The sequence below is a fragment of the Blennius ocellaris genome, assembly GCF_963422515.1.
Source record: "Blennius ocellaris genome assembly, chromosome: 16".
Lineage (NCBI taxonomy): Eukaryota > Metazoa > Chordata > Actinopteri > Blenniiformes > Blenniidae > Blennius > Blennius ocellaris.
Window position 1 is genome coordinate 23,122,119 of NC_137665.1, and position 72,089 is coordinate 23,194,207.

A 72,089-nucleotide genomic window follows, 5' to 3' on the forward strand; every position below is an offset into this window, starting at 1 on the left:
CACAGACACAGCAGATTCTGAGTGTATCTCCTATGATCCAATATTCAAATGAAGGAAAATCAGTGACGTGCCATGAGCATACCAAGGTCATAAATGTCGATACCAAAGACAATTCTATATTGCGGCAAACGATGTGGAGCATCCACAATTGAGTACTTGCTTTTCCCTTCATACCAACTGTAACAAGCAAAAGCTTTTATCTTGACACAAGAAACAGGAACACCATGGCAGGACGACATGACACACAAAACTCTCTTCACTCCTGGTTGCCAACTTCCAAATAGTAAAGTAAATTAAACTACATGAACTAACTAACTACACGAACTAATCAACAAAAACACAACACAATCATTACCAACACTAACAAGCCTAATATAACGCCAAATATAAACATTTGAGACACAGCCAACCCAACTCCCAAAATGCATTGTTGCAATCAGCTCCATGGTGCTACAAGATGTTTCAGCTGTGTTAATCTAACAAAATCGAGATGGTAAAACACCATTTAACAAACTTAAACAATAATTCAATAGCAGTCACCAGACTCTGCCAACAACATATATTTCATGACATGACAACGCATCCACTGTTTATATTGAAAACACAGAGAAAATTAAAACAACTCTGACAGCAGAGCTGTCTGTGGTGCTGAAACCTCTCCTGCAGAGCTGTCTGTGGTGCTGAAACCTCCCCTGCAGAGCTGTCTGTGGTGCTGAAACCTCTCCTGCAGAGCTGTCTGTGGTGCTGAAACCTCTCCTGCAGAGCTGTCTGTGGTGTTGAAACCTCCCCTGCAGAGCTGTCTGTGGTGCTGAAACCTCTCCTGCAGAGCTGTCTGTGGTGCTGAAACCTCTCCTGCAGAGCTGTCTGTGGTGCTGAAACCTCTCCTGCAGAGCTGTCTGTGGTGCTGAAACCTCCCCTGCAGAGCTGTCTGTGGTGCTGAAACCTCTCCTGCAGAGTGTCTGTGGTGCTGAAACCTCTCCTGCAGAGCTGTCTGTGGTGTTGAAACCTCTCCTGCAGAGCTGTCTGTGGTGCTGAAACCTCTCCTGCAGAGCTGTCTGTGGTGTTGAAACCACTCCTGTAGAGTGTCTGTGGTGTTGAAACCTCTCCTGCAGAGCTGTCTGTGGTGTTGAAACCACTCCTGCAGAGCTGTCTGTGGTGCTGAAACCTCTCCTGCAGAGCTGTCTGTGGTGCTGAAACCGCTCCTGCAGAGCTGTCTGTGGTGCTGAAACCTCCCCTGCAGAGCTGTCTGTGGTGTTGAAACCTCCCCTGCAGAGCTGTCTGTGGTGTTGAAACCTCTCCTGCAGAGCTGTCTGTGGTGTTGAAACCTCCCCTGCAGAGCTGTCTGTGGTGTTGAAACCTCTCCTGCAGAGCTGTCTGTGGTGTTGAAACCTCCCCTGCAGAGCTGTCTGTGGTGCTGAAACCTCTCCAGCAGAGCTGTCTGTGGTTCTGAAACCTCTCCTGCAGAGCTGTCTGTGGTGTTGAAACCTCTCCTGCAGAGCTGTCTGTGGTGCTGAAACCACTCCTGTAGAGTGTCTGTGGTGTTGAAACCTCTCCTGCAGAGCTGTCTGTGGTGTTGAAACCACTCCTGCAGAGCTGTCTGTGGTGCTGAAACCTCTCCTGCAGAGCTGTCTGTGGTGCTGAAACCGCTCCTGCAGAGCTGTCTGTGGTGCTGAAACCTCCCCTGCAGAGCTGTCTGTGGTGTTGAAACCTCCCCTGCAGAGCTGTCTGTGGTGCTGAAACCTCTCCAGCAGAGCTGTCTGTGGTTCTGAAACCTCTCCTGCAGAGCTGTCTGTGGTGTTGAAACCTCCCCTGCAGAGCTGTCTGTGGTGCTGAAACCTCTCCAGCAGAGCTGTCTGTGGTTCTGAAACCTCTCCTGCAGAGCTGTCTGTGGTGTTGAAACCTCCCCTGCAGAGCTGTCTGTGGTGCTGAAACCACTCCTCCATAGCTGTGTGTGGAGCTAAACCACTCTTGCAGAGCATCCGAATCCCAGATTCACATGAGTGTCGGAACAATGTTCTGAGCTTTCCTTTGCTGAAGGTCTGGTAGCTCAGGTGTTGGTCTCACATCTTTTAAAAGCTGTTGTTTTTCCTCAAAAGAAAGTTGTGAAAACGTCTTTAACGTCTTGAGTGCTGTCATCCTGCCCGTTAACCCGTGAACTCACAAGAGAGCATTGCAGGGCTGTATCAATTCACGAATGCACTGTGAATGTACGTATGGCATTTAGCATAGCACCATTACATCCAAAGGCAGTGTAGCTATCTGCTTTTTTATGTAAATGATTTTCATATTGGGGAACTGACTGCATATGAGCAAACATACCCAGACACTGGATAAGACCGGCAAAGACAGAGCAGCAGTTTGCCTTCAGGAGGGGGTATGGCTTTCAGGAGGTGGTATGGCCTTCAGGAGAAGGTGTGGCCTTCAGGAGGGGGTGTGGCCTTCAGGAGAGCATGTGGCCTTCACAGTAAGAGCACAGGAGTGACTAGCCTCTCTGCCGTACCATGAAATAGCGGTGTTGAGTCATTTGGGCAATGAAAAGCACAACATGCTGACACTTTCAAACCTATAGGTACTGCATGTTCCCGGAAATTGAAAAATGAAGTATAATTATAATTAAAACAAATAATGAAAATTAATGTTTCAATAATTTCAGATCAGCCTTGGGTAGGCACTGCCTGCCCTGCCTGACCCTGGCTGCATGTCACTGCTGAAAATCAAGGAAAATTTGGATTTGCAAGAATCTGGTATACAAAGTTTTTGGACCTCGACCATGTGAAAAGTGTTGAAAAACAGAATAATTGGACCCCTTTAAGAATAGGGATGTTGAACATGTTTTGGTTCAGGGCCACAAACAGCTCATTTTTATCCCCCGCCGTGGCTGATAGGCCCCGAAGGGGGATCTTGAAACAGTCTCCGTACGTACGTCCGTACGTCCGTCCGTTCGAATGTTTCTACCTATATCTCGGCAACCCCTGGGCCCACAGTGACCAAACTTCACATGTGTATACATCTCAGAGGGGGAAGAGATACTATGGTGACCTTGACCTAATTTGCATATGAAGTAGGTCACAGGGTCACGAAGTGCTTAAAAACACATTTTGGGCTCTGGAGGCCTAGGTTTTTGAGCTAGAGCTCTGAAATTGTATACACACATAATACACACTCCAGGGATAACCTCCAGTACACCAAGTGACCTGACCTTGACCTTGAAGATTGGTAGGGCCTGAAGTTTGCTCATCATGGTTGCACAATACATGTATTTTCATATAGACATTTCTCCTCATTTCTCAGCAGTTCCTGGGCCCACAGTCACCAAACTTCACACATGGACACTCCACCTGGGGAGAAGGGGCACCATGGGGACCATGACCTAATTTGCATATCAGGTCACAGGGTCACTAAGTGCATAAAAACACCTTTTGGGCTCTGGAGACGTATTTTGACATAGCTTATGAAGAAGCCCTTTCAGATTCTACATAATTATCTACTAGGACCCATGGAACACCCTCTAGTGTACCAAGTGTGCTGCCTTAGAGCTGGCTTTGTGAGAAAATATAAAGCCCTCCGGCGGGGGATTAGCCGAGCAACGGCCTTCTTGTTCTCTTCTTCTTCTTCCTGTTACTGGTCACACCAGTAACCGTCAACATTAAAGCTTTATTTGAACCACACCAGTGCACATTGTGGGTCCTGATTTGATGAAGCAACCATATCATCTGCAAAAAGCAGAGATGAGATCCTGTGATCCCCAAACTGGACCCCCTCCGGCCCCCGGCTGTGCCTAGAGATTCTGTCCATGTGGGTGATGAACAAAACCGGTGACAAAGGACAGCCCTGCCGGAGGCCAACGTGCACTGGGAGCAGGTCCGAATTATTGCCGGTAATGCAAACCAAACTCCTGCTCCTGGCCTTACAGGGACCGAACAGCCCTTAACAAAGGGCCCCGGACTCCATACTCCTGGAACACCCCACACAGGACATCCCGAGGGACGCGGTTGAACGCCTTCTCCACATCCACAAAACACATGTGGACTGGTTGGGCAAACTCCCATGAACCTTCAAGCACCTGGTGGAGGGTATAGAGCTGGTCCAGTGTTCCATGACCAGGATGAAATCCGCATTGTTCTTCTTGGATCCGAGGTTCGACTAACGGCCGGATCCTCCTCCCCAGTACCCTGGAATAGACTTTCCCAGGGAGACTGAGGGGTGTGATCCCTCTGTCATTGGAACACACCCTCCGATCCCCCTTCTTGAAGAGAGGGACCACCACCCCGGTCTGCCAGTCCAGAGGTACTGTCCACGACTGCCACACGATGTTGCAGAGACAAGTCAGCCACAACAATCCCTGCACATCCAGAGACTTAAGGAACTCTGGGAAAATCTCATCCACTCCCGGTGCCTTGCCCCCGAGGAGCTTCGCAACTACCTTGGTGACTTAAGCTCCCCACCTCCACTGTGTTGTTGGAGAACTGTCTCCCCTTCCTGAGGCGCCGGATGGTTTGCCAGAATTGCCTCGGGGCCGACCAATCGTCCTCCTCTGTTGCCTCCCCAAACTCCTCCCAGACCTGAGCTTTTGCCTCCACCACGGCCCGGGCTGCTCTTCTCTTGGTACCTGTCAGCTGCCTCGGGAGTCCTATGAGCTAACAACGCCCAATAGGACTCCTTCTTTAGGAGTCCTATCGGGTCCTATATGTTTGACGGCATCCCTTACTTCCGGTTTCCACCACTGGTTTTGGATGTTGCCACCACGACAGGCGTCAGAGACCTTGCGGCCACAGCTCCGAGCAGCGGCTTCAACAATGGAAGTGGAGAACATGGTCCACTCGGACTCAATGTCTCCAACCTCCTCCAGGATCTGTGAGAAGCTCTCCCAGAGGTGGGAGTCGAAGAATGTGCAGACAGAGGGCTCGTCCAGGCCTTCCCAACAGACCCTTATAACACGTTTGGGCCTGCCGAGTCTGTCTGGCCTCCTCCCAGTCCAGCGCATCCAACTCACCACCAGGTGGTGATCAGTTGACAGCTCTGCCCCTCTCTTTACCCGAGTGTCCAAGATACACGGCCGGAGATCAGATGACACGGCCACAAAGTCTATCATTGACCTCCGGCTTAGGGTGTCCTGGTGCCACGTGCACTTATGGACACCCCTGTGCTCAAACATGGACAAACTTTGGCGAGCACAGTAGCCCGATAACAGAACACCGCTCGGGTTCAGAGGCCGTTCTTCCAAATCACACCCTTCCAGGTCTCGCTGTCATTGCCCACATGGGTGTTGAAGTCCCCCAGTAGAAACAATGTAGTCCCCAGTTGGAGCACTATCCAGCACCCCTCCCAGGGACTCCAAGAAGGTTGGGTACTCTGAACTGTTGTTCGATCCATAGGCCGAGACAACAGTCAGAGACCTGTCCCCTACCCAAAGGCGTTAGGGACCTGACCCTCTCATTCACCGGGGTGAACTCCAACACATGGCGGCTGAGCTGTGGGGCAATAAGCAAGCCCACTCCAGCCCGCCACCTCTCACCACGGGCAATCCAGAAAAGTGGAGTATCCAGCCCCTGTCGAGGAGCTGGGTTCCAGAGTCCAAACTGTGAATGGAGGTGAGCCTGACCATATCTAAATGGTCTCTCTCAACCTCCCGCACAAGCTCGGGCTCCTTCCCGAAAACCAGATTCTGTGTCGGGGTATCGGGTCGTCAAGGCCCCTGCCATCGACTGCCACCCAATCCACACTGCACCCGACCCTACGGTAGCCTCTGTTGGTGGTGGGCTTACAGAGGAGGAGGGGCCCACGTCGTCCCTTTGGGCTGAGCCTGGCCGGGTCCCTGTTTGTCCATAGGGGTGTGTTGAACTGCTGACCCATCACCTCGGCCCTGTTTGCCTTGGGAGACCCTACCGGGTGGCATAAACATGGCTCTGAGGATCATTCGGGTACTCAAACTCCCCTACCACGATAAGGTAGCAGTTTAAGGGGAAGAAAATAATTTTTTATGAATTTTATTTAAATAAGTATTGAAATAATCCAATGCAGTTAACTTGTGACTATCAGCTTGTATAAGCACACATATCATAATGAAAGCAAGTGCAACTTTTTAGATTTACTGTTCAATATTAAAATGTCCAGTGCAGTGCATATGCTATTTTGGAGTCAGTGTGTGTGTGTGTGTGTGTGTGTGTGTGTGTGTGTGTGTGTGTGTGTGTGTGTGTGTGTGTGTGTGTGTGTGTGTGTGTGTGTGTGTGCGCACGTGCACGTGTGTGTTTTGCAGACTGAAAGATTGTGGCCAATACAGATGTGGCCCCTCAGTGATGCTCTATCTAAGACGGCAAAGTCAGCAACCCATGAGGCAAAACAGTGCAGGGCAAGTTGCACTCCAGGAAGAATTGATGACTGATGCAAAAAACGTAGTTACAAGGGCACCAGAGTCAAGGTCAACAAAATTTAAGAAAAATTAAATAATATAGTTACCTTGGTTTGTTAATAGCATTTTCATGTTTTGAAAGTGTTTGTGTTCCATTGAAAGGCTGTCATGATAAAGACATAGCATTTTTGGTTTTCTGTTGATGAGTGCAAAATGTCGCCGCATCTTTTTTATGTATTTCTGTGACAGTCACAATGTCATCTATAGGCCTGGCATATTTACTACATTGTTTTGAGTGGACGCAGATATTTTCTGGACCGATGCTTTGTGGACGGGAGGCTACAGGGACAAACCTGATGGTTAGTCTCATGTGGACAAGCCTTGTATGAGGTAGACAACAGTGAGTCTGGACTCCTGGCCGGTGCTGTGTGATGTGATGTGTAAAGACACCCCTACCCCCCCACAGCTGGAGGCTCTCGGTCAAACACATCAAGCTGCTGCACTCTGCCTCCACGTGCTCTCCAGATGAAAAGAGGGCTTTATTTCCCTTCTTTTGCCTGTACCTGTGGCTCAGGTATTAGCTCCAGAGGCTACTGACAGAGATAAGGAAAGAAAGGAAGACAGAGAGAGTTTGCAGGCGACAGCTGCAGAACACACTCACATGGTCAGATGAATCAAATTCACCCGTCTGAATTCAGCGGCTCAGTTGTTTAAAGGGCATCTTTCAGTCTGAATCAGGTTTGATGAACCATAAAGAAAAGTCTCGTTCCACATATCCACAATCTGACAGTGCTGCCGAGGGTAACCTACAGTGAATTCAAAATATCTGTGACACTTAATACAAATGAACCACTTCTGTGTTATGAGAATATTTATTTACATCTTTAAAGTTGCTGGAAAACAACATGTTTTATTTCTCTGGCAGCATTATAAGTCTGTTGTGTCCATCACGGAGCTTCTCCATGCCTGCTGATTCTTCTAACTTTATTCCTTTGTGACGCTTCAAGATGTTTTATGTTTGCAGGATTTCTGAAGTCAGACAGCCTCAGAATTTTTTGTCATGGCAGATCAATGAATGCATGTGTGTGTATGTTTATCAGGAGGAGGTGGTGGAGCTGAACAGGAGGCTGAACACCATTGACTGTCAGCTCAGGAAGTCAGAGCTGAGCCGAAAACATCTGGAGGTCTCCAACAAAAAGCTGCTGGGCTTCGCTCAGGTACTCCACTGCAGAGTGAGGCGTCCATCAGTCTGTCCAACATCCTCTTCACCAGTCATATCAGTTTAACTCTCCAGTAGTCCATCCATCTACCAACCAGTCAGTTGCTCCACCTTTTCAACCTTCACATCTGTTCTGGCATCAATGAAGTTAATCTTAATCCACACATTTACCCTTTATCTCATGAACAAATAAATATCCTTTCATTATCTCCATCTATTCTTCAAACCATCATCCTTTCAGCAGTGTCATCATCATGTATTCTGCACCTGTGTATCAATGTTTCTGATGCCTTTGATATTTACTAGTGCTGTCAAAAATAACGTTTTAATTTTTAACACTGTTACCAGAGCAGCAGAATGTACAGCGTCTCTGGATGCAGCACCGTGACTACAGAGTGGTACAATACTGAGTGGAATAATACTAAGGTTGAAAGTTTCACTTTAAAGGACCCATATTATACTAAATGGACTTTTCTGTGCTTTAAACATGATAAAAGTGCTATTTGGGGTTCATATAATCCCGAAAGTGTTTTTTTCATTCATTCCCTCCAACTTGAGTTCACAGTGATCTTTCTCTGTTCTACCTGGTGGGGGAGCTCAACACATTGATTCTATTTGATGACGTGGCACCACCATGATGACGCGGCACAGAGCTGGAGAAGCCCCGCCTCAGGGAAGATTGACATGCGGAGAAACCAAAACAAGACACGTGTGCAGCCTCTTCTCTGCGCACTATCTCAGTCTCTGCTGCTTCACATTGAACTGCTGTTTTTGTTGCTGTCAATAACTGTTTTCTCCATCATGTCCACTGGAGAAAATGTGTTTTCACCTTCATGTCCACTTGGAGAAAATGTGTTTTCACCTTCATGTCCACTGGAGAAAATGTGTTTTCGGGGGCAAGTATGGTTCCACACTATTTGTCTTGCCGAAAGAAGAAGCACAGCGGCGAATGTGGCTGGACTTTGTTTTCTTTTCCGCAAAGAATCAAACAAAAGTTTGTTTGCGAGCGACTCTTCACCAAAGAAGCTTCCAGAACTATGGTACTTTGAAACTGGACTTACTCAGAAGCTCATCTTGAAACCTGCTGCTATTCCCACAATAAGAGATGCTGCATGAGCTGCTGGCTACGTCACCGAGGGGGTGGGAGGAGGTGGGCTGTGGGCTGGGCTGCAGTCTCCGTGAGGGCGGGGGAGGCAGAGGAGCTGACAACCACCCGTTTCATGAGAGGTGCCGTCAGCTCAATCCAAGAAATAACTATAATTTCACAAGTTTTGAGTGTTTATACTGGATCACCCAAATTATTATCCCACATGAGCAGAGGATGGACTGTGAAACATGAAGTATAGCAAAATATGGGTCCTTTAAATGATACCTGACGACTGATTGAGGAGGTGAAAGTCAGTAGCTTTACTTTGAAAAGCCATATTTTCCGACTACAGTAGTAATTCTGCAGCAGGTTGCCATGTTGGCTGACCAGGAGCCACCATACTGTGAAAGTTCTCCTCTTTCTCTCTTTCCTCGGCTCTCCGGTATTCTGTGTGTGTGTGTGTGTGTGTGTGTGTGTGTGTGTGTGTGTGTGTGTGTGTGTGTGTGTGTGTGTGTGTGTGTGTGTGTGTGTGTGTGTGTGTGTGTGTGTGTGTGTGTGTGTGTGTGTGTGTGTGTGTGTGTGTAAAATTACCGTATATTATTGCCACTTTGTTCATGTAATAATTTTCTCCAGTGTCTCAGTGTCAGGTGATCCTGAGAGGGAGAGCTCACTCACATAGTTCTAGTGTAGTCTGTCTGCCCCCTAGTGGCTGAGGGACACCCTGCAGCTGTATTTACATTACTCACTAAACCGGGAGAACATGTTCAGATTAGTTTATAGATGTGAACGTGGAGAAGGATCTTGAATCAAACTGTTTCTCACTGGTTCCCTTTCAGACGTGTTATCAATGACTTCCAACAGGTTTGTGGCACAACTAGCTGAATGGTTGTTGTTGTTGTTGTTGTTTCTGTCTGCAGAACGTTCACAAGGTGTTGACAACACCCAGCCTGCTCGGAGGAGAAGTCTGGTAAGAGACATCTGCAATTCATCCAGCACTCCAACAGAGTGGTGCTCTAATCACATTGCCTGCTGTGTGTGTGTGTGTGTGTGTGTGTGTGTGTGTGTGTGTGTGTGTGTGTGTGTGTGTGTGTGCGTGCCAGGAGCAACAAGTCGTCTCCAGCCACAGACAGCCCCGACACCCCCTCGCCACTCCCTGACTCGGCCTTCCAACTGGCTGTGGAGGCCAAAGAGCTGGTGGAGGGAGCCAACACTGTTGAAGACAGAGGTACAACTACTAGTAGAATAGTATCGTAAACACAGTGGTATGACCAGCTCAGACCACTAGATCTCACTGTCTGTCACTGTCACACTCACTTTAGTGCAGAAAGTCCAACATCCGTTCAGGCAGGTAAAATGACTTTAATAATCTATTAATAATATGTAATTAACCACGACTTTGACTCTTTGTTTAAGTTCAAAGAAATGTAACATGTCACATGTAAAGACACAAAAGACCAGACTGAAACTTAAAGACCAGTAAAATGTTGACTGTTTTTCAAGTACAGAGAAAAGTCAACATACCGTATTTTCACGACCAAAAGGGCCGTAATAAAAGGCGCAGTCTCAGTTATGTGTGCCATTACTGCATTTAACACACACATACGGCGCACCTGCTCATAGGGCATGGGTTTTATATACAATCCACGCCCACACTTCCCCCTTTAACGTTCTCATGGTGTTCCCTACTACGTCCGCCTTACAACAGCAACACACACATAGGGCGCACTGCACCATAGGGCGTGCTGCACATTTTGAAGAAAATTTAAGACTTTTATGTGCGCTTTATAGTCGTGAAAATACGGTATCTGCTAATTTTGTTACAAGTAAAAATGCAACAAAGGACTCAAATTGTTTAAAAATCAGGTTTCGTTGTAATTTTTTTAATTCGTGAGGCTGAATTGGAACCAGATGTTTGATACCCCTGCCACAGAGAGTAAAGCCACACCCACAGCAGGAAAAATTCTCTTTTTTCTCCTCGAGGTTGTCAGAAAAAGGTCACTGTGACTCACAAAACACACCAAAAAGGCAGAAGAACACACACCACATAGAAATTTAGAAGTAGCCTCCTGCTCATAATCCTCAATATACCTCTAGTTCTAGGTCTATGACCCATCTAGTCTGACCTGAACCTCGGATTCAGACCAAAGAGTTAGAAAACATTGAGTCTCCTCAGCACTCTATTGGTGTTTTTTCACGTCCGTCTTACTTTAGTCCGGAGTCCCAGAGTGGCCAGAGGAAAACAAAAAACAAAAAAAGTTGTGAATGAGCTTGGGGCTTATTTTTCAATATTTGGACATTACATAGTGAATTTCTGCTCCTTTCACTTTATTTCTGGACGTGTCTGAATCAAATGCTTCAACATCAGGAGGAATGGAGGTGTAGAATGATAGAACACAGCTCTACAGCCGTTTATAATGGAAACCTATGTAAACACACGCTGATTAAAGTTCTCTTTCACATGAAGCCACTCAAAGGCTCATTTTATGTTTAAAAAACCAGCTTTTATTTACATTAGTATGTAGTTTGGTTTTTAGTTGCTGATGAACCAAAAGTATCACTTCATTATAAAGGTCTGTGGTAAAAAACAATAGTGGAGCGTCTCGGAGCAGAGCACAGTGCAGCCTCACACTGTATTGAGCAGCGGCGCAGCCTGTGGTCATAACGCCAAATAAGACATGAAAGTGAAGTTAGTTACAATGATGTTACGATGAAAAGCGTGAAAACAATGGAAACCTGCTTCTAAAGTCGATATCTCAGGCAGCTGAGAGCAGTGGAGGAGCTCTGCCCCTCGAGAGCGATCAAGGATTAAATTATCTCGTTCCCTCCTATTATTAATTTCACGGAGCGACTGATTACATCGTTCCAATGTTTTATTTAATTTTTTTTCTTGATAACCACTCCGGGGCTCCGTGTTTGTTGTAGTTTTCAGAAAGCCGGTTCGCGTTTCTTCCGCCTTGTAAGTAGCGATAACTCCAGTGATAACTCTGCCACACCTGATGACACGTCTGGCTCCAGCATGGTTCTTCACTGGCCCATCAATGAAGTGGAGCCAGCGTAGCCCCAGTTTAGCCCCTGTTAAGAACCGGTTTGGGCGGTGGAAAGACAAAGAACTGGTGCCAACTCTGGCCCTGGCTCAGAACTAGCCGACTAGACTATTCCCATGTGTGACTGATGTACGGCATCACACTGTAATCCATAAAAGCACACGTAAAACACATAAGAAACTACATGTGCCAGTATTGTGAAAAGGAAATGCTGCCAGACACACTGTCACATATGGAACTGAAAAGCCTAGATAAGAACTAATTCACATCAGACAACAATAAAGATATATTGAGTACTTACCACAGGTGACTAGGACCCGAACATTGTCATATGTGGTCCATTCTTTGCTGGCTATCATGTTTTCTTTCAGGGCCTTTGAATAATTTACAGTTTTGGGGGCCATAACAATGTACTTTCCATTGGATTGAACCAGTTTGCACAAACTGTGACAGTTCTGCCATTTGGAAAAAGTACAACGGCCCAATGCATCACCTCCTTTTCCATTCTGTGAAAATTAATCAAATGAGAATATAAATTAAATAAAAAGGAAAAAAAATGTCTAATCATGAATCATAAGATGACTACTGCATATGAGCTATAGGAATAGCTATGAGGCCATCTCCCTCTGACTCTGGATACAGAACACAGTTACTTTTGATACAGCTAAGTTTACCAACCCTAATATCATCACACAACTCTCCAACCTTGTATGTTCCAATGCTTGAGGATTCACAGGGATACGTGTAATATGATTCTTGGTGCCTGAACCTTCTGTATATGACAGAGACATCATCTTTGTCCTGGACTATATTCTGCACTACTGCAATTCTGTCTCCAACTGCAACACAATTATCCCCCCTCTTTGTAGACAAGGTCAAACGACTGTTGGACACCTTTGAGTACTGTAGAGCAACACTGAAATGTTGAGGAAGTGGACCATCAGTATGAATGTGCTGCAAGACAGGTTCATTTGTTGCTCTTGGAACCTCAACATGTGGCATTTCTGACAGCCTTTTAACAACTTGTTTTAGAGGTTGGTGTGGCTTGCGTAAAAGATGCTTTATTTGGCCAAGATCATTCTTAAAAGAGAATCCTGAAACATTATCTAGCGGTCCAAATTGTTTGTGTTCATCAGCTAAATGTATAAGCTGGTGAACACTGAACACAATCTCATTCCTACCATACAACTGTCCAAAGTGTCCCACAAAGGAAATCATCAATCTATGTGCAAATTCAACCATTTGGCCAGAAAGTCCAGGAGACAACAACAAATACATGACCACTGAAAATAACATCAAGTTGTCATATAACTCACTGGGAAGGCAGTCCTTCAGCACAACAGGATATAACATGAATGAACAGAGTTCAGTAGTTTTCTAACGATCAAGCTCATTCAAACCTCTTGGCTTGCGGTTGAATTCACAAGGGGTGTGGGAGTGTAACAGCAGCAGTTTGCTCGATATACTGTTAACAGTTTGTGAAGGAAGCCTATAGGCTAGATTGCCCTTTAACCACAAATTCAACAGTTTTCTGGTCAACCCAAGACAACAGAGGTGCATATAATCTATTGGGAATGAAGAACGACCTTTATGATCCCTGTTAAAGGACTGAGTTTCTGAGTGGTGTTCCTCATCACAATAACTTGAGTCTGTCCTCAGCCTGACATTAGTTTCAGGATATGTCATTTTGTTGTTCATCCACACACCCGCTTGATCACACTTGTTGCACTCTGTTATGTGATGTAGGGATTTCTTACCTCATAAGGATCACTAGGAACCATTTATGTTTTGGTTGGCTATCGATAATGATTAATAATTATCAAAGATAGTTATTAATAATGTTATTGAATTTAATCTGATGTGTATCAGAACCTCGGAGCTCCACCTGTCTTAACAGGAAATGATAGCCAATTCAGCTCTATCAGTCTCATAAGATATACTAAACAGTTCATCAGGAATTTGAATTAATAGTTAAATTAATTACAATTACCAGAATTAACAGTAAAGGTTGAAGGATTTTGGAGTTCTTGACACAGAAGAGGTCGACATTTCATTCACCTTTATGCTCATTAATAAAACAGCAAGTATGATTCCAAACATTATATTTATTAACAATGAAAACAAATAAACACAGATTCTAACTACCTATATACAGCTGGGTATGTGTAGGTGCATGTGTGTGTGTGGAGAGAGAAAGAGAGAGAGAGAGGTGGAGGGAGTGTGTGAGAGACGTGTGATGGAACTACAAAACAAGATGGCGGATCACAAGAAACTACATTCAAATGGAGGTTATCAGAGAACAGGAAGTCTGTCCTGAGTCTCCACCATGTGCTGGAGAACAATGGAACATGGAAGCTAGTCTTTAGCGTCTGCTTCCTGTGTGTCTCTGCTAAAGGACCATTTCTAGAATGAGTTTATGTGAATGAGACTTGTTTTGTAAAACGTCAGGAGTCGTCAGATGGTGTTCAGTTACTGTGTGATGTTGTCTTTGATGTGATATGTGTAGGATTGTGAGTTAACTAGTTAGTAAAGCAAAGATTAGCATGCAGACCCTGTGTCTGTGGCAGAGCTAACAGTGGTTTACAGGTTGATAACTGCTCCTAATATCATTATCTATAGAACTCAATCACTGTAACAGAATCAACACATCTTCATAAAATCTTCATAAAAGTTAAACAGTTGTTGTTACCACTTCCTTGAAGGAGTTCGGTTGTTGTCCTTGCTGGTTCTGCAGGCTGAGGAGAAGAAGATGAAGTTGATGTTTCAGGAGTCCTTCTTTGCAGCTCCTGGTTGTTCCTTTTGTCCAGACTGAGGAGCTGGTCGCTCAGGTCTGTGATGGTTTTCCTGCTGGTTGAGGAAAACACAAAGAAGTTCTGTGAGGCGTCGTTTCCCTGGTCCGTCCTGGAGGAACTGGTTGGTTTTCCTGGTTGATGGGAGATCAGACTCTGGGTGCTGGTCTCTGGATCAGGGGAAGGTCTGAGCCTCGTGGTCGGGTCGAGGAAGCGTCTCGTGATCAGAAAGGGGGGGAGGAAGGTCCTGCAGAAGCCCCCCCCCCCCCCCCCCCCCCCCCACGCACACACACACTGGGTATGAAAGACAGTCACATTCCTGGGTCAGAATTCATATGTCATGACTGCGTATCAGGACAAATGAATATTGTCTTTCCCCAGAAATGAACAAACTTTCTGTGGTCCTGTGAGATCCCAACATCACTTAATATTCTTAACAAAGGCTCTGGCAGGAGCATCACATACAAATGAGGAAACCTGTACACTCAATAGCTTACCATTATATGCAATGCCATTAGCCAGTGCATTTTTAAGGTCGTTAACAAATATCTGAAAATACTCAACTCCACACTTTGGCTTGCTTAGACCACTAAATATACCTACAATAATTGGGGACTTAGTGTAATCACATTTCAGGATTGCAAGAATAGGCCAGAATTTAACTTTTGAACTCCTAAAGAGGGGGAGGCCATCTATGTTGAATTTCAAAGTAAGAGTTGTGAGGTTAACTGGTGAACTCAGACATTTCAATCGTGAAATTATTCCTTGCACCAACCCAAAGTGATAGTATTAAATACCACCTTGTATTTGAGTGGTTGCAACATGAGATTGTGTTTGAAGCAGAGTCCTTGCATCTTTAGAGAGCTTAGGGTGAAATATCTTTAAGATGGACAGCAGAGCAGACAAAGCAACCAGACTGATTGAGTAGGATGTTGCCCAATATCTTAGACTCCTTATAAGCAGATCCGGACTTGGCGGATGCTCACCATCACTGTCAGAGTGAGAATCTGATTCCTCTTCATCATTACTATCCTCTATAAGATGATCTTCTATTTGCACATGATCTGGTTCAACCTTTATTTCCAGCTACACTGCCGGAAATAGTGAACAGGAAACAGGAAATCTGAATGATCAATTTCCATGTGTACATAATCCAGTTCAAAATCATTGACAACTGCACTGCCGTCAATATAATTTTCCAAGGGTACATGGGATGTTGTTGGTGTATCATGTGAGATATTGATGGGAGGTGCCCTATTTACACCGGGGTACACATCGTCCTTTTGATCTTGCAGATTTTCGTCATATTCCTCAAGAATGTCTTTCTCTATGTCCCTTACAGTTCTGATGATTCTACGTCTTTTAGTCCAATAAGAAGACATCTTAACAAATTTAGATCTGAGGTCGTTTCTAAAAATGACTTTTAAAACCTAATGTTAAAAGCTGTAAGTTCTAATTCAAGAAATCTAAAAACAAATTGTTACTATATGTAAAGCAAATAATAAGATGGCTGTAGGTTTGAAAAACATATGGTATGACAGGAGGTGGTGGTACTGCTATTACTTGGCCCCGTTTAATGCAATTAATCCCCTGGAGTCCTCTTGTAACCCTGTAAAGAGAGGAAAACAAATAATAATCATTAACACACATATACATATTTTATATTTGCATGTCTGTGTATATATACAAATACACATGGACATGCGTTGGCAGAGCAGCTCAAAGGCCTTAACATACTCTCCGCAATGCTCGTCTGCAGACTTGGCGCTGATCGCGGGTGGTTCATGATTGTGGCCCTTGCTCCACTCTGGGCTCACTTCCTTAACGCTTCATAACGTAATGTAATGATCCCGACAATATCGCCACTTCTATTGCTCTGCGTTCTCCATCTTTCCTAAAGTAGTTTGGGTTTCATTTCAGGAGTTTTGAGCCGTCTGGGTGTAATTTGTGATTGTTCAGATGGGGAGATGGAGGATCGCAGGCGGAGTCGGCAGCGCTCAGGCCGTGCGGTCAAACATGCTCGAACAAAGCCCATTTGTCCGAGCATGCGATCCTCCGTCTCCCCATCTCAACAATCACAAATTAAAAGCAAATAAAGATACCCAGAAGACTCAAAACTCCTGAAATGAAACCCAAACTACTTTAGGAAAGATGGAGAACGCAGAGCAATAGAAGTGGAGAGATTTTCAGGATCGTTACATTACGGAATGTATGTAGTTTCTTGTGATACGCCTTGTTTTGTAGTTCCGTCACACACACACACACACGCACACGCGCACTCGCACACGCGCACACACACACACACACACACACACACACACACACCAAGCTATATATATAGGTAGTTAGAATCTGTTTTATTTGGTTTCATTGTAAATAAATATAATTGTTGGAATCATACTTGCTGTTTTGTTAATGTGCACAAAGGTGAATGAAATGTCAACCTCTGTGTCAAGAACCCCAAAAATCCTTAAGATATTACTGTTAATTCAGGTAAAGTTTCCACAGTTGCAAATAAACCTGCTTGCTCATGTGGATATATTGGGCTTTTCTATTTTCTCTGTTAAAACCACCGAGGAATGACTGTGTTGTATTTGGTGCTATATAATTAAAGTTGAATTGAATTAATTGTAATTGATTTAACTATTAATTGAAATTCCTGATTAACTGTTTAGTATATCTTATGAGACTGATAGAACTGAATTGGCGATCATTTCCTGTTTAGACAGGTGGAGCTCCGAGGTTCTGATACAGATCAGATTTAAATTTTTCAATAACATAACTAATAACTATCTTTGATAATTATTAATCATTATGATAGACAAACACAACATATATGGTACCTAGTGATCCTTATGAGGTAGGAAATCCCTGCAAGGTTAACCAGGAAGCTCATGTGGACAGCCCCTAATTCTAAAGAGACCTCAGGCTGCACTTCCTTTAGCAAACAGTACTTCAGTAAAACAGAAACTGTTAACAGCAGTTAGCTCTGTCAACCTGCTCTGAACTGTTTTCATGACAGGAATAAAGAACAAACAAGTGTGACACTTGTTTTACAGCTGATTTACACAATATTGGTCTGACTTTCAAAGTAGTATGAAAAAAATCTTTAAGTTTTATTCTCCACTTATTCTTTATTGTTGGTGTCAGTGGTTTCTGTTTCTCTGGACTGCTGCTCTACAGAAGCTGTTGTTCTCTGAGGTCTGGGTCAGGGTCTGTCTCTCCTGCAATGTGTTTGGATCTTGTTAGTTTCTGCTGATTCAGTGGTTTTTGTCTTTCTCCAGCGCTGGAGCCCCCAAACATTGGTTCACCTCATGTGTAGTCAGCAAAGAGCCAAAGAGGATGGGTGGAGAAGCCGACCCCACAGGCCACAGCAGACCTCTGAGATCCACCACGTTCCCAAACCACCAACTGGTCTGGTTCAAAGCCGAAGCTTCATCCTACAATGTGAAGAATGTTCTGCTGTCCCCCTCTGAGCCCCTGCAGGACTCAGCTGTGACCCCCACCATCCCCTCTTAACCCCCAACAGACTGAGTCCCTGTTAACACGAGCCTAAACCATCTTTTTTCTCCCCGTCGTTCTGAAAAAAAATGAGTCCACGTCACTGTGAACACGGCTCAAATCGATGCAATGCAAATGCCAGGCCTTTAGGTGGCGCTATAACTGCCACAGAAATACACCAAAAACAGAGAAGAAGATGAAAATATCCTTGAACATCGGGCCTTATTAAGGCAACTGGCATCAGCAACTTGTGCAGCACAAGCTGCAGGAGGTCGTCCACCGTCGTGGTCACATCGCCAAGAGGGTCAAGAGGTAGGGCGATGATATCATTTTCAGCTAATGTGCGCCTTGTCCGTCCACCTGTCACAGCTGAGGCGGGGTTTGAATTTTTTTTTTTTTTTTTTAAATCTGGCTCCTGATCATAATCATCATCCTGATGTGGATGATCAGACAAAGAGCATGTGATTACGTGAAATAGCGTTGTGGTGTAGACAGGGCCTAAGACCATCTCCTCTGAGCCCCCTGCAGGACCCGGCTGACACTCCCCCCACCACTCCCCCCCCCCCACACCATCTCTTCCGCAGAAACACTCCAGAAGAAGAGTTCTGCCAAATTTGACCCAGAAAAAAACCTCTGCTGGACTTGTTACTGTTTTACTCCTCCAGCAGGTGGCGCATGACCACCCCCACACACACATTCATGCATGGACTGCATGAAAAGGAACTCTTTTTCTTACTATTTGGAAAGGAAACTGAGAATCTTTCTGCCATCTTTGTCCATCATCATCATCATCATCATCATCATCACTGGCATGGCAAGAAGTAGAGAAAAAACACACTACGACCTGCCTCCTCCACCTCCTCCACCTCCTCCACCACATGGCTAGAATCCTGCTGCTGTGTTCAACCTGTGTTTGTCATCTCAGAGTTGCGGCAGGTCAGGAGTTTTTGGTAGGCGACATGTGGATCGTTGGTATTTTTCTCCAGACAAAGAAACCATCCAGTTCTTCTGTCAGATAACAAGCTTGGTGTGGCCTCATGTTCTTTCTTTTACTGTTTTGTATTAAAGGATTAACTCATGACCGGATGTTTCTTTTCTTCCTTTTAGTTTCTCTGTGTTTGATTGGTTTAAGAAACTGATGAGCTGAAGATTTACTCCTGCTGAGCAAAAGTACACACATTTAACTCCAAATGTTTCTACTTGTCCTCAGTCGACTTCTTACTCAAGTCCAAGTACAAAAGTCTGAACTCTAAGTGAAAACTATTCTTTACAGTTCCAGTTCCTTAAAGTTCCAGCACACTGTCATTCACTAAATCTGTTTCAAAAATAATAATGCTGTCAATAACCAGGTGGAGCTGGACTTTTGACATGAACAAAAAGAAAGCATAAAAGTATCCCGTGGGGGGAGCATCAAGGGGAGCATTTGGGCAGGAAGGAGGGAAAATGAGTTTCCAGTGAGTGCATCCAGAAGGACGGTCCTTATGCTCTCTGCTGTGAAGCTTTGTTTTTTTTTGTTTGTTTTTGTTTAATTGAAAGATACAAATTTACATCAAGTCAGAAGTGTACATTTTACAAATATGCAAAAGGGGATAAGCAGAAAACATACATACAAATTGAAATACAAAAAATAAATAAAGAATAAAACAAATAAGGGTAAGGGTAGTCATTAATCTATATCAAAAATACTGTTATGTATTGTGACTAAACAGTCTTTTGGATGCTTTTTGTTGTTTCAATGAGGGCAATAGTTTTCATATATTCTTTAAATTCAGACAGAAAGCTTATAAAAAGGGGAGTAGATTTGTTAAATTTACACTTATGAATATAGAATTTACCATACAAAATGAGAAGATTTACAATGAAGTCAACTTTGTTTATCTTATTTTCAAAATACACAATGACACATTTACAATCAATTTCAATAATATTAGTCCTGCGTTTCTCTGCTGTGAAGTGAAAGTGAAATTAAAGTACGCGTGACGTCAATCTCGTCATATAGATATACGGGATCGTGATATTATTGATACATTATGTGATGGAGCGCGCATGGAAGTGAACCTAAAGTGTAGCATGGAGGTAAACGTGTATCACCCGCGGCCTGAATATTCTAATAATCAGGTCCAGTCCAAGTATTTTAGCCATTTTAGTGTCGCTCAGCTTGACGTTTGCCAAAAGTTGTGTCCGTGCACTGCAAAGTGTCCACTCAGCACAGGGTGTCGGTCGTATCGGGTTGCTCCTCACAGCTTCGACCAGTGACGTGCGGTGAGGTTCATGGCTGGTGAGGCACTGACTCCTCTGGAGTCCGATTTCCAATTGTAAGAACTGAAAAAAGCATCTTATTTCCAACAGCATCAACTGGTAATGCTTCATATCATCAACATTCCTCTTTCAATCACACTGACACCAACACAAACATAAACACAAACATAAACACAGGAACATATTTGTCCTACAAAGAAAGTTTCTTTTATAGAGATGGATAGAGTTCCATTCTTGTGTCCAAGCAATTCATATTTACTGTAAACAAGTTAAAGTATAGAGATATGTGCAGCACAAGTGTAATATTGACCTTCGGTAAAAATGTCTGTTATTTTACTAACTTAATTCTGGTGCTTTAATCAATAAAGGTTGTCTATCAAAATAAGAAAAAAAATGATTTTAGGCCAAAAGTTTAGTTATCACATACTTGAATTGATTTCTACTTCATTTTTAAAAACAAACACTCTTGGCCTTACCTTTACTTACAGACGAAGTCCATGTGCCAATCATTCTCCACAAAAAACTCTGTGACTTGGTTGTAAAAGTCTTCATTATTTTCTCTTAGTTTTAAGAGTCTGTCCTTCTCAATGAAGATTATGGCCAAAGAAGAAAGACGTCCTTGATAAATTATTACGTATGTTTTCAGGCTTTTTAATGCAGAGAATGACCTCTCCACTGATATTGTTGTTGCTGGAAGAGTGAGAGCCAGCAGGATTAAAAGCCCCATTTCCACCGCACAAAAAGTACCAGCCTAGACGGGTTTAAACCGCTCTGGCTCGCGTGTCACGACATGTAATGCAGTCTGAACCGCTCCAGACCGCTCCAAAGGCGACCACTTTTACGCTCCCCTTCCGTTGGGGTACCAGGACCATGGAACGGGTCTGAGGTTGAGCTGCTGTCTGCTGATTGGTCAGTGATTTACTACACGCCCTCAATATGTTAATGTGCCGGCTGGATGAATCCTCTGCTGTCAGTGTGGTCAGCTGTGCTCTGGTTGGTTTTATTTTCCTTTTCTTTTCTTTGCTGCTCAACTTTAGTGTTTATTGTGAAAGAGCGGACTTGAGGCAGGGGGAGACCGGGGGGAGGGACTTTGCATCGCGTTGGAGCTTTCTGTTAGCAGCATAGCGCTCGCTGTGGCGTGGATGCGCGTCCGGGACACGGGAGTCTGGAGCTCTCGTCTCCGGCGCTGACCGCGCTCCGGCAGCTCCGCTTTCCAGAGGCGGTCAGCGTTCTGTTCAACCGCGGTCAGTGGCGCTTTATCGCGGTCAGTGGCGCTTTATTGCGGGGATGGACCGCGGAAGCGATGAAAAGGAGCTCGGCGCTCGGCGCTCGGCAGCTGTGCTGCCGGAACACGGAGGCGCCGCAGTGGAGAACCTCCTGCAGAAAGCTCAGACTCCCGTGTCTGTGCCTCAGCCAACCGGGGGGAACGCTCCGGCCACTTGCCCCGCACCCGAGCGCTCGAGTGCGGGGCAAGTCGCTGGCAAGTGGCCGAGCGACTCGCTCTCTCACAGCAAACACGGAAGTTGCGGTGCAGCTCTCCACTGCAAAAAATGACTGCTGCAAAAAGTAACTTTTTTTTTTTTCCGCTGCAAAAAATAACAGTGCAAAGTGGAGAATTTAAACAACAGAGGATTCATAAGATCTACATCTGACGACGTTCTTTTCTGTTATAATGTCACATTTCTGCGGAGCTCTTAAGCCCCGCCCACTTTTCACGCTCCTCTCTGCAGTGGAGACACCACCCAAAATTTCGGTCGGGGTTAGTGCTTCCGAACTGCTCCGTACCGCTCCGCTCCGCCCCGGTACTTGTGTGCGGTGGAGACGGGGCTATAGTCGCCTCTGGAACAGTCTGGATTAGATTCTTCTGGGCCAGAAATCTAAGCAGTCCAGATGATTGGCATGCATTCCTTACTGCTTGTGAGCTGTACAGTCCGACAAGTTCAGCCTTCAGTCTTACAAAGTCAAAGAATCTTGCATACTTTGACAGGCTCTGCAGTTTAGTATCATCAAAATGTTGTGACATTTTATTAAAATTGATAGTCGACCAAGCCAAGGAAAGCTTGCTCACCAAAGTGGTCAAACCAAGCTTTAATTTGAACACTGACATTGTCCAGGATGTTATAATACATTCTTTTCATCTCATCTCTGACTGGCTGTTTGCTGCCAATATCCATCAGGCCAAGCGCAGTGCATTTCTGCTCATACTTCTCATGGAAAATGCCAAACTCCTGTCTCATGCGCTCAATAACTGAAACTGTGTCGTGGATCCGTACACAACAATATCCGATGTCCATGACTTTGTTTTCCAGCGCTTTAAAAAGGGCATCAGTTTCGTGAAAATGCCCTCATATGTCACCCTAACCTACGTTGATGTTTTTGACAGCCACCAATCATATCCTGCAGCCATTATTAGAGTTTCATTGTCCCAGCTGTCAGGATTTTCACTTATAATGTGGAATACAGCAAGGAAATCTAGAAGATACATGCTTATTGTCTGCAGCAGCCGGGAGTTTGAGCTCCGATTGTGTGGGTGCTGCTCTTGGTAAACGTTGCTTCACAACATCATCTAGTAAGTGGGTTAGTATGTTTCGTGGACTTTCTGAAAAATGTACCTACACTGCAAAACCAAGATACTCAGATTAACTTCAGATGACTTAATATCGACACTTTTAAAGTGTCTATATGGGTCCACACCACAAAGTGTTAATTTTACTCTTTTTGCAGAGTTTGTGCATGAACACTGTTCTACTGTCATTATTGACTCTTTTTGGAGTTAAATGTTCACACTGGGTAACACTAACCAGTGTCACTTTTGCTCACCACTGCAATGTAACAGAGTGAGGGGTCGTAGGAGTGGAGGTGGGCGTCACGGAGACGGGATCCTCCCAGCAGGACAGAGCGGTGCACACCGGGACTGCACGGGAGAATGAACAGAGGTCTGGACACTCAGTTGCTTCTCAACATGAAGTGAAAAAAGGTTAACAAGAGGCTTGAGAGGCCGATTCGAGGTACCGCAGGGACGTGACGATCTGGTGATGAGAGCCTGGGTTCCTGGTCCTTAAATACTGGCTTCAATCATTCGCTTCAGGTGTGCGTCCTGCTCCGTCTGCTCTACCTACGCTCACACATGCCCACACACACACAAAAACAAAAACCCAGCAGGAGACATCTGCGGACTGTGACAATTGTTTAGCAAAGGGTCTAAAATGAATAAGCATGTCAATGCACACAACACTGTATTCATCTGTATGCTCCTCTATACTGTATGCATTAATATGCTCATCAAAGCAAAGTGTGTCAACAGTACATCCTAAAATAAAAGCACACTGTTCATGAATTATGATATTGCAGATTTTATTGAACACAGGTAGTTCATTAGATACTCCAGTACATAGAAATAAATGTACCTGATACTCAGTGCCTTGGCCTAATTTGTAGTTTAAACATCTGTAGATGCATCTAGTTGTAACATCTGACTCAGTGATTCTCCACCATCCAAGTCATGTATGGTTTTAATTTTTACAGGACCAACCTCAAATCTTTTAAAATAGGAATTTTCATAACAATATGCCAGATGATGCTGATGTTGTTTGACCACAAATTTAGTAAGGTTTTTTAACATTTTTTACAGACTTTTTAAAAAAAATGTTTTGCTTCAAAATGCATACCCCACATATGAATAAGAGGGCCAATCATTCTGATACATCTTGGATAGTGGATCATTATGTGATGCTTGGGTATTCAAGAAATATGGCAGATAAACATTTGCTTTGTGTGTGGCAACTGAAATCATATTGCATTCATGCTGGTGTTTTTCACCGTGCACAGCTCTCTGCTCAGTACTTTCCAAGTTGGTTTAGAGATGTCTCCTCAGCTCTCCACTTGTAAAAACATGGTCATGGTAAGCTGAATTCAGAGAAATAGGGAGGTGGATACCAAAACTCAGGGGTCGACTTGACCGCAGAACAACAAGCTCTGAGAGAACCAGTTTAAAGCAGTTTGGAGACAGATGAGATAGAAGTCTGCCCGACTACAGTAAACTTCAAAAAGGTATCTGACCAATCATGTGAGGAAGGGGAACTCTGAATGTATAAAATACATTATACAGAGCAGTCGGGGCCCTTCTTCTCTGTAAACTAGGGTCTTCTGTGTCGGCTTGCTCAGGAGAACGGACCAAGCGCTTGTTGCTTTTGGTCTATTCAATTTGTAATCTTCTTGCTTTTCTATAATAAATTCTGTTCAACTTTGTTTCTGCTTCGCTTGGATCAATGAACACGTGGCGGAATTCATGGTGGTGTAGAGACGAATTCCAACAATTTGGTGACCCTGGCGTGATGGATCGAGACGTAGAAGGATTTCAGCAATCGGACTCAACTATCAACACAATAAAGATGAGAAGACGTCTTTTGAAAGGTTTTCATTTTTGAGTCCGTTTGTTTGGATCCAATACTATAAAATTAATAGTTAAGGTTAAGAGTTAAGGTTAGTAATTTATAGCGTTGAATAGTACAAAACCAAATTTATTGTGTGTAAAAGGCTTAGTGGTTTGGAACCACTGTGAGTTGGACTCGATTCTCAGGGAGCTCAAAAAATGTAGAAAAATGGCAAAGAGACGGGTTGTTTCCCGTCAACAGCAGTAAATATGATGTGTTTAAAGTATTGGTGGAAACTGAGAAGTGTGTGTTAAAAATGTACAAGGAGGAAGAAGAAAAGGCAAAAGGTAAGTGGGGAACAAAGAAAAGAGTCAAAAAGCTGAAAGAAATAAAAGGTTGGGTACATTCGCTGGGTGTTCATGCAAGTGTCTGTAACCACTCCCCAGGCTGCCAGCCAGGCCCCCACCAGCCAGGCCCCCACCAGGCCACTAAAATATCTCATCCTCCACCAATCCAACCGTGAATAGGGAGGGAGAACCACTACCCAGCCCCCCTGGGAGCGCCACGCCTGAGCGAGCGTGCTCCCCACACTCCAACCGCACTCGCCGCGGAACACTGTGGGACCACAGTGGGAGGTGCTGGGGGGTAAGGTAGGGGGGGCTGAGAGGGAGAAGGTCCCCCCGTCGCTAGGACTTGGCCCAGCTGGACCCCCCACTCCGCCCCACCCCACCCCCAACTGGCCGGCCTGGAACACAGGGACCAACACCCGCCCCGACAAGGCACCGTAAGAGGATGCGGCAGGAAGCCCCCCCCCCACCCCATCCGATGGCCGAAGAGCCGAGTCTAAGACCCAGTCATGGCCCAGCATGAGCTTGGCTGGAAGCCAGCGGATAGGGAGCACAGTCCCCCCGCAAACACCCTCACATACTCACGCAAGACGACACCCATACTTATATATAGAGCGCACACACCCACACACCCCCCAGCAGAGCCCCCAGGCCACCACTCCCCAGGATAGATGCCAGCACCCCCCCCAGACCGCAGGGCCGCCAACCACCCGAGACATGATGACCCAGCCACAGACGGCCCCAAGAGCCCTAAGGTGTGGCCACCATCCTCCCACAGGGCTACATGGGGACCATGTCAACTCAAATTGTGCCAAATTATTTTTTCCTACAAGCAGACATTCTCAATGTGATGTGGTAGACCACATCACATTGGTAAGTTCTTAAATAACTTCTTAAATAACTTTACATTCAGATTACTTTTGGATTTCCAGATCATGAGGATTGCCTTTATTTGCGACGCTTCGGGAGACCAGGAGTGTGAAAGACTCATTTTTCTCTCCTTCAATTTCTGTGAGATCATCCAACGGGCAAAGTGCAGGTGAGACTGAATGGGGGGGTCCAGACATAATGATGAGTCTTCACAGATCTTTTGTTAGAATGTTTGGACTGGTGTACACTGCCAGAGTGTGTGTAGGTAGGTATCAGGGAGATCACAGTGTGTAGATAGGTATCAAGGAGATCACAGTGTAGACAGGTATCAGGGAGATCACAGTGTAGAGAGGTATCAAGGAGATCACAGTGTGTAGATAGGTATCAAGGAGATCACAGTGTAGACAGGTATCAGGGAGATCACAGTGTAGACAGGTATCAAGGAGATCACAGTGTAGACAGGTATCAAGGAGATCACAGTGTAGACAGGTATCAGGGAGATCACAGTGTAGACAAGTATCAGGGAGATCACAGTGTAGACAGGTATCAGGGAGATCACAGTGTAGACAGGTACCAGGGAGATCACAGTGTAGACAGGTATCAAGGAGATCACAGTGTAGACAGGTATCAAGGAGATCACAGTGTAGACAGGTATCAGGGAGATCACAGTGTAGACAGGTATCAGGGAGATCACAGTGTAGACAGGTATCAAGGAGATCAGCTGTGCAGTTTGAACATATGTTAGAGGAAGTGAGACCATCTTGAACATTTTTGTCCTGTAATGAACTAGTGTAGGATCTTGTATTGTCTGAGCTGTATATTGGTGTTTCTGCTCATTGTGAATGTGTTTCTACAGATTAGTGACCAAAGCGTTGGGTCTGTGTTGATGTTGAGATCTTCTTCCCATTTGGAGCTTGAAGGGATATTGTGGTTTTGGAACATGACAGGATTAAAGGATTTTAGAAAGTGGTTTTGGAGCTGAGATCTTCAGGAGGTTTGTCACTGTCTGAGGTCAGTTTAGGTTCATCTCTTCTAGTTTGAACTTTGTTTGCATTATTGACTGGAGGTGGAGATATTCCAGATAGTTATTTTGACTGATACCATACATTTCTATTAGAACTTTAAATGGAATAAAAGAGTTATTGAAGAGAAGGTGTTCCAAGGTTCTTCTTCCCTTGTTCTGCCATCTTGTGAAGTTTATTGGTTTCTTCCTTTGCAGGATGTCAGGATTGTTCCAGAAGGTGTGAGTTCGCAGGGAATGAGTGACGATCCATTCATTTGAAGAAATTCCCACCAAGCTGTCAGAGATTGTTTATATTGATGCTTTTAAAGCAGTTGTGTTTTTTGATGACAGGACTGAAGAAAGGAAGGTCTCTGATGTGGAGATCTTCACAGAAGGTTTTTTCAATGTCCAGCCAGCCTTCATCTAAGTTTCTGATTAATCCATTTTACAACATAAAGTCATTTATTGACAAGATAATAATTATAAAAGTTTGGAAGTTCAAAGCCACCTTGGTCCTTGGTGTTCTGCAGTGTTTTTAAACTTATACGCGATGGTTTATTTTTCCATAAGAATTTTGAGATATGGGAATCCAATTTATTAAACCATGTTTTTGGTGGTTTTGTTGGAATCATTGAAAAGATGTAGTTAATTTTAGGCAGGACCATCATTTTAATTGTTGCTACTCTCCCCATAAGTGATATAGGAAGTGTCCTCCACCGAGTGAGGTCCTCTTCTATTGTTTTAATAAGGGGGGTGTAGTTTAAGTGCACCAAGTCTGACAGCTTGGCTGAGATATTAATGCCGAGGTATTTGATGTTCCCTGGTTTTAGTGGGGTATTTGATGTGTGCTGAAAAATAGAGTTAGTAGGCAAGACCACTGATTTATTCCAATTTATAGAACATTCTAAAATTGCAGAGTGTCTATTAGCTCTATTGTTTCTGAAAGAGAGGTCTGTGCGTTTTGTAGGAAAAGTAATACATCATCTGCATAAAGGAATATTTTATGGATTACATTTGCGGTTCGTATTCCTTTTATGTTATTGTTCTGTCTAATGGCTGCTGCTAATGGTTCAATAAAAATTGCAAAGAAAGATGGTGAGAGTGGACACCCCTGCCTGGTACCTCTCTCCAGATTGAACCTTGAGGAGGTTTAATCATTTGTTTTAACACAGGCACTGGGTGAAGTGTACAATGTTTTAATCCAGGAGAGGTAATTTTGTTCAAATCCAAATTTCTATAGTGTAGGGAGTAGAAATTTCCAATTTACCCTATCAAAAGCTTTTTCTGCATCTCAGGAGGTGATAATGGCCTTTTGTTTGTTGTGGTGGCAGTGGTCTATAACAGTGTTTTTCAACCTTTTTTGAGCCAAGGCACACTTTTTTCTTTGGAAAAATCTGGAGGCACACAATCTGCGTGTATTGTTAATAGAGTGTCATCCTTTAATGAACCTGTTTGATCAGGGTGTATGATGTGGGGTGTAATTTTTTCTATTCTGCTTGCTAATGTTTTACTAATTATTTTAAGATCCACATTGATTAGTGATATTGGGCGATAGCTAGATGGTAGTGTAGATCTTTATCCGGTTTAAGAAGAAGATTGATATTTGCACAGTTCATATGTGCGGGGAGCCCCACATATGAAAAATACACATACAAACAAAAGGCCAGTATCACCTCCTTAGATGCAGAAAAAGTTTAAGATTCTTTAATCTCCACAATTGTTCTAAAAAACAATTGGTGAGAGTAAAGGCCAAAATTCTTTGTAAAATTCAGTAGTGTGTCTGTCAGGTCCTGGAGCTTTACCGTCAGGTCCTGGAGCTTTACCGTCAGGTCCTGGAGCTTTACCATCAGGTCCTGGAGCTTTACCAGCAGGTCCTGGAGCTTTACCGTCAGGTCCTGGAGCTTTACCGTCAGGTCCTGGAGATTTACCGTCAGCTCCTGGAGCTTTACCGTCAGGTCCTGGAGCTTTACCGTCAGCTCCTGGAGCTTTACCGTCAGGTCCTGGAGCTTTACCGTCAGCTCCTGGAGCTTTACCATCAGGTCCTGGAGCTTTACCATCAGGTCCTGGAGCTTTACCATCAGGTCCTGGAAGTTTACCATCAGACATGTGCTGGAGAGCTTCATGCAGTTCTTCTACTGATACAGAAGCTTCCAGGCCTTGGATCTGTTCGTCTTCTAATTTTGGAGGTCAACTGTTCAGAAAGTCTCTATTTCAGATTGTGAAGGGTCAATTTGTGAAGAGTAAAGTTTTTTATAAAATTCTCTGAAAGTAGTATTTACTTCCCGAGGGTCACAAGTGATTTCACCATTTTGAGTTTTAACTGAGGGGATTGAACACTTTTCTTTGTTTCATTTTAACTGATTGGCTCAGAGTTTGCTGGATTTATTTCCATGTTCAAAGTTCTCCCAGCGTAATCTCTGGAGTTGAAATTGTGTTTTGTGTTCAATTATTTCATTCAAATCCATTTTTAATCTCTTTAACTCCGTTAATTAGCGTCGTCTTTGGAAGCAGCGTGAGCTGTCTCTACGGTCGTGATTTTATCTTCTAATTCTTTTTCCTTTATTTTTTCCTTTTTGGTTTTGTATGAGGAGTAAGAAATTATTGTGCCTCTCATGACAGCTTTAGCGTCTCCCAGAGGACACCGGGAGAAACACCAGGCAGTTCATTTGTTTCTAAAAAGAGTGTCCATTGTTTTTTAAAGAGTGTGAGGAAGTCTAGATCCTTGAGCAGTGAAGGGTTAAATCTCCATTGTCTGCTAGGAGGGTGATTGTTCTATTAGTGACGTCATAGTGACGTCATAGGTCACTGGTAGTGACGTCATAGTGACAGGTCATGGTCACTGGTAGTGACGTCATAGTGACAGGTCACGGTCACTGATAGTGACGTCATAGTGACAGGTCATGGTCACTGGTAGTGACATCATAGTGACAGGTCATGGTCACTGGTAGTGACGTCATAGTGACAGGTCATGGTCACTGGTAGTGACGTCATAGTGACAGGTCACGGTCACTGATAGTGGCGTCATAGTGACAGGTCATGGTCACTGGTAGTGACGTCAGAGTGACAGGTCATGGTCACTGGTAGTGACGTCATAGTGACAGGTCATGGTCACTGGTAGTGACGTCATAGTGACAGGTCACGGTCACTGATAGTGACGTCATAGTGACAGGTCACTGGTTGTGACGTCATAGTGACAGGTCATGGTCACTGGTAGTGACGTCATAGTGACAGGTCATGGTCACTGATAGTGACGTCATAGTGACAGGTCATGGTCACTGGTAGTGACGTCATAGTGACAGGTCATGGTCACTGGTAGTGACGTCATAGTGACAGGTCATGGTCACTGGTAGTGACGTCATAGTGACAGGTCATGGTCACTGGTAGTGACGTCATAGTGACAGGTCATGATCACTGGTAGTGACGTCATAGTGACAGGTCATGGTCACTTGTAGTGACGTCATAGTGACAGGTCATGATCACTGGTAGTGACGTCATAGTGACAGGTCATGGTCACTGGTAGTGACGTCATAGTGACAGGTCACTTGTAGTGACGTCATAGTGACAGGTCACTGATAGTGACGTCATAGTGACAGGTCATGGTCACTGGTAGTGACGGGGTGAATCTGTGTGTCCCAGGTATCTTTAATCAGTGATTTGCTCTCCAGAAAGTAATCTAAGCGTGAATAGGACTGGTGCACTGCTGAGTAGAAGGAGTGTTCTTTAAGAGTAGGATGAGAGGTGCGCCAAGCGTCACAAAGACCAGAGTCACTCATGTACTGCTGGATTATATCTGGTGATTCCTAGTGTCTGGTGTTTGTGCTTTACTAACTCTGTCCATTGTGGATTGAGGGCTATGTTGAGGTCTCCTCCAACTATCACTGTTCTGTCAGAGTGTTGAGAGGCTGGTGAAGAAGTTGTGATAGAAGGAGGGGTATCAACATCATCTCTATGTTCTGAAGAGAGATATGAATAATTATAAATCTTCCCTCTGGGTCTATGGTTGTATCTTTATGAGAGAATTGCTTTTTATTGCTGGTTAATATAGCTCCGCCTCCCTGCTTGGAGTTCTAACCAGCTGAGTGTGTGTGAGGGAATTATGGTGAGATGATGGTGTAGTAATCTGATTACTTCCTGTTTTCACCTGGTGATGGTGTAGTAATCTTATAACTTCCTGTTTTCACCTGGTGATGGTGTAGTAATTTTATAACTTCCTGTTTTCACCTGGTGATGGTGTAGTAATCTTATAACTTCTTGTTTTCATCTGGTGATGGTGTAGTAATCTGATTACTTCCTGTTTTCACCTGGTGATGGTGTAGTAATCTTATAACTTCCTGTTTTCACCTGGTGATGGTGTAGTAATTTTATAACTTCCTGTTTTCACCTGGTGATGGTGTAGTAATCTTATAACTTCCTGTTTTCCCCTGGTGATGGTGTAGTAATCTTATAACTTCCTGTTTTCCCCTGGTGATGGTGTAGTAATCTGATTACTTCCTGTTTTCACCTGGTGATGGTGTAGTAATCTGATTACTTCCTGTTTTCGCCTGATAGTAGAGTGTAGCTTCACTGCTGCCGCTCATTACCGCCTTATCTATTGGAATCTTTACCTTTACTTTTGGTTCTCAGAGTGCTGGTTTACTGGAGGTTCCTAGGTTTTCTAAAAGTAGAATGGAGGTGGAGTTTTCAGGTTCCTCTTATGTACAACCAGATCCCAGTTTCAGTTATGGAGGTTGAAACAGTCTCTATTTTTAAGGTTAGGATGAAGAGTTTTCTATTTAATACAGTTTACAGTGAGAGCCACCTCCCCCTTGAACTGCTACCTTATCGTGGTGGGGGAGTTTGAGCACCCGAATGACCCTCGGAACTACGTTGTCGGGGGGCTTTATGCCCCCCAGTAGGGTCTCCCAAGGCAAAGAGGTCCTTGGTGACAGGTCAGACCAAAAGCAGTTCAGAAGATCCCTATGAACATACACCAGAGTAGAGAAGTGACGTCGCCCGGTTTGGCGGAGCCGGGGCCCCACCCTGGAGCCAGGTTGGGGCTCGTATGCGAGCGCCTGGTGGCCGGGTTCTTGCCCGCGGGACTCGGCCGGGCTCAGCCCGAAGGGACGACGCGGGCCCCTTCTCCTCATCCTCCTGTGGGCCCACCACCTACAGAGGCTGCCGTAGGGGTCGGGTGCAGTATGGATTGGGTGGCAGTCGACGGCAGGGGCCTCGACGACCCGATCCCCGGACACAGAATCTGGCTTTTGGGACATGGAATGTGACCTCGCTGGGGGGGGAAGGAGCCCGAGCTTGTGGGGGAGGCTGAGAGATACCGTCTAGATATAGTCGGGCTCACCTCCACTCACAGCTTGGACTCTGGAACCCAGCCCCTCGACAGGGGCTGGACACTCCACTTCTCTGGAGTTGCCCGCGGTGTAAGGCGGCGGGCTGGAGTGGGCTTGCTTATTGCCCCACAGCTCAGCCGCCATGTGTTGGAGTTCACCCCGGTGAACGAGAGGGTTGCGTCCCTACGCCTTCGAGTAGGGAACAGGTCTCTGACTGTTGTCTCGGCCTATGCACCGAACAGCAGTTCAGAGTACCCAACCTTCTTGGAGTCCCTGGGCGGGGTGCTGGATAGTGCCTGTTAGAATGTTTTTATATATAGTTACCATATTTATGCTTAATCTCAGTCTTATTTCTTCTGTCTTTATTTAGCAGCGTCACTCAGGCGCTGTTGTTTAACTTTGACTAATCATGTGTTCTGAGCCTTGGTAGAAGCACTCTGAGCAACACAGGAACATTGTGTCTTCCCCGTAGCCACCATCTCGGTGGTGATCCACGCGTAGAGGACGCCCTGAGATTGTGCTTACTCTTGATAACTGTCAAGCGCAACAACTTGTCTATTTCTATGATGCATATCCTGTAAACCCTCCCATTTGTTAATCGAAATAAAAAGCACAGGAGAACTGCAGAAGCTCAGAGCGGGTCGGAACGGTGACTAGAGCACTTCCTGCTCGTTCTCCTCATGAGTAAAAGAAACTAACCCTTGTTGTCTTGTTCTTTCCTGCAGATTTAATAAATGTCTATAGCCTGAACCTTACAGTGCCCCAACTGGGGACTCCATTGTTCTCCTGGGGGACTTCAACGCCCATGTGGGCAATGACAGCGAGACTTGGAAGGGGGTGATTGGGAGGAACGGCCTCCCCGATCTGAACCCGAGCGGTGTTCTGTTATTGGACTTCTGTGCTTGTCACAGTTTGTCCATAACGAACACCATGTTCGAGCACAGGTGTGTCCATAAGTGCACGTGGCACCAGGACACCCTAGGCCGGAGGTCAATGATAGACTTTGTGGTCGTGTCATCTGATCTCCAGCCATGTGTCTTGGACACTCGGGTGACGAGAGGGGCAGAGCTGTCAACTGATCACCACCTGGTGGTGAGTTGGATGCGCTGGACCAGGAGGAGGCCAGATAGACTCGGCAGGCCCAAACGTGATATAAGGGTCTGCTGGGAACATCTGGCCGAGCCCTCCGTCCGCGCAGCCTTCAACTCCCACCTCCGGGAGAGCTTCTCACAGATCCCGAGGGAGGTTGCAGACATTAAGTCCGAGTGGACCATGTTCTCCACTTCCATTGTCGAAGCTGCTGCTCGGAGCTGTGGCCGCAGGGTCTCTGGCACCTGTCAGGGCGGCAATCCCCGAACCCGGTGTTGGAAACCAGAAGTAAGGGATGCCGTCAAGCTGAAGAAGGAGTCCTACCGGGCACTGTTAACTCATAGGACTCCCGAGGCAATCGACAGGTACTGGCAGGCCAAGCGAGCCGCAGCCTGGACTGTGGTGGAGGCAAAAACTCGGGTCTGGGAGGAGTTCAGAGAGCTCATGGAGGAGGACTTTCGGTCGGCCCTGAGGAAATTCTGGCAAACCGTCCGGCGCCTTAGGCGGGGGAAGCAGATCTCCACCAACACTGTTTACAGTGGAAGTGGGGAGCTGTTGACCTCAACTCGGGATGTCGTCGGGCGGTGGAAGGAATACTTCGAGGATCTCCTCAATCCCACCACCACGTCTTCCGTTGAGGAAGCAGAGGCTGGGTTCTCAGAGGTGGACTCGTCCATTTCCCAAGCTGAAATCACCGAGGTTGTTGTGAAGCTCCTCGGTGGCAAGGCACCGGGAGTGGATGAGATTCACCCAGAGTTCCTTAAGTCTCTGGATGTGCAGGGACTGTCGTGGCTGACTCGTCTCTGCAACATCGCGTGGCGGGCGGGGACAGTACCTCTGGACTGGCAAACTGGGGTGGTGGTCCCTCTCTTCAAGAAGGGGGACCGGAGGGTGTGTTCCAACTACAGAGGGATCACACTCCTCAGCCTCCCCGGGAAAGTCTATTCCAGGGTACTGGGGAGGAGGATCCGGCCGTTAGTTGAACCTCGGATCCAAGAGGAACAATGCGGTTTTCATCCTGGTGGTGGAACACTGGACCAGCTCTATACCCTTCACCAGGTTCTCCTGATGGTGGAACACTGGACCAGCTCTATGCCCTCCACAGGTGCTTGAGGGTTCATGGGAGTTCACCCAACCAGTCCACATGTGTTTTGTGGATCTGGAGAAGGCGTTCGACCGTGTCCCTCAAGATGTCCTGTGGGGGGTGCTCCGGGAGTACGGAGTCCGGGGTCCCTTGTTAAGGGCTGTTCGGTCCTTGTATTCCCGGAGCAGGAGTCTGGTTCGCATTGCCAGCAGTAAGTCGGACCTGTTCCCAGTGCACGTTGGCCTCCGGCAGGGGTGTCCTTTATCACCGGTTCTGTTCATCATATATATGGACAGAATTTCTAGGCACAGCCGGGGGCCGGAGGGGGTCCGGTTTGGGGACCACAGGATCTCGTCTCTGCTATTTGCGGATGACGTGGTTCTGTTGGCTTCATCAAGCCTGGACCTCCAGCGTGCACTGGCACGGTTCACAGCCGAGTGTGAAGCAGCTGGGATGAAGATCAGCACCTCTAAATCCGAGGCCATGGTTCTCGACCGGAAAAAGGTGGCTTGCCCTCTCCAGGTCGGTGGAGTGCCCTTGTCTCAAGTGGAGGACTTCAAGTATCTTGGGGTCTTGTTCACGAGTGGGGGAAAGATGGAGCGTGAGATCGACAGGCGGATCGGTGCAGCGTCTGCAGTCATGCGGACGTTGTATCGGTCCGTCGTGGTGAAGAAGGAGCTGAGCCAAAAAGCAAAGCTCTCGATTTATCGGTCGATCTTCATTCCTACCCTCACCTATGGTCATGAACTATGGGTCATGACCGAAAGAACCAGATCCCGGATACAAGCTGAAATGAGCTTCCATCTCTAAGGGTACACCCAGCCAGGGTGTACCCTTAGAGATAGGGTGAGGAGCTCAGCCACCCTTATAGATAGGGTGAGGAGTTCAGTCACCCTTAGAGATAGGGTGAGGAGCTCAGAGTAGAGCCGCTGCTCCTCCACATCGAGAGGAGCCAGCTGTTCCCAGGCCAGCTGAGAGACAGTCCCTCCAGCGTGTCCTAGGTCTGCCCTGAGGCCTCCTACCAGAGGGACATGCCCAGAACACCTCCCCAGGGAGGCGTCCGGGGGGCATCCGAAACAGGTGCCCAAGCCACCTCAGCTGGCTCCTCTGGATGTGGAGGAGCAGCAGCTCTAGTCCGAGCTCCTCCCTGGTGACTGAGCTCCTCCCACTATCTCTAAGGGTGACTGAGCTCCTCACCCTATCTCTAAGGGTGACTGAGCTCCTCACCCTATCTCTAAGGGTGACTGAGCTCCTCACCCTATCTCTAAGGGTGACGTAGCTCCTCCCCCTATCTCTAAGGGTGACTGAGCTCCTCACCCTATCTCTAAGGGTGACTGAGCTCCTCCCCCTATCTCTAAGGGTACACCCAGCCACCCTACGGAGGAAGCTCATTTCAGCCACTTGTATCCGGGATCTGGTTCTTTCGGTCATGACCCATAGTTCATGACCATAGGTGAGGGTAGGAACGAAGATCGACCGGTAAATCAAGAGCTTCATCTTTTTGGCTCAGCTCCTTCTTCACCACGACGGACCGATACAACGTCCGCATAACTGCAGACGCTGCACCGATCCGCCTGTCGATCTCACGCTCCATCTTTCCCCCACTCGTGAACAAGACCCCAAGATACTTGAACTCCTCCACTTGAGACAAATCACCTTTTTCCAGTGTGTGTGTGTGTGTATATATATATATATATATATATATATATATTTTTTTTTTTTTTGGTCTCGTTTTCCCTTTCTCTCCATTATTAATTATTTTGTTATTACTACCATTACTACCACCATCATTATTTCATTGTCGTATTTTTTCTCCATTCCTTCCCTCCTACGCACACTACTTTACACTACAACTGTAAATATTTGTGAATATCATTCTGGGTGTATGCTGTCGCGTCGTCTTTCGTCCTCTATGTTGCAAATCAAAGCAAAAAAATAGTCAAAGTATTTTTTCAGTGACGCACGAGAAACTACAGAAAAAAAATCTTTCAATACAAATTTTATTAAACAGGATTGTAGAGATGATGGATTTAAAATAGATCAGACAGATATTTAATCTTTAATTACTTTTATCAATTAAACAAGATCATTTTGTTATTTTAGGAGAAGAATCCCCGAATCCCAATTTATGTGCTGGTGGGAGCCATTGTATAGTTTGAGTAAAAACACAGAGAAATAAACATCATATATTTTCCTGATGAACCAGCAGAGCAATAAAAGAACAAAAAATATGAGGAAGTTCCTCGTCGCTGGCTCAGGAGCATCCGTCATGTTTTCAGGCTGAAGTTATGAAGACCATCTGGAAGCTGCAGAAATTAAACTTTACCAAGATTAGTCTGAAGAGAAAACGTGATTCACGTTTCACCAAAGTAGCACAAAGTCGGATTATTTATGAGATTTTCAATACAAAACTCAGAAAAAAAAAACTATTTTTTTCCCCTTTCCATTATACAAATTAATCTTTAAAGGGAATGCAACCATTTCTTTTTCTATCAAACTTTCAGGTTTTCATAATATGTTGAGCGGGTCTAGAAAGGCCTCGGAAGGCCAATGGGGGGAGAACCCAGACTGGGACTACGCAGGTGAGAGTCCAACGAGCTCGGTGTCACTCCCACCAGGAAGTCATCCTCCTCTTCCCTCGAGGGCTGAGAGAGACGGAGAGAGAGTACAAGTACATTACCAACATAATATCACAAAAATGGATCAATACTCAATAAAACTTTAAAATAAATAAGGACAACATAGAAGTAAACAAATAAAATCACTTTTCAAGAATAAATAAGTCTTGTAAAAGCTATCAATGAGCTGATTTTGTGTACCATATTTTCCGCCCTATAAGGCACCTAAACACCTCAAATTTTCTCAAAAGCTGCCAGTGCGCCTTATCACCCGGTGTGCCTTATATATGGAAGAATTGCTCTACTCCAGACTGCTATTTGACAGCTGAACAACCAGAAGCTTTTATTTTGACAACTCTAACTTCTCAACCGGATCTTCAGTGCGGACGACACTCCACACAACACCTTCATCACTCATGGTTGCACACCAACATTCTAACAAACCAAAATAAACTAGATGAAATAATGACTCCCTAAACTGGGGAACAAAAACACATAAACACAATCAACACAACACCAAGCCCAACAACAACCCACAATAACCTCCAACAACACAAAACATGAATTCCCATCATGCCTTGCAGCGACCACCTCTGTGCAAATGCATAAAGGAGCCGATAGCTGCAATGCATTATGGGAGTTTCTGTTTGTGGTGTTTTAAATGCAATTATTGGGGGTTCTATTTGGTTTGTGGTGTCGGTAATAATTGTGTTGTGTTTTTGTTGCTTAGTTCATGTAGTTTAGTTTATTAGCGGTAGTTGTAAGTTGTCAACCAGCAGTGAAGAAGGTTTTGTGTGTAGTGTCCTCCTGGCATAGGCTGCAGGTAGGACTATCAAAATAAAGTGTGTGCACCTCTCTGGGTGTTAGAATCAGTGGAAAATGTAACCTAATGGCTTTGAGATATAAAGGTTATGACCACTGGTCTATTCCATGCACCTTATAATGCGGTGTGCCTTATATATGAACAAAGTTGTAAAATATGTCAATCAATGTAGGTGTGCCTTATAATAGTGTGGAAAATACGGTATGTAGATTTCATTTAATCACAAAGAGCAAAATTCCTGGGAAACTTCTTTATAATTCAGAAAAACAAGTAAAATGTTGTGGTGAAAGTGAATCTTTCACCACAAAGGCAGGCTGATTTCACTTTACTGAAATGGAACTTTACGATGTTCAGTGTGTGTGTTTTCACCTCAGGACCTCCAGAGGACGTGAGCTCTGCGTCGGCCAGCTCATCCCAGACCTGATACAGAGGCTGGATCACCTGACCGGACCTACAGACACAGGGCTGTTACAGGATGTTTTGTTTGTTGGAGTGTGTTCGGGTTTCCACCGCAACAATTTGGGATTTTCCACAAATAACCGCTACAAAGGTTTATGCTTTTCCGTCGCCCTTCTGTTGGGGAACTAAGGACCATAGAACAGGTCCGAGTTTGAAGAGCCGTCTGCTGATTGGTCAGTGATTTGCTGCATGCTCTCAACATTTTGATGTCGGCTTTATGAATCCTCTGTCATTAACATATTCAGCTTTGCAATTTTTTGGGTTTTTGCTGTACAACTTTCATGTTGGTTCTGAACAGGTGCACCAACAACCTCATTCTGAACACCTCCAAGCTGAAGGAAGTGATCGTCGACTTCAGGAGGCGTAAAGCGGACATCCAGCCAATTACCATAAATGGGGAAGGTGTCAAGACGTTCGATTCCTGGGCATCCATATCAGTGAGGCCCGAACCTGGACTATTAACTCCACAGCAATCCTGAAGAAGGCACAACAGAGACTCTACTTCCTGAGGATACTCAGGAAGAACAACCTAATGACGGAGCTCTTGTGCTTCTACCGCTGCTCGATGTAGTCGGTGCTGAGCTACAGCATCTCACTGTGGTTCACCAGCTGCACCATAGCAGCGCCAGAGGGTCATCACCACTGCCCAGGGACTGACTGGCTGCCCTCTCCCGTCCCTGGAAGACACCCACTGCCTCAGGAGAACCCACAACATCTTCAGGGGCTCCTCACACCCCGATCATCATCTCTTTGAACTTCTGCCATCAGGGAGGCGCCTCCCTTCAGGACAATAAAGACAAAAACAAGCACGTAAAAAAAAAAAGTCTCTACCCAAGAGCTGTTGTTGCCCTGAATGCCTCAAACACTAACAAACCCTGAAATGCTATTTTATCCCCCGTCCTGTAAATACCCCCTGGAGACTGTACTTTTTTTCTTTTTTTTTCTTTAAAGATTTTTATGTCGGCACTATTCCACTTATTTTATTCCCGTTTTAATTATATTTGCACCTGCGGTTTTGCACTGTTTTGTCTTTTCTTACGATTGCTGCTATTTTTTATTTCGTTGTACTTTTGAGAGCAATGACAATAAAGAAATTCTGATTCTGATTCTGAAAGAGCAGATGTGAGGCAGGGACGGAGACCAGGACTCGGGAGCAGACGTTATGGCTGTAACCGATGCATAACCAAGTCCACTGGTTGCGTCGCTGGCCGATGCTCCATTGTGTGGGCCACCGCGGGCCACCCCGGAGCTATGGTCCCCCGACACTGGAGTTCTGGACACTGTCTATGTGCGACGTGATGCAATGTCACGATTGGACTCCGGAGCTGTCAGTCTGTCAGAGTCCGGAGCCGCCCCGAGCCAGTGTCTGTCCTGGCATCACGTCCGCTGCCTCTGCCCCAACACGGAAGTTGCAGCTGTCCACCGGCAATGACCGGCTTTGTGACACCTGAGTGTGCTGTGGTGTCACTTCGCCAGCCGGCATTCCCTCTCTCAAAACCAACAAAATCATGTTACTGTCTAGATAGAACTGCTCAGGCTGGTTTTATCTAGAAAATCATGTTACTGTCTAGATAGAGCTGCCCAGGCTGGTTTAATCTAGAAAATCCTGTTACTGTCTAGATAGAGCTGCTCATGCTGGTTTAATCTAGAAAATCATGTTACTGTCTAGATAGAGCTGCTCATGCTGGTTTAATCTAGAAAATCATGTTACTGTCTAGATAGAGCTGCTCATGCTGGTTTAATCTAGAAAATCATGTTACTGTCTAGATTGAGCTGCTCATGCTGGTTTAATCTAGAAAATCATGTTACTGTCTAGATAGAGCTGCTCATGCTGGTTTAATCTAGAAAATCATGTTACTGTCTAGATAGAGCTGCTCACGCTGGTTTAATCTAGAAAATCGTGTTACTGTCTTGATAGAACTGCTCAGGCTGGTTTAATCTCAACAGTTGGGAAAATATTTGGATCAGTGTGATAACTGTAAAAAAAAAAAAATATATATATATATATATATATATCTTGTTAGTAGCACTAACAAGGGTATTGTATGTATCTCCCCACCCAATCTATTTCTCTCTTTCCTCTCCTCTCCTCTCCTCTCCTCTATCCTCTCCTCTCCTCTCCTCTCCTCTCCTCTCCTCTATCCTTTCACCCCAACCGGTCCGCAGAATTCCTCCACCTCTGACTCTGGTTTCTACAAAGTTTCTTCCTGTTAGAGGGAGTTTTTCTTTCCACAGTCACAAATAACCCTGCTTGCTTATGTGGATATGTTGGGCTTTTCTATTTTCTCTGTTAAAAGCACCTAGGAATGACTGTGTTGTATATAAAAATGTTTTTTTTAATAACATTTTTAAAAAAAGAACCAACAAGGAAGTTGCAGATGCAGGAAAGAAAAGTAAACTAAACAACTCGTGCAAAGTGGAGGATGTAAAAAACAACAGAGGATTCATAAGGTCCAGATCTGCAGCCCCGGCTGAGATTACTTTTGCAACGTCACATATCTGTGGCGCTTTAAACTCCGGCTACATTTGAATCTACTTTCGGCGGAGGAAACACCATATGGCGCTGATTACGCTTCGACACACTGCTCCGTAATGCTCAATTCCTTCCCTGCACTTTTGTGCGGTGGAAATGGGGCGAAAGAAAACTTGTCAGGAGACTGAGGAAACCGAGAAGAGGAGGTGGTACAGGGAGCGGTTACAGGTACCTCCGGAGCAGATACGGGTCAAAGGGGAAGAAGCTGTCCAGTGGGTTTGTGATGGCAGCGACAGAGTCCCCCCCAGCAGAACTACGCACCACCGGCAGCAACAGGCGACTGTTCCGCTCCATAATGGTGTAACAGAAGACCACCTGGTACTTCCTGTGGAGAGGAGAGGAAGAGTGAGGAGCTGAGGAGCAACTGAGCAGGAGAAGAGGAGAGAAGAGGAGGAACTGAGCAGGAGGAGAGGAGAGAAGAGGAGGAACTGAGCAGGAGCAGAGGAGAAAATGAGCAGGAGGAGCAGAAGAGTAACTGATCAGGAGAAGAGGAGAGAAGAGGAGGAATTGAGCGGGAGCAGAGGAGAAAATGAGCAGGAGGAGCAGATGAGCAACTGATCAGGAGAAGAGAGAAGAGGAGGAACTGAGCAGGAGGAGCAGAAGAGCAACTGATCAGGAGGAGGAGAGAGAAGAGGAGGAATTGAGGAGCAGAGGAGAACATGAGCAGGAGGAGCAGAAGAGTAACTGATCAGGAGGAGGAGAGAGAAGAGGAGGAATTGAGGAGGAGCAGAGGAGAACATGAGCAGGAGGAGCAGATGAGCAACTGATCAGGAGAAGAAGAGAGAAGAGGAGGAACTGAGGAGGAGCAGAGGAGAACATGAGCAGGAGGAGCAGATGAGCAACTGATCAGGAGAAGAGAGAAGAGGAGGAACTGAGCAGGAGGAGCAGATGAGCAACTGATCAGGAGAAGAGAGAGGAGGAACTGAGCGGGAGAAGAGAGAAGTGGAGGAACCGAGCGAGAAGAGGAGCATTGAGGAGGAAGTGAGCAGGAGGAGAAGAGGAGTCAAAGAGGAAGAGGGGAGAAGAGGAGTCGAGGAGGAATAAGGGAGTAGAGGAAGAACCTGGTGATTGCTGCGAACATGCTGGTGACTGCAGGCAGACACACTTTGAGGGGGTTCAGTTGACACATGACAACTCGCTCCAGGTTCAGACTCTGCAGGTACTCCAGACCTGAAACACACAAAACAGTCACGCTGCAGTTTCAACGCAGTCTAGAGCAGTGGAGGGATTTCTTACCTCATAAGGTTCACGAGGTACCATTTATGTTGCGCGGTCCACCCACAGGGTACCATCTATGTTACGTATGGCAGTTTGGCTATCGAGAATGATGTATAATTATTGAAGATAGTTAATTATGTTATTGGAAATTTTAACCTGATCTGTATCAGATTACCACAGAGCACAACTTGTCTTAACAGGAAATTATAGCCAATTCAGTTCTATCAGTCTCGTAAGATATACTAAATAGTTCATTCGGGATTTGAATTAATAGTTCAATTAACTACAATTTCCAACATTAACAGTAAAGCCTGGAAGGATTTTGGAGTTCTTAACACAGAAGAGGTCGACATTTCATTCACCTTTGTGCTCATTAATAAAACAGCAAGTATGATTCCAAACATTATATTTATTTACAATGAAAACAAATAAACACAGATTCTAACTACCTATATACAGCTGGGTGTGTGGAGAGAGAGAAAGAGAGAGAGTGAGAGAGAGGGAGGGTGTGTGTGTGTGTGTGTGTGTGTGTGTGTGTGTGTGTGTGTGTGTGTGTGTGTGTGTGTGAGACAGAACTACAAAACAAGATGGCGGATCAAAAGAAGCAACATTCCAAATGGAGGTTATAAGAGTGCAGGAAGTCTGTCCTGGGTCTCCACCATGTGCTGATAGCAATGGAACATGGAAGCTAGTCTTTAGCATCTGCTTCCTGTGTGTCTCTGCTAAAGGACCATTTCTAGAATGACTTGATGTGAATGAGACTTGTTTTGTAAAACGTCAGGAGTCGTCAGATGGTGTTCAGTTACTGTGTGATGTTGTCTTTGATGTGATATGTGTAGGATTGTGAGTTAACTAGTTAGTAAAGCAAAGATTAGCATGCAGACCCTGTGTCTGTGGCAGAGCTAACGTTGGTTTACAGGTTGATAACTGCTCCTAATATCATTATCTATAGAACTCAATCACTGTAACAGAATCAACACATCTTCATAAAGTTAAACAGTTCTATCATAGCATCAGGTTTAACTAATCTCAGGTAAAGCCCAGTTGTTCCCACTTCCTTGAAGGAGTTCAGTTGTTGTCCTGCTGGAGGGAAGCTGGTGTCTTCTCCTGTAGTTAGCACCTCCTGCTAACTGTGGTTGCTGGTTCTGCAGGCTGAGGAGAAGAAGATGGAGTTGATGTTTCAGGAGTCCTTCTTTGCAGCTCCTGGTTGTTCCTTTTGTCCAGACTGAGGAGCTGGTCGCTCAGGTCTGTGATGGTTTTCCTGCTGGTTGAGGAAAACACAGAGGTTCCGTTTCCCTTGTCTAGTCGTGGGGAAACTGGTTGGTCTTCCCTGGTTAATGGGAGCTCAGACTCTGGGTGCTGGTCTCTGGATCAGGGGAAGGTCTGATCCTCGTGGTCGGGTCAGCAGAGGAGTTGAGGAGTGGAGGCCTTTTGTTGCAGACCTCTGGTGTTAGCTGTATGCTAACGCTGGGTGAGCTGCCTCCAGCATGATGACAAATGAAGATTTCTTTCCTCAGAACTGAACAAACCTTCTGAGGTCTTGTGAGATCCCAACAGCAGGGAGGGGCGGGATGTGGCAGTAAAGCGCACCCCGACCCAACTCTGTCTCGCCGTCCCACCACAGAAAAGTTCAGATGTAGTCGGGGTTGTGAACGACGTGGGGATGTGTCGGGCGGAGAACGTGAAACCGCACTGCTTGAGCCAGTCGCAGATCCACAGCTCTCCGAGTGAAGCCTTGAGCCTCATTCTCTGTGACACAGCACGAACATTCTCATTGTGAATGGCAGTGTCCAGCTCCTCCTGAATCTCCTCCTCTTGTGTTAATGAGAGAAGCATCTGCACCTTGTTAAAAGACTGTCACGTGCCTACATTTCAATAAGCCCAGTTAACAAAACAACCAGTGAGCAAAGGGCTGTATGTAAACAACGGGAGGGTTTACGGCCAATGAAATATGTACATTTTGCGGGCAAGTTGAGAATCTGGAATCTTTACAGCTCAAAATCCGTGTATCCACCGCACAAAAAGTGCTGGGACAGAACGGAGCCTTATGGAGTAGTACGGCAAAGCGTAACCGGAGCCAAATCCGGTGCCCGTTTCCACTGGAAAAAGGAGCTTAAAAAGTAGGCGGGGCTTCGAGCTCCTCAGATATGTGACGTTACAACAGTAGTCTCAGCCTGGCGGCAGATCTGGACCTTATGAATCCTCTGTTGTTGTTTACATCCTCCACTTTGCACGAGTTGTTTAGTTAACTGTTATTTTTTGCAGCCGCAGAGCTGCAGCCGCAACTTCCGTGTTGGTCCAGAGAGAGCGAACGCCCCGGTGACTTGGCCCGCAGCAGAGCGCACCCCGGCTGGCCGCAGCACAGAGCCTTGCCGGTGTGCTGCACCGGGACACGGGTTGCCCCTAGCTTTCTGCTCAAACGCCGGAACATCCACTCTGGCAGCTCCGTGCCGGAACACGGAGGCTGCTGCGAGCGTTTCTCTGCATCGCGTCCGTGGTCCGTCCCTGCACCACGTCTTCTGCCTGACCACCGGCAGCGAGGACGCCGAGCTTTCTGTTCAAACGCAATACAGCGGCGCTGACCGCGGTTGAACAGAAACCTCAGATGTGATACAAAGACAGACCCGTCACGGTGCACCCCCGGCACGGCGCGCTGACGCTATGCTGCAAACAGAAAGCGCTGGCGCGATGCAAAGTCAGTTGAGCAGCAAAGAAAAGAAAAGGAAAAAAACAAAAAGACAACCAGTGCAAAGCAGACCACGCTAACAGAAGAGGATCCATCCAGCAGACATACTAAAATATTGAGCACGTGTAGTAAATCACTGACCAATCACCAGACGGCTCCTCAAACTCAGACCCGTTCCATGGTCCTGGTACCCTGATGGAGGGCAGCGGAAAAGCGACCACCTTTGGCGTGGTTGTTTCCGGAAAATCACAAATTCTTGCGGTGGAAACGCGAACCGTAACGGACTATACCGGTCCATTCCTGTACTTTATGTGGGCTTGAAATGGGACTAAAGTGTAACTCATGACTTGTTAATCGTAGATTGTTCAGCACGAAAGTCACATAGTCAACAAAGCCTCTTTTTCACTAAAGGCGCCAATGTCCGCGCTGGTACGCCAGTATGCACATAGTTTGAGACGTCAAAATCGTCATCCGCCCCTGGACGTGAATGTCCGCTCCGACTCCGCGGAGCCCAAATTTTGTGACCGCGCTTCCTGTAAGCGCCAACTGCGCATGCACCATAGCTTGTGTGAGGAGCTCCTCCGTTTTCCCGTCTGAACAATCACAATTTAAAAGCAAATAAATATAGCGACACGGCTCAAAACTCCTGAAGTGAAAGATAAAGTGCTTTAGGAAAGGTGGAGAACGCCGTGCAGCAGAAGTGGAGCTATTTTCAGGATTGTTACGTTATGTTATGGAATGCGCACAGACGTGAGTCCGAGTGGAGTATGACAACAAACGTGTGCATCCCACGGACACAAGCGTACTCGCGACGCGCATGGGCATTGGTAGCATGACAGCACCTTAACTGATGTTGTTCGCTATCTTAATAAGCTAGTATAGCATTAGCATCTGTGAGGAGGATGACCCACTGTGGTCGAGCTCCGGATGTGCAAAGTTTGCTGAAATCACATTTAGCAAGTTATTTGATGATGGTCTCGTCTTGAGATTTAAAAAAACTAAACTCAAAAGGAGCCGGTACCCTGGTGGCCTGGGTACCGGCTCCATTGGGCTTCAGGATTTCAAATAAAGGGAACATTTTTATTTTATTAAACTGTTGCTGAGGCCTTATTTCTGGTGACATGGAGATGACATGAACAGTGTGTGTGATGACAGTCAGATGGCTCTCTGGGTGCTGCTGCAGATGAAGTGCTACCTTTCTTCATGTTGACCTCCAGCATGGCTTTGTGCCGGAACACCAGCGTGTAGAAGGCGGCCTGGCAGGCGGCATAGAACGGTCCATGCAGACTGATGTCGCAGCACACCTGCCTGCCGCTGCCGTCCTGGCCGTCTATGTAGCGGTGGATCCAAGCGAGCATCAGGTCCAGGCAGGCCCGCACCGTTCTGCAGGGAGGACTCGGGGTCAGACTCACACACACACACACACACACACACACATGGACACAGAGACACACACACTCACAGCACGGGCACAAATCGAGCTCGAGCCAGGAAGCTGCCCAGGTATCCTGCAGCAGACTGTCGAAGCACCGTGGGCTGCGATGGGTCCTGCAAGGTCTTCCACTGGTGGTCCAGGAAGGCCTCAGCCAGACCCTGGACCAAGACAAGTGCAGTTTAAAAACCAGCAACACACACACCCACCCACCCACACACTATGTGAGGTACTTACAACTCTGAAGCTGCACAGGTAAAACAGTGAGTACTGAACGTGGCAGGAGGCGTGTGTGGGCAGGATGAGCTTATCAAACACGCTCAGCAGATCTCGAAACAGATCTTTGGTCCTCTCCACGTGAAGAGAACCTGGGAGAACACACACAAAAACCATCACTACATGAGCAGCCTGGTTCTTCGGTTCTTCTTCTAAAACAGGGGCGTCAAACGCCGGTCCTCGAGGGACGAAGCTCTGCACGTTTTCCCCGTCTCCCACTGAACGTCCTGATGGTTCATCACCACGTTCAGCACAAAGCCAGATAACGAGCTGCTCATTGGAATCAGCTGTGTGGAAGCAGGGAGACGTGGAAAATGTGCAGGGCTGCGGTCCTCCAGGACCGGAGTTTGACACGTGTGTTCTAAAAGCTTTCAAAGTTCTACCGTCAACGTGGCAGACGTCCTTGATGTAGGACATGAAGACGACCATGAGAGTGTCCAGCTTCTCCGCCATCGGATGGGACATGACCGAGGGGACGGACAGCTGGTCTGCAGACATGTCCTCATCCTGGCACACACACACACAGGCCAGGGCTGTAGTCTTTTTGTATCTATTGATATTATTATAGTATTTATATATATATTTACATCAAGAGGACCCAGACAGTAGCGAGTCGTGGACAAATGTCATATTCAGATGGATGTTGGGTGTTACCATGTCAAACAGTCCCTCCTCCATCTGATCCTCAGTCCTCTGGTTCTGTTCTGCATTCTTCTCCGCCTCCTCGATGTCGGCGCGGGACGCACTCACCTACAACACAAACAATTGTGTGCATGTGAATGTGTGTGCGTGTGTGTGTACAAACTGCCACATCAAGAGAAACCAGTCTGCATTTTAAGGGATTCTTGTTTTTTGAGGCATTTTGAGGTAGGGCTGCTCGATTATGGAATAAAAATCATGATCGCAATTATTTTGGGCAATACTGAAATCACGATTCTGTTTTTGATTTTGGAAGAGCATTTATTGAACATGCTTAAAAAAAACTCTCCTGCTGAATATATAAATACATCTTGTAATATAGTAGTAAAAAATAAACTGTTGTACTGCATTCAATCTTTTTAAAACAATAAATAAATAACTTTAGATACTAATATAAACTACAGTAACGACGATGTTGCTTTACATTATATGTTGATACTTTGGCCGTCCTGTGAGGCAGCGAGGCCCAAGTACTTAAAGCTAAGTAATGCTCGTAGCCACCGTTAGCATTACTTAGCTTTAAAATGACATGGAACCTAAACCACTGGTTTAACACGCCGTTATTATCATCAGTAATATATGTTAATTTACAAGTAGGTATATCAACGGCGAGCACACGCAAGAAACCATACATTCATAACTCTTTCGGGAAATTTAAAACTAGCAACTTACCGCTAAGGAGCTCGCGCTTGCTCAGGTTAAATCTGTTGCACCAGAAATGCCCGAGAGTGGCGGTCCTGCAGCCAAATCCGCGTCTCACAAATCGAAAATACCACATAATCGTTTATCTTCGACTGTGGGGCCGATTTTGGCTTGTATGGAGCCAAAATCGTAATCACGATTAAAATTCAATCAATCGAGCAGCCCTATTTTGAGAGAGAATTCGGAAGACTTGCATCCAGTTTGAGCATCTTTCCCACGATGAGCTCCAGAACGCCTCGGCGGATGGACGGGATGTAGACCGTCACTTTCAGCAGGTTATGGACGTAACACTCCTGTGAAGAGGAAGGACACGACAAACCATCCACACAGGGACGAGGTCAAACACTTTTTGGATGCGAAAAACAATAGAGAGCATCAATCAGAAACAGACCAAGACACACGGTAATCACAAGAACAAAGAGGAACATCCACACATGACAACATAAAAACATTTATTAAAAAAAAGAAATCAAAGATGAGGAATGAAAACGAGTACTCTAATGAGTTTAAATTAATTCAACAGAGCAGTCATGTACACTACCAGTCAAACATTTGGACATACATTGTAGATGCTCACTTAAGGCATCAAAACTATGAATGAACACATCTGGAATTATGTAGGAAACAAAAAATGTGAAATAACTCAAAACATGTTCACTATTTCTGATTCCTCGAAGTAGCCCCGCTTTGCTGTTGACAGCTCTGCCGACCCGGGTCCTTCTCTCAATAAGCCTCAAATAGTTTCACGTCACAGCTGAGTCTCGTCAACATTCGCTTGTGGAATTTCTTGACTTTTTTTTTTTTAAACAGTACAGTCATTCCAATGGGCTTTTATAGAGAAAATAGAAAAGCCCAACATCCACATGAGCAGCAGGTTTGTTTGTGACTGAGGAAAGAAAAACTCCCCAACAAGGAGAAACTTTGTAGAATGTAGAATTCTGCGGACCGGTTGGGATGAAAGGATGGAGGAGAGGAGAGGAGAGGAGAGGAGAGGAGAGGAGAGGAGAGGAGAGGAGAGACAGAGAAAAACTTGGTGGACTTGGCTTTTTTTTTTGGAATACAGTAATCACAGTAATCCAAATATTTTCCAGCCGTCGTGAGATTAGACCAGCCTCCGCAACAACAGAACAAAAAGCCAAACAATCACAACAATGATGATAAGAGCAAAAACAAAAAGACACAAAACAAAGAACGAAAACATGATTTTGATCATTGAAAGAACAAAAGCAGAAAATAAGAAAAATCAGCAGCAAATCTCATCAATGAGGAGTGGAAGTGTGTGTGTGTGTGTGTGCGTGTGTGTGTGTGTGTGTGTGTGTGCATGCGGTTTGTTTACTGGATGTGAATGGAACTGTTGTGGGGGGGCCCGCAGTACCATCCCCCCACTGCCCCATCCCCTAATCCCAATCCACACACACACCCACACCTAAGCATACGCGTACACACACATACATTTATTTGGTTGGGAGGGGGGTGCCCCCCACTCCCCAGGCCCCCACCAGGCCCGGGGTGCCACGGCCAAGTGAGGGTAGTGAAATAAACAGGTCTTATAATGGGTCTTAGGGACCACAAGCAGGTTCTGGCCAGACGACCGAAGAGTACGGCCAGAGGAGTACGGCTTCAAAAGGTCCAGGATGTCCTGAGGGGCCTGACTGGTCCAGGATGTACTGAGGGGCCGGACCGTTTAAGGCTCTGAAAGTCACTAGGACTTTAAAATCAATCCTAAATTTTCCAGGGAGCCAATGGAGAGCCGAGAAGACTGGCGTGATGTGAGACCTTGGAGGTTAACAACACCTGTTAGAAGTCTCGCAGCAGAATTCTGAACAATGTGCAGTTTGTTCAGAGCAGACTTATTCAGACAGGTGAAAACAGAGTTGCAGTAATCAAGTCTTGTAGATATGAAAGCATGAATAATCATTTCCAGGTCTTTTTTTGACAACATTGTCTGTGCTCGAATCTCACACCTTCCTTGTTATATTTAAAGACCAACTTAATTTTTAACCAACTTAAAGAACTCTTTTTACAAACAAGACGGATATTTTGGCATTAGCTATTTCTAGTTTAGCTGATGGTGCCCCATTTCATTATTATTTGATAAATAACCAATTTATCCAAATTAATAATTTTTCATTATTTTTGATAATTTATTAACTTTGAAGTAATTACTCATTTACTCTAGGAATTGTTAATGAGTGAATGACAGTTTACCTCCATTTTTTTCATAAATTACCTGCAGTGATTTATTACTTTCAGTAATCTCTTGTTTCCAGTCATTTTAACGCCAATAACCAACCATAAATCCCAACATAGCCCATCCTGCTGGTCTTTAGTTGGGCCATCATTTATTTCTCAGCAGGACAAAGAGACCCAACACCTCCAGGCTGTGTGACGGCTATTTGACCATGAAGGAGAGTGATGAGTCTTGCCAGATGGCCTGGCTACGCAATCTCCTGACCTAAACCCAGTCAAGGATGCAGTGGAGCGCAGAGTGAAGGAAGAAAATGTTCAGCATCTCGAGAACACTATCAAGACTGTTGGACAACCATTTCAGGTGACGACCTCATGAAACTCATTCAGAGAATGAAAAGCAGTAATCAAAGCAAAAGGGGGGGCTACTTTGAGGAATGTAAAATATTGTTTTGAGTTGTTTCACACTTATTTGCTTACTCCATTATTCCATATATGTTCATTCATAGCGTTGATGCCTTCAGTCAGGATCTACAATGTGAATAGTCAAGAAAATAAAGAAAAAATATTGACTGAGGCGTGTCCAAACTGTTGACTGGTAACGTACAAGACCCGGCAGCAGAAGTGCCCTGATAGCCGCAACCTACAGCTTCGGTCTGTACAGGACTACACACAAAAAGATTTTAGAGACTCACCACAAAAACAAACGAGAAGAAACATGTGACACAAATAAATAAATATGTTGTAAGAGCTGGACACATCAATATTGGATAAAGGAATGACAGAACATTCACATATTTTCTTCGTCAATTCGGAAAAGCAAGCGCCCTTCTTCTTCCGGCTCTCAGCAAAGGCGGACGCTTCTCTCTTCTCTCTCTCCCGCTCGCCCTCCCTGCTTGCTGCTTCGTCCTGTACTGTCTCATGTCAGAATCTATCAAGAGAATCTCTTCAGACCCGCATCCGAACCGAACCGGAACCATGGAATTGATCAGCTGGTTTCTCAATGCGATCGACCAAATTTTCTCGATACGACGATCAGGCAAAGGAGAGCCTGCATGTCCCGATGGGACGTTTGCAGCCGGATACATGCTGGATTCCTGGGGTTCCTGGAGGTCCTGGAGGTTCCTGGGGTTCCTGGAGGTTCCTGGGGTTCCTGGAGGTTCCTGGGGTTCCTGGAGGCAACTGTGTTTGGCCATTCTTTCCATGGAGGATGTGGAGGACCTCTACATATTGGGATTCATGATAGTAGGTATGCTGCTGATTGAAGCTGGCAGCTTTCCGATCTATCTCAAAGTGTAGAAGACGCTAGCAGCTGCATTGGGAAGGCTGCTTATCGTCACTGAAGGACTGTGCCGAGCTTTGAATGCTCAGACTCAGATGATAAACGAACTCAAGAGCGTGCAGGTCAAGACTCTTGAATGTTTACGTGAAGTTGGATCGATCTTGGAGGATATTGGAACTCGGTTGGGAAGCTAAAATCTTGCCACAATTGGAGCAGCATGAAGACCAGAGACACTCGAGGTCGACAGATAAAGCTGAAGCGCCTGAACGAAAACAAACGTAATCTCCAATTCGGAATCCAAGACAACCAGTCGCCAACGCTGTGTTTTGTCTTCAACTCTCCTGGATGTGAGTGTGGAATTAAGCCTCTGCCCCCCCCCTCCCGTGGCCTTCCTCCCCTCCTCCCACCCTCCCTCCCCGGACATTTTTGCCCACTGGAATTTTACCAGCACCTTTCACCGTATTCGCTGTGCACCTACCCCCCAACCACCAGCAGAGGCCGCTGGAAGAGGGCGGCCTGTGGGCTGTGCGCCTGAAACACCTCCTCCCAGTGGCGGCTGGAAAACTACCCTTCACATATCCCAAGTGCTGTCTCGAGAAATATGTTGTAACCTGTCTGTGTTGATGCTAAATGTGCCTGAGGTGGTTTTTTCCCCCCAATTACAGACTGTGCTCCTAAGAACACAGTCTTTAATCTGCCTTTTTTCCCTCCTCTCCTCACCTCATGTGTCCTTCTTTCCCCAAAACTTTCGATGCAATTTCATTGTACCTGTACCTGTACCTGTGCAGTGACAAATAAATCTTATTCTGATTCCTGATGCAGAATAATGATGAAGAATATCTTACAAGTCTGGAGTAACTCACCAGGTTTCTGGAGGATTTCTGGATGAAGGGGAAACTCTCCTGCAGGATGGGCATCAGGAAGCGACTCGTGCTGGAAAACATTATTTAATTAAATTGAATATTTGCATGGAGCTTTTAATCTCGTTGACACCCTGTTTAGAAGTATAAAAAAGGACTTTATGTCTTTGAATGAAATGAGTTTGAAGAAGAGCTGTGAGCAGGTTTGCCACCGTGTCTCAGCACCGCTTGTACCAAGAGTTCAGACGTCATAAACTCAACTAAAGAAGTCAAATGCAGGGAGTTTGATGGAGTGACTTACGACGGGACGTATCCGAGGATGATCTGCAGCGCCTGGTGACACTGGTCGAAGCTTCTGGGAAGATCTAACCAAAGAGAGTGCTGTTAAATATCTGTATTCAACCATCAAGTTTAAGTCATAAAGTTCTCGTGCAGAAAGAGACTAAAAAGTGTGCTTACTCTCATCTTCATCATCTGAATCAGAGATGTCTACTCCTCCTTCACAGATTGTCACTCTGTCTGCAAAAAGTTTTTACAGAGAGTTTTCATTTCTCGACATTACCACAGAAACAAACAGGTTTCCACTATCGTGAGTCTTGTGCAGTGATGAAGTCAGAAGTTTAGAGGTGTTTTTTTGTTTTAAAGTCAGACCTCCCCAGCAGTCAGTCACATGGACGTACTGGGAGTGAAGTGTGACACCACCATCTTGAGGCAGGAACACAAGTAGACCGTCTGAGCAGACACCAGGTTCCCCAGGAAGGTAAGGTACTCATCCACCACCGCGGGGCTGCGGCCCACCCACGGCAGCCTCTGAGGAAACACAGCAGGAGAACCACACCAACAGTCAATCAGTTCAATGATAATAACATTCAATTACATGTAAAAGCTGCTGGAAATGTACACATTTTCCTGTGAAAAACTGACCAGGACCGTGTAGATGAGCTGCTCGTGGTCCTTGGTGAGCTGCATCATGCAGCCGCGAAACTCCTGCAGCCAGTTGATGATCTGAGCGTCCTGTCAGAGCACACAGGTCAGCCAGGAGCAGATCCACATGTCACATCTCCTCACACACTCCAGCTTCACTCTACCTTGATGTCTGGATCAGCCAGCTGGTGTTTAAGCAGCTCATAGTCACTGGAGTCTCCCTGTAACCAGAACGAGAAACCACATGAAACAACAGAAGAGTTCACTGAAACTCCTCAACCGCTGAACTACATTTAAAACCGTCACAGATGACAAAAGAAACCAAAGGGTATCAGGGACGATCCGACTGTATAGTTAAGGACGATGATGCCTTGTGACAAGCCTGCAGAGGATATAAAAAAATAAAAACGTTATGGTTAAAGTCTCAAAACCCCAAAACGTGACACACAATGAAGAGAGCAAGTACATCAGGAATATATAAACAACAGAATTACAAAACCAAGCAAGAAAGTCAATGTTCTCCTCCTGTCTCACAGCTCTGCCCAGGTAATCCAGACTGTGTGATCATGTCCATCAGCCTGGAAGCCCCTCTCTTCTCGCTGTCCCTCTGACCGCCTGCATGAAGAAGCTGTGAGGATCATTTGAATCCAACTAGTGCAGGGACGGCTCTTTGTCTGCCGCTGTGTGGCTCTTAGATCCATTAACTGAAATCCTCGGAGTGCGGCTCTCCCAAGTACAAATGTTTGCCATGTAAAACTCAGAGCTGGGATTTTCTGAAATTGTACTGAGATGCATCACTCAGAGCACAGCACCGTGACCTCAGGATCTCTCTCTGACAGCGTCAGCGACACTCCACAGCCGTCACTACAATATGTTTGGCAGGTCGGGCTACTTAAAGCTACAATGGCAAGTAAACAAAGACTGAGGTACAAAGACACTTCAGATACGCCACAGGGAGCTGGTCTGTGCAGAAGTTGGAGTTAATTGGTGGATTAGACCCTGACATAGGTAGAGCTGCTGAGAGCAGCTCGGAAAAGTTCCAGCATAAATAAGGCTTTGACGAAACATCATCAACACACATCTTTCCCATCGGTGTGAGGTGGCCAATATTCTACAAGCTCATTTTTGTCAAAAGTAGTTGTCTTTGGAGCAGCAGACACAACATTGTATTCCCAGTGGATAGTTCTGGTCCAGGGCCAGATTGAGCACCACAAATAGCAGCCAAAGGCTTTTTTTCTCACACCTACAAAAAAAGTGGACGCATGGTGCGCACTTTCATGTCTTTTATGGCGTTATGACTGCAGGCTGGGGTCTGCAGGGTACGTTGCTCCACTCCGAGAAGCTCCATTATTATTTTTTAATCCACAGAACTTCTTTATAATGAAGCCGGACTTTTGGTTCATCAGCAGCTACTAACCAAACTACGTCCTACTGTAAATGAAAGCTTGGGTTTTTTAACCATAAAATTAGCCTTTTAATAGCTTCAGATGAAAGAGAACTTTAATCAGCGTGTGTTCCCGTAGGTTGCCACAGAAATGGCTTTAGAGCTGTGTTCAATCATTCTACACCTCCATTCCTCCTGATGTTGAAGCATTTGATTCAGACACGTCCAGAAATAAAGTGAAAGGAGCAGAAATTCACTATGTAATGCCTAAAATGTTGAAAAATAAGCCCAAGTTCATTTACACAGTGTTTTTTTGTTGTTTTGAGACTCAATGTTTTCTGACTCTTTGGTTGAATCCGAGGTTCAGGCCAGACTAGATGGAGCGACCCGGACCAAGCTGAAGTCCGTCTCCTGGTTCCTGTATGAGCGCTGCATTGGTGAAATCAGTGATGTATGATATTTTGCAATGATGCAATAAGGTGGCTCGCACTTGGCTCTGTAAACAGTGGAAAAAAAACAGTTCTTTGGCAGTGCTCATTTAAGAACTGGCCCCGGCCATGGACTAGCGCCTGGTTCTTTCTGGGGGAAAGCCCTATGAGAGCATGTGGCTGTGTGACCACAGTGCAGGGACAGTCTACAAGTTACAAACCAATTCAAAAGCAAAGACAAATCCCACAAAGATACCTAATAAAGTAACTGGTATTCACTGCAGTGTCATCAAAATCACTGCAGCCTTCACATGATCAAACTCCAACATTTGGTTTGATAGTGACATGTGGTTTGCAGTTTCTGTCTTCACTGTTCTTGCGGATTTGCAATTTGCAGAGTGGATGGTCCCTACACAGTTGTGTGAGCTGATGGGATGAAATTATTCCTGTTAATGCTGTAAATCCAGGCCTTGCCAACTGTTGTCCAAAGTTTATAATTCTATATGGAAATGTATCGTACATTATGTTTGTGATTTCATGCCACGTGAAAGAAGGACTATATTTGTCAGCCCAATTAGTATGATGTGGCTCTTTGTAGCACCACTGTCATTTTTGTGTCTCTCGGTCTCGGACTGCTTGGCCACTGATGGTTTAGTCTGAAGAGAAATGACGGGAACAGAAGCACGAGACACCGTTTGGAATCAGGATTATCACTCTGCTACTGAATCCAGTTTATTTCTGAAGGGATCAGAAGCATCTGGCAGTGCTTCCACGAAGCTTCTCGTTCTGACTGTTTCCTCCGAACAGAGACTCAACATAGAACCTCCACTGAAGGTATTTCTGGGAAAAGAGTCAAAGGGTATGTCCAAAAAGTCCCCCCTATCTCCTTATCTATCGACTTTCACTTAACAACCTGGATGACATCACAGGGTTAAGGAAAGGTGTTAGGAGGCTTCCTAAAGGACTTAGTGAAAGGTGATCGCGTTAGTGTGCCAGTCAGACCACACTTTCACTTAGTGACATCATAATAATGCGTGTGAATTTCTCTTAGAGATCATTAAAGTATCTATCTATCTATCTATCTATCTATCTATCTATCTATCTATCTATCTAATGCGACGGCAGCGCAAGTTAGTGACGTCTGCCGTGGCGGGGGAAAGAATTACAAGTATCTAAAAATGGACTATAAAAAGTGTCTTAGATGATTTAAAGATGTTCAATGCAGACTATTGCTTTGGTAACTTACATGATCGGATGCCTTTTTCAGTCATCCTGAGTTTCCCTAAACGCTTGGAAGAGCAGGTCCTTTTAAATGCTGTCGCTGCAAGGAATTGTGGGGCAGCATGAGCTCGCCTCCTTAGCAAAAGGATGCATCAGTGCTATCCTATGCTAAAGGAGGCTCTAAAGGAAGCAACAAGCCTCCTTTTATTTGCTTATTGAGAATTCAGACAGTCCTTATCATGGCCGCTACACAAAACACTTCCGGAGTTAAGGAGAAGTCGATAGATGAGGAGTTAGGAGGGACTTTTCGGAACTACACAAAGTCTGAACTGCTTATATTTTGAAAGGTACTTGGCAGCCGAAGGTCTAGAGGGTGGAGGTCTGACCGGGTCTGACAGAGGCTAGACCAGGGGTCTCAAACTCCTGTCGTCGTGGGCCGCAGCCCTGCACGTCTTCCACGTCTCCCTCCCCTGAATGTCCTGATGGTTCATCACCAAGTTCAGCACAAAATCAGATAACCAGCTGCTCATTGCAATCAGCTGTGTGGAAGCAGGGAGACGTGGAAAATGTGCAGGGCTGCGGTCCTCGAGGACCGGAGTACGAGACCCCTGCTCGGGACCAAAGACCAAGACCAAGACCAAGACCGGGACAAGACCACAGACAGGACCAGGACCACGATCAAGACCAAGACCAGGACATGACCAGGACTAGGCCAAGGCCAGGACCCAGTCTCTGGGGTTTAATTGGTGTTCACAGAGTAAGCTGAGGTTTTCCGGCCAGACCGACTCACCCGCCGGTATTTCTCGAACATCTCCGCCACGCTGCTGCCGAACCGGACCGTCCTAAGCGGGGGGGTGTTGAGGAAGTCCCGGCCGTTCGCCTCCATCCCGCCCCGGTCTGTGGAGTCTAAAACGTCCTGAAGCGGTGAAACTGCGACATGTTGAAATGAAACTGTTTCTCACTTTTAACTGAAGCGCGTGCCACACGACGGGCTCAAGAGGAAGAGAGCCGCGTGTTTACGGAAGTGACGCTACGGTGTCACAGTCAACCTGGTGTCCTGTTCTTCGAGACACACAGGTTCCGCCCAAACACCACAGCGAGTCACTGAAAACAGAAAAAAAAAGCTGAAATAATGCCAGGAAAAGATTTAAAAAGAAAAAAAATATTATTATATTGGGAGAGGGGGGGTATTTTACAAGTTAGACTGGCATTGTTCTCTCTAATCATATTTTTCATTTTCCAAAAAAAGACAGAAGAGAAGAGAAGAGAAGAGAAGAGAAGAGCATATTTTTATAGGAGCCATGAAATTAGGAGTCATGAAAACAAATAAGGAAAATCGTAAAAATAAGCATTAAAAACCATAATAGTGTGGCAAGCACCGTGGAGAAATTGCTCTGACTAGAGATTGCTATTTGCCAGCTGATCAACCAGAGGCTTTTATTTTGACAACTCTAACTTCTCAACCGGAACTTCATGGCGGATGACATTCCACACAACGCCTTCGTCACTCATGGCTGCAAACCAACATCTAACAAACCAAAATAAACTAGATGAAATAATGACTCCCCGAACTGAGGAACAAAAACACATAAACACAATCAACACAACACCAAGCCCAACAACAACCCACAATAACCTCCAACAACACATAACGTGAATTCCCATCATGCCTTGCAGCGACCACCTCTGTGATCGCTACAATAGTAACAACATCATGATAATGATATAAAAGTATAGTTATATACTAGTTAATAAAACAAGTTATTCAACTTGCTTTATTATTACCCAAATATCACAACAAATGCATTTTTACTCAGATCATATGCATACACTGGTGCAAATTTAGGTTAAAACTCACAGAATCTCCACATTGACTGTCACAATACACATTGCATTGATCGGTTTCAGCTGGATATTGTCAAGAATCTGGTAAATACACAGCCAAAATACCTATTGTTAAAACCAGGTTGGACTGTGACCACCTGCCCTCCTTAAAAGTCTCTGCATTTTTTTTATTCTTCACCAATGAATAAAGCTGAAATATTTCAGACTTATATACAAGCTAGTTAGCTGTTTAGTTGTTTCGCACCTTAACCCAGCATGCACCATTTACACTCATCCATTACTGTCACTGACAATCACATCTTGTTCATTCAGACTTTCTTTAACACAGGGGAGATTTTGGATAATTAAACATTTTTGATTGAGAGAACTAGGGATGTACGATAATATCGGCCCGCCGATATTATCGGACATCCCTAGTTCTCTCAATATTGAATTAAAAATGTAACATTTGGAAATATCGGTATCGGATTTTTACAACCGATATTGGAATTTCCAAGTCTGCATGAACGCAGCATGGGACATTTAAGGGCGCGCGCTTGATGACGTTTAACAACATGCTGGACTCGTGGCTAAGAAGGAGAAGCCCGGTGAATGAAATGTCCGTGGAGGACTGGAGGCTCAACCAGGCCCTCTTCCCTGCTGGACCAGCACCTGACTGCACCCTGCACCAGTGTTGACAGTGAACCAGTGTTCAGCACTGGTGCCAGTACCTGACTGCACCCTGCACCAGTGTTGACAGTGAACCAGTGTTCAGCACTGGTACCAGTACCTGACTGCACCCTGCACCAGTGTTGACGGTGAACCAGTGTTCAGCACTGGTACCAGTACCTGACTGCACCCTGCACCAGTGTTGACAGTGAACCACTGTTCAGCACTGGTGCCAGTACCTGACTGCACCCTGCACCAGTGTTGACAGTGAACCAGTGTTCAGCACTGGTGCCAGTACCTGACTGCACCCTGCACCAGTGTTGACGGTGAACCAGTGTTCAGCACTGTTACCAGTACCTGACTGCACCCTGCACCAGTGTTGACGGTGAACCACTGTTCAGCACTGGTACCAGTACCTGACTGCACCCTGCACCAGTGTTGACAGTGAACCACTGTTCAGCACTGGTACCAGTACCTGACTGCACCCTGCACCAGTGTTGACGGTGAACCAGTGTTCGGCACTGGTACCAGTACCTGACTGCACCCTGCACCAGTGTTGACGGTGAACCAGTGTTCGGCACTGGTACCAGTACCTGACTGCACCCTGCACCAGTGTTGACGGTGAACCAGTGTTCGGCACTGGTGCCAGTACCTGACTGCACCCTGCACCAGTGTTGACGGTGAACCAGTGTTCGGCACTGGTGCCAGTACCTGACTGCACCCTGCACCAGTGTTGACGGTGAACCAGTGTTCCGCACTGGTACCAGTACCTGACTGCACCCTGCACCAGTGTTGACGGTGAACCAGTGTTCAGCACTGGTACCAGTACCTGACTGCACCCTGCACCAGTGTTGACGGTGAACCAGTGTTCAGCACTGGTACCAGTACCTGACTGCACCCTGCACCAGTGTTGACGGTGAACCAGTGTTCAGCACTGGTACCAGTACCTGACTGCACCCTGCACCAGTGTTGACAGTGAACCAGTGTTCAGCACTGGTGCCAGTACCTGACTGCACCCTGCACCAGTGTTGACGGTGAACCACTGTTCAGCACTGGTGCCAGTACCTGACTGCACCCTGCACCAGTGTTGACGGTGAACCAGTGTTCGGCACTGGTACCAGTACCTGACTGCACCCTGCACCAGTGTTGACGGTGAACCAGTGTTCGGCACTGGTACCAGTACCTGACTGCACCCTGCACCAGTGTTGACGGTGAACCAGTGTTCGGCACTGGTACCAGTACCTGACTGCACCCTGCACCAGTGTTGACGGTGAACCAGTGTTCGGCACTGGTGCCAGTACCTGACTGCACCCTGCACCAGTGTTGACGGTGAACCAGTGTTCGGCACTGGTACCAGTACCTGACTGCACCCTGCACCAGTGTTGACGGTGAACCAGTGTTCAGCACTGGTACCAGTACCTGACTGCACCCTGCACCAGTGTTGACGGTGAACCAGTGTTCAGCACTGGTACCAGTACCTGACTGCACCCTGCACCAGTGTTGACGGTGAACCAGTGTTCAGCACTGGTACCAGTACCTGACTGCACCCTGCACCAGTGTTGACAGTGAACCAGTGTTCAGCACTGGTACCAGTACCTGACTGCACCCTGCACCAGTGTTGACAGTGAACCAGTGTTCAGCACTGGTGCCAGTACCTGACTGCACCCTGCACCAGTGTTGACGGTGAACCACTGTTCGGCACTGGTGCCAGTACCTGACTGCACCCTGCACCAGTGTTGACGGTGAACCAGTGTTCGGCACTGGTACCAGTACCTGACTGCACCCTGCACCAGTGTTGACGGTGAACCAGTGTTCGGCACTGGTACCAGTACCTGACTGCACCCTGCACCAGTGTTGACGGTGAACCAGTGTTCGGCACTGGTACCAGTACCTGACTGCACCCTGCACCAGTGTTGACAGTGAACCAGTGTTCGGCACTGGTGCCAGTACCTGGCTGCACCCTGCACCAGTGTTGACGGTGAACCAGTGTTCGGCACTGGTACCAGTACCTGACTGCACCCTGCACCAGTGTTGACGGTGAACCAGTGTTCGGCACTGGCACCAGTACCTGACTGCACCCTGCACCAGTGTTGACAGTGAACCAGTGTTCAGCACTGGTGCCAGTACCTGACTGCACCCTGCACCAGTGTTGACGGTGAACCAGTGTTCAGCACTGGTGCCAGTACCTGACTGCACCCTGCACCAGTGTTGACGGTGAACCACTGTTCGGCACTGGTGCCAGTACCTGACTGCACCCTGCACCAGTGTTGACGGTGAACCAGTGTTCGGCACTGGTACCAGTACCTGACTGCACCCTGCACCAGTGTTGACGGTGAACCAGTGTTCAGCACTGGTGCCAGTACCTGACTGCACCCTGCACCAGTGTTGACGGTGAACCAGTGTTCAGCACTGGTGCCAGTACCTGACTGCACCCTGCACCAGTGTTGACGGTGAACCAGTGTTCGGCACTGGTACCAGTACCTGACTGCACCCTGCACCAGTGTTGACGGTGAACCAGTGTTCGGCACTGGTACCAGTACCTGACTGCACCCTGCACCAGTGTTGACGGTGAACCAGTGTTCGGCACTGGTACCAGTACCTGACTGCACCCTGCACCAGTGTTGACGGTGAACCAGTGTTCGGCACTGGTACCAGTACCTGACTGCACCCTGCACCAGTGTTGACGGTGAACCAGTGTTCGGCACTGGTACCAGTACCTGACTGCACCCTGCACCAGTGTTGACGGTGAACCAGTGTTCAGCACTGTTACCAGTACCTGACTGCACCCTGCACCAGTGTTGACGGTGAACCAGTGTTCAGCACTGGTACCAGTACCTGACTGCACCCTGCACCAGTGTTGACAGTGAACCACTGTTCAGCACTGGTACCAGTACCTGACTGCACCCTGCACCAGTGTTGACAGTGAACCAGTGTTCAGCACTGGTACCAGTACCTGACTGCACCCTGCACCAGTGTTGACGGTGAACCAGTGTTCGGCACTGGTACCAGTACCTGACTGCACCCTGCACCAGTGTTGACGGTGAACCAGTGTTCGGCACTGGTACCAGTACCTGACTGCACCCTGCACCAGTGTTGACGGTGAACCAGTGTTCGGCACTGGTGCCAGTACCTGACTGCACCCTGCACCAGTGTTGACGGTGAACCAGTGTTCGGCACTGGTGCCAGTACCTGACTGCACCCTGCACCAGTGTTGACGGTGAACCAGTGTTCCGCACTGGTACCAGTACCTGACTGCACCCTGCACCAGTGTTGACGGTGAACCAGTGTTCAGCACTGGTACCAGTACCTGACTGCACCCTGCACCAGTGTTGACGGTGAACCAGTGTTCAGCACTGGTACCAGTACCTGACTGCACCCTGCACCAGTGTTGACGGTGAACCAGTGTTCAGCACTGGTACCAGTACCTGACTGCACCCTGCACCAGTGTTGACGGTGAACCAGTGTTCAGCACTGGTACCAGTACCTGACTGCACCCTGCACCAGTGTTGACGGTGAACCAGTGTTCAGCACTGGTACCAGTACCTGACTGCACCCTGCACCAGTGTTGACAGTGAACCAGTGTTCAGCACTGGTACCAGTACCTGACTGCACCCTGCACCAGTGTTGACAGTGAACCAGTGTTCAGCACTGGTGCCAGTACCTGACTGCACCCTGCACCAGTGTTGACGGTGAACCACTGTTCAGCACTGGTGCCAGTACCTGACTGCACCCTGCACCAGTGTTGACGGTGAACCAGTGTTCGGCACTGGTACCAGTACCTGACTGCACCCTGCACCAGTGTTGACGGTGAACCAGTGTTCGGCACTGGTACCAGTACCTGACTGCACCCTGCACCAGTGTTGACGGTGAACCAGTGTTCGGCACTGGTACCAGTACCTGACTGCACCCTGCACCAGTGTTGACAGTGAACCAGTGTTCAGCACTGGTGCCAGTACCTGGCTGCACCCTGCACCAGTGTTGACGGTGAACCAGTGTTCGGCACTGGTACCAGTACCTGACTGCACCCTGCACCAGTGTTGACGGTGAACCAGTGTTCGGCACTGGCACCAGTACCTGACTGCACCCTGCACCAGTGTTGACAGTGAACCAGTGTTCAGCACTGGTGCCAGTACCTGACTGCACCCTGCACCAGTGTTGACAGTGAACCAGTGTTCAGCACTGGTGCCAGTACCTGACTGCACCCTGCACCAGTGTTGACGGTGAACCACTGTTCAGCACTGGTGCCAGTACCTGACTGCACCCTGCACCAGTGTTGACGGTGAACCAGTGTTCGGCACTGGTACCAGTACCTGACTGCACCCTGCACCAGTGTTGACGGTGAACCAGTGTTCGGCACTGGTGCCAGTACCTGACTGCACCCTGCACCAGTGTTGACGGTGAACCAGTGTTCAGCACTGGTGCCAGTACCTGACTGCACCCTGCACCAGTGTTGACGGTGAACCAGTGTTCGGCACTGGTACCAGTACCTGACTGCACCCTGCACCAGTGTTGACGGTGAACCAGTGTTCGGCACTGGTACCAGTACCTGACTGCACCCTGCACCAGTGTTGACGGTGAACCAGTGTTCGGCACTGGTACCAGTACCTGACTGCACCCTGCACCAGTGTTGACGGTGAACCAGTGTTCGGCACTGGTACCAGTACCTGACTGCACCCTGCACCAGTGTTGACGGTGAACCAGTGTTCGGCACTGGTACCAGTACCTGACTGCACCCTGCACCAGTGTTGACGGTGAACCAGTGTTCGGCACTGGTACCAGTACCTGACTGCACCCTGCACCAGTGTTGACGGTGAACCAGTGTTCGGCACTGGTACCAGTACCTGACTGCACCCTGCACCAGTGTTGACGGTGAACCAGTGTTCGGCACTGGTACCAGTACCTGACTGCACCCTGCACCAGTGTTGACGGTGAACCAGTGTTCGGCACTGGTACCAGTACCTGACTGCACCCTGCACCAGTGTTGACGGTGAACCAGTGTTCGGCACTGGTACCAGTACCTGACTGCACCCTGCACCAGTGTTGACGGTGAACCAGTGTTCGGCACTGGTACCAGTACCTGACTGCACCCTGCACCAGTGTTGACGGTGAACCAGTGTTCGGCACTGGTACCAGTACCTGACTGCACCCTGCACCAGTGTTGACGGTGAACCAGTGTTCGGCACTGGTGCCAGTACCTGACTGCACCCTGCACCAGTGTTGACGGTGAACCAGTGTTCGGCACTGGTGCCAGTACCTGACTGCACCCTGCACCAGTGTTGACGGTGAACCAGTGTTCGGCACTGGTACCAGTACCTGACTGCACCCTGCACCAGTGTTGACGGTGAACCAGTGTTCGGCACTGGTACCAGTACCTGACTGCACCCTGCACCAGTGTTGACGGTGAACCAGTGTTCGGCACTGGTACCAGTACCTGACTGCACCCTGCACCAGTGTTGACGGTGAACCAGTGTTCGGCACTGGTACCAGTACCTGACTGCACCCTGCACCAGTGTTGACGGTGAACCAGTGTTCGGCACTGGTACCAGTACCTGACTGCACCCTGCACCAGTGTTGACGGTGAACCAGTGTTCGGCACTGGTACCAGTACCTGACTGCACCCTGCACCAGTGTTGACGGTGAACCAGTGTTCGGCACTGGTACCAGTACCTGACTGCACCCTGCACCAGTGTTGACGGTGAACCAGTGTTCGGCACTGGTACCAGTACCTGACTGCACCCTGCACCAGTGTTGACGGTGAACCAGTGTTCGGCACTGGTGCCAGTACCTGACTGCACCCTGCACCAGTGTTGACAGTGAACCAGTGTTCAGCACTGGTACCAGTACCTGACTGCACCCTGCACCAGTGTTGACGGTGAACCACTCTTCGGCACTGGTACCAGTACCTGACTGCACTCTGCACCAGTGTTGACGGTGAACCACTGTTCGGCACTGGTACCAGTACCTGACTGCACTCTGCACCAGTGTTGACAGTGAACCAGTGTTCGGCACTGGTACCAGTACCTGACTGCACCCTGCACCAGTGTTGACAGTGAACCAGTGTTCAGCACTGGTACCAGTACCTGACTGCACCCTGCACCAGTGTTGACAGTGAACCAGTGTTCAGCACTGGTGCCAGTACCTGACTGCACCCTGCACCAGTGTTGACGGTGAACCACTGTTCAGCACTGGTGCCAGTACCTGACTGCACCCTGCACCAGTGTTGACAGTGAACCAGTGTTCGGCACTGGTACCAGTACCTGACTGCACCCTGCACCAGTGTTGACGGTGAACCAGTGTTCGGCACTGGTACCAGTACCTGACTGCACCCTGCACCAGTGTTGACGGTGAACCAGTGTTCGGCACTGGTACCAGTACCTGACTGCACCCTGCACCAGTGTTGACAGTGAACCAGTGTTCGGCACTGGTGCCAGTACCTGGCTGCACCCTGCACCAGTGTTGACGGTGAACCAGTGTTCGGCACTGGTACCAGTACCTGACTGCACCCTGCACCAGTGTTGACGGTGAACCAGTGTTCGGCACTGGTACCAGTACCTGACTGCACCCTGCACCAGTGTTGACGGTGAACCAGTGTTCAGCACTGGTACCAGTACCTGACTGCACCCTGCACCAGTGTTGACGGTGAACCAGTGTTCAGCACTGGTGCCAGTACCTGACTGCACCCTGCACCAGTGTTGACGGTGAACCACTGTTCAGCACTGGTGCCAGTACCTGACTGCACCCTGCACCAGTGTTGACGGTGAACCACTGTTCAGCACTGGTGCCAGTACCTGACTGCACCCTGCACCAGTGTTGACGGTGAACCAGTGTTCGGCACTGGTGCCAGTACCTGACTGCACCCTGCACCAGTGTTGACGGTGAACCAGTGTTCGGCACTGGTCCCAGTACCTGACTGCACCCTGCACCAGTGTTGACGGTGAACCAGTGTTCGGCACTGGTACCAGTACCTGACTGCACCCTGCACCAGTGTTGACGGTGAACCAGTGTTCGGCACTGGTACCAGTACCTGACTGCACCCTGCACCAGTGTTGACGGTGAACCAGTGTTCGGCACTGGTACCAGTACCTGACTGCACCCTGCACCAGTGTTGACGGTGAACCAGTGTTCGGCACTGGTACCAGTACCTGACTGCACCCTGCACCAGTGTTGACGGTGAACCAGTGTTCGGCACTGGTACCAGTACCTGACTGCACCCTGCACCAGTGTTGACGGTGAACCAGTGTTCGGCACTGGTACCAGTACCTGACTGCACCCTGCACCAGTGTTGACGGTGAACCAGTGTTCGGCACTGGTACCAGTACCTGACTGCACCCTGCACCAGTGTTGACGGTGAACCAGTGTTCGGCACTGGTACCAGTACCTGACTGCACCCTGCACCAGTGTTGACGGTGAACCAGTGTTCGGCACTGGTGCCAGTACCTGACTGCACCCTGCACCAGTGTTGACAGTGAACCAGTGTTCAGCACTGGTACCAGTACCTGACTGCACCCTGCACCAGTGTTGACGGTGAACCACTCTTCGGCACTGGTACCAGTACCTGACTGCACCCTGCACCAGTGTTGACAGTGAACCAGTGTTCGGCACTGGTACCAGTACCTGACTGCACCCTGCACCAGTGTTGACAGTGAACCAGTGTTCGGCACTGGTACCAGTACCTGACTGCACCCTGCACCAGTGTTGACAGTGAACCAGTGTTCGGCACTGGTACCAGTACCTGACTGCACCCTGCACCAGTGTTGACAGTGAACCAGTGTTCAGCACTGGTGCCAGTACCTGACTGCACCCTGCACCAGTGTTGACGGTGAACCACTGTTCAGCACTGGTGCCAGTACCTGACTGCACCCTGCACCAGTGTTGACAGTGAACCAGTGTTCGGCACTGGTACCAGTACCTGACTGCACCCTGCACCAGTGTTGACGGTGAACCAGTGTTCGGCACTGGTACCAGTACCTGACTGCACCCTGCACCAGTGTTGACGGTGAACCAGTGTTCGGCACTGGTACCAGTACCTGACTGCACCCTGCACCAGTGTTGACAGTGAACCAGTGTTCGGCACTGGTACCAGTACCTGGCTGCACCCTGCACCAGTGTTGACGGTGAACCAGTGTTCGGCACTGGTACCAGTACCTGACTGCACCCTGCACCAGTGTTGACGGTGAACCAGTGTTCAGCACTGGTACCAGTACCTGACTGCACCCTGCACCAGTGTTGACGGTGAACAAGGGTTCAGCACTGGTACCAGTACCTGACTGCACCCTGCACCAGTGTTGACGGTGAACCAGTGTTCAGCACTGGTACCAGTACCTGACTGCACCCTGCACCAGTGTTGACGGTGAACCAGTGTTCAGCACTGGTGCCAGTACCTGACTGCACCCTGCACCAGTGTTGACGGTGAACCACTGTTCAGCACTGGTGCCAGTACCTGACTGCACCCTGCACCAGTGTTGACGGTGAACCAGTGTTCGGCACTGGTGCCAGTACCTGACTGCACCCTGCACCAGTGTTGACGGTGAACCAGTGTTCGGCACTGGTACCAGTACCTGACTGCACCCTGCACCAGTGTTGACGGTGAACCAGTGTTCGGCACTGGTACCAGTACCTGACTGCACCCTGCACCAGTGTTGACGGTGAACCAGTGTTCGGCACTGGTACCAGTACCTGACTGCACCCTGCACCAGTGTTGACGGTGAACCAGTGTTCGGCACTGGTACCAGTACCTGACTGCACCCTGCACCAGTGTTGACGGTGAACCAGTGTTCGGCACTGGTACCAGTACCTGACTGCACCCTGCACCAGTGTTGACGGTGAACCAGTGTTCGGCACTGGTACCAGTACCTGACTGCACCCTGCACCAGTGTTGACGGTGAACCAGTGTTCGGCACTGGTACCAGTACCTGACTGCACCCTGCACCAGTGTTGACGGTGAACCAGTGTTCGGCACTGGTACCAGTACCTGACTGCACCCTGCACCAGTGTTGACGGTGAACCAGTGTTCGGCACTGGTGCCAGTACCTGACTGCACCCTGCACCAGTGTTGACAGTGAACCAGTGTTCAGCACTGGTACCAGTACCTGACTGCACCCTGCACCAGTGTTGACGGTGAACCACTCTTCGGCACTGGTACCAGTACCTGACTGCACTCTGCACCAGTGTTGACAGTGAACCACTGTTCGGCACTGGTACCAGTACCCGACTGCACTCTGCACCAGTGTTGACAGTGAACCAGTGTTCAGCACTGGTACCAGTACCTGACTGCACCCTGCACCAGTGTTGACAGTGAACCACTGTTCGGCACTGGTACCAGTACCTGACTGCACTCTGCACCAGTGTTGACGGTGAACCAGTGTTCAGCACTGGTACCAGTACCTGACTGCACCCTGCACCAGTGTTGACAGTGAACCAGTGTTCAGCACTGGTACCAGTACCTGACTGCACCCTGCACCAGTGTTGACAGTGAACCAGTGTATTCATACAGAACAATGTACCTCTTACACATGAGGACATGGGGAAAGAAATAGACCAGTTATATGGACGAGTCAACTTCAGTCTTTGTTTTTGTTGCACTTTAAAGGAGGGCTGTTTTAATTCTGTGAGCATTTGTGCCTTTCTTGTTTATATTTGCACTATTTTGTTACTCTTAAAAGAGATTGAGCCCAGTTTGAGTCTATTATTTGACAAGTTATGTCCAGTTATTCATTCATTGACTGTTTACAACTAATGGACTGAAGATATGCCTCTTCCTTTTTTTTATATTGTCTGTGGTGTTGTTGAGTTTGTTGTTGAGGTTTCTCTCTAACACTAAATAAATATGGCACTTTTTTCCATAATTTAAATTGTTGTTCTCTTATTTTTCTCAGTGTGTACATTTGGAAAGCCATGTTTGATTCACATATGCATCCAGTGTGGCATCACAATAAAATTAGGCATAATGTGTTAATTCCACAGTAGGAGTTATTTTATGTTGTTGTTTCCTAACAGTTTTGATGTAAAAAGCCAGCATATATCGGTATCGGTGATATCGGTATCGGAAATTAAGAGTTGGACAATATCGGAATATCGGATATCGGTAGAAAAGCCAATATCGAGCATCTCTAGATTTAATCCTTCTTGCATGTTCTGAAGACTCAGGGCCAAGCCACTTGATGAGGAGGTTCATTTCTTCACTGGGAGTAAGACCAAGGTTTATGATGGTACTCTGAAATGTGGCCCTCCAGCTTAAATAACTCTCTGGTTTGTCATCAAACTGGTGACAGTCCTCCAGTCACCAGCTGACTCTTTGCTAAGAACCTGGCGATGTCACTGATGTCATTGTTAGTTGCTGTTTGGTTTAGGCTGAGTCTCTGCTGTGGGTCTGCCATTCTGAGTGGAAGATTTTGAGTTGAATCTCTCTGCAGTAGTGATCTACTGCCATCTGGTGGTGAGAAATTGAATCGATTTGGCTCTTGTTTAAAGGAAGGCTTCATTTGTTGTTGCTGTTGCATGGTGTCATCATGCTGGATAAGCACATCTCTCTGTCCTTGATTTAACTCAGTGTAGTTGTGTTTATTTACGTACTCAGTCACTTTTTGCTCTGCGGTTGTTTGGATAGGCAGGAACTCCAACTCTTCACTGCGCCGGGCAATTTCAAACTTAGCAGCAGCAGACTCCATTATCTCTGCTTTGGCCATGGCAGCGTCCGCTTCTTTCTGAAGTTGAAGTACATCAAGAGTTGCCTCCAAACGTGCCTTTTCAGTCTTTATGTTTATCTCTTTTTCAGCATAGGCTAATCTGGCTTTCACAGCCTCAGCTTCAGCGTGCGCTCGTGCTGCTTCCATACTGGCTTGAGACGATGTAGATGACCTTTTTGAAGAGTTTGTCGATGATCTGACACTCATCCTTCCTGAAAACGTCCCTGAGTGAGCGGAGATGGACTTGGTTTCGTCCCCTTGGGCGCCCGGTGTTGCCATCATGCTGATTGCGTGGGGCTCCCTTGTCTTTGTCCGGTTTTGTTGACGTCCCTCGCAGAGTGCAATAATTTCACTGTACTGTTACACCCAGTGTGACTCCTGTCCTATACTGGGATTCACAGCCAGCTAAACTCTTCTTTGTACCGCATCCTCCAAGGAACAGGCCAGTATTGTAGTTGAACGGATTTAATACAAAAAAGTGTGAAACTGAAACGCACATACAAAAACACAGGAATAGCTTTGTCAATAACAGCACAGACCACCTCTGCTGTATCACACATACTGGAAAGCAAACTACATCAATGAATAAACTGGAGGCCTCAAGCCATCATTACACTACAATTTACTAGAACGACAGTCACAACACTGCAAACACGCAACAACTGGAAATAAACACTCAAACAACATTGTCTACTCACTTATTTTGCCACTCAAAGGGTTAGAAACAATTTGTAGACGTAGAACGGAACGGTGATTAGCATTAAAGCCATGGAAGCTGAGAGCATGTGCTGTGTGCTCAACTGCTGGGTATCAGAGTGTAACCAAAATGATTCTGCCCCCTAGAGGTCTGGCGGAATAATCAAATAAATGAACAGTTACAACACACGTATGCTGGCGAAAGCAGAAAAGAAAGGAGGCCGAACCTCTAAGAAAAAGAACCTAGAGGATGACGGCTCCACTGATAGGGAGAGAGGTGATAGTGAGGAAGACCCGGATGAGGAAGCTCCTCGATCTTCAGGAAGATTTTCACTGATGACATTCGGCACCAGAATGGATGAAAACAGACGACAGACCTTGAGAGGGTCCAGAAGGAGCTGAGATCAATCCATTTCAAGGGCTGAAGAAGAATGTATCGCATTGAAGAGTCATCTGGAAGAGCTGAAGTTGCAACAAGAAGAACAATATGAGGAAGACTACAGATATGCATTACGCTCAAGGAAGAAGGAGCGAGCTGACAAGATGCTCCCAGTGATGATACAAGGACAGAATCTGGAGTACAAGCCTTGGCAGAACACTGATATGTCAGACATTCTTGAGAAATTGCCTACACTTCAAGATGGTGCTCACCCTTGAATTTCAAAGTTGAAGGAGACTATGGTCGGGACACACCCTGCCATAGGAGACATAAAGAGGCTTCTGACTAACCTCCTTGGGGTCCCAGTCATGGAAGAAATTCTGCAGAAAGCTGGACTGAATAGATATGTGGGAACTGCGGTGAACGATGCAGAGTTGTTTGCTGGTAATAGAGGCCGAGCTTGGAGAGCATTGAGAGTTACCTTTCCAACCAATGTGCATCCTGACAACTTTCTCATCGAGCCATTGGGACAAGAAGAAAATCCGAGAGCCGATGTTTCGAGGGCTCACCAAGCGTGGAGAAATGTCACAGGAAACGACCCAGACTTGAATCAGATGGAGCAGTTGATCCTGCGAGACAAAATACAGAAGGGACTGCCAACACCCATGAGGAGCAAATTAGCGGAAGTGGTAGGCCTTGGAAGCATGGCTAAATGTGTTTATAGAGATCATGTGGCTCATCAAGTGGAGTTGTATCGGAAGATAGAACATGATCAGAAAGAACAAGATCAACAGACTCTCAGAAAGCTTAATCAGATACAACTGGTGGATAACAAAGAAAAGTGCCAGTTCCATACACGGTATTAACTCAAATCCCACTAAACTTTACTCATTTTATAGTCGTAGATCTATCTGATGCATTTTACAGTGGTCTACTCAGTATTAAAGGAGGATTTAACAGAAGTATATCAGATGCTAACTAGCACTGTTGTTCAGTATGTGGATGATATTTTCATCTGTTCACCAAAGGATGCTCAATCAGTTGCCAAAGTTTTTGTGCAGTGTTTTTGTTACAGTTTTTGTGCATGTTTGGTGCCAGGGGGTCATTAGATGGGGACTTCCAGATTGAATATCTTGAGATAATGAGAAAGAGTTTGTGAATAAAATGTGAAGCAAAATAAAGTGAAATATGACTGATACAATAATAAGGATGAAACTGTGAAGCTGATTTTGCAAAAACTGGGAATCAAGCAGCGTCTTGGTTCGGTGAATCACCCACAGAGCCAGGGGATTTGTGCAAAAATGAATGGAGTTTTAAAAAACCGAATCGTTAAGATTTGTCAACATACAGGTTTAAACTGGGTAGCAGCACTCCCGTTAGCATTGATGATTTGCAGCTCAAGTGAGTTACGTGATTTACATATGACCCAGCATGAGCTGGCGATAGACAGACAGATGTCGACATCTTGTTTGTGTATATGTGGGAAAGGCCCAAGTTTGAGTCTTCTGGAAGAAGAGATGCGGGCATATGTCACATATATGGTGAAATTGCATGAAAGAATATCTATATATGTCTCCGACAGGCAGAGGCAAGAAGAGGTGCAGGAGAAGCTTGATGAGCAAAAGAGGTGTACAGTGCTGCTTGGAGACAAGGTGTTTGTGAAGGTATTTAGAAGGAAGTGGTATAGCGAACGTCGTGAGGGTCCATTTGAGGTTGTTTGCAGTACAGGAACTGCGGTTCAGGTCAAGGGATCTCCAATGTGGTAT

The 72,089-nt window shown here is 46.9% G+C and overlaps 2 protein-coding genes across 2 annotated transcripts in view; one reads left to right on the forward strand and one right to left on the reverse strand.

Moving 5' to 3' along the window:
• LOC308141078 (syntaxin-binding protein 4) overlaps window positions 1-10,012 on the forward strand; it is a gene marked incomplete at both ends in the record, with an annotated part of 237,544 nt that extends 227,532 nt beyond the window's left edge. The window contains 4 exons of the mRNA XM_080511081.1: window positions 7,450-7,566; window positions 9,573-9,622; window positions 9,756-9,880; window positions 9,975-10,012. Coding sequence (XP_080367207.1) covers window positions 7,450-7,566; window positions 9,573-9,622; window positions 9,756-9,880; window positions 9,975-10,012 — 330 coding nt within the window. The remainder of the gene's footprint in view (window positions 1-7,449; window positions 7,567-9,572; window positions 9,623-9,755; window positions 9,881-9,974) is intronic.
• Window positions 10,013-36,341: 26,329 nt separating this feature from the next.
• Window positions 36,342-57,077, reverse strand: rrn3 (RRN3 homolog, RNA polymerase I transcription factor). The gene is made up of 17 exons (XM_080511033.1): window positions 56,861-57,077; window positions 53,202-53,258; window positions 53,038-53,127; window positions 52,794-52,923; window positions 52,573-52,632; window positions 52,415-52,478; window positions 52,117-52,186; window positions 47,979-48,077; window positions 47,038-47,133; window positions 46,767-46,890; window positions 46,345-46,475; window positions 46,138-46,268; window positions 45,871-46,058; window positions 41,833-41,941; window positions 40,944-41,096; window positions 38,149-38,230; window positions 36,342-36,983 (listed from the first exon to the last, which is right to left on the reverse strand). The coding sequence occupies exons 1-17, from the start codon at window positions 56,954-56,956 to the stop codon at window positions 36,867-36,869; spliced, it is 1,797 nt and encodes a 598-aa protein (XP_080367159.1). The 5' UTR covers window positions 56,957-57,077; the 3' UTR covers window positions 36,342-36,866.
• Between the last annotated feature and the right edge of the window lie 15,012 nt (window positions 57,078-72,089).

Excerpts from the sequence above, each read along its gene's own strand:
- rrn3 (XM_080511033.1), bottom strand. The coding sequence starts at position 56,956 with ATGGAGGCGAACGGCCGGGACTTCCTCAACACCCCCCCGCTTAGGACG. Across the intron at positions 47,134-47,978 it reads GAAAGATGCTCAAACTGGAT|GTGAGTGCGTCCCGCGCCGA; the intron begins GCAAGTCTTCCG and ends TTTGTGTTGTAG. Across the intron at positions 46,269-46,344 it reads ACCTGTGCAGCTTCAGAGTT|GGTCTGGCTGAGGCCTTCCT; the intron begins GTAAGTACCTCA and ends GTCTTGGTCCAG.